Source organism: Neoarius graeffei, chromosome 20 (assembly GCF_027579695.1).
Source record: "Neoarius graeffei isolate fNeoGra1 chromosome 20, fNeoGra1.pri, whole genome shotgun sequence".
Taxonomy (NCBI): Eukaryota; Metazoa; Chordata; class Actinopteri; order Siluriformes; family Ariidae; genus Neoarius; species Neoarius graeffei.
Genome location: NC_083588.1, coordinates 46140098 through 46206057, shown reverse-complemented (window position 1 = coordinate 46206057; position 65960 = coordinate 46140098). Strand labels below are relative to the sequence as shown.

At 41.1% G+C, this 65960-nt stretch overlaps 4 protein-coding genes across 6 annotated transcripts in view; 1 reads left to right on the top strand and 3 right to left on the bottom strand.

Annotated features, from left to right (window-relative positions):
* Nucleotides 1–5469: 5469 nt before the first annotated feature.
* On the bottom strand, nt 5470–8605 carry nfatc2ip (nuclear factor of activated T cells 2 interacting protein). The gene is given in 7 exon segments (XM_060902413.1): nt 5470–5490; nt 5492–5632; nt 6123–6261; nt 6329–6426; nt 6555–6618; nt 6620–6721; nt 8598–8605. Coding segments are annotated over 7 exon segments (573 nt in total).
* Nucleotides 8606–9479: 874 nt separating this feature from the next.
* On the bottom strand, nt 9480–58604 carry sgf29 (SAGA complex associated factor 29). 3 transcript variants are annotated; one of them, XM_060901807.1, is made up of 10 exons: nt 58586–58604; nt 44248–44327; nt 39632–39707; nt 39453–39525; nt 33466–33530; nt 33089–33218; nt 32850–32996; nt 32685–32720; nt 19031–19193; nt 9480–9944 (listed from the first exon to the last, which is right to left on the bottom strand). In XM_060901807.1, the coding sequence occupies exons 2-10, from the start codon at nt 44320–44322 to the stop codon at nt 9828–9830; spliced, it is 882 nt and encodes a 293-aa protein (XP_060757790.1). In that variant the 5' UTR covers nt 44323–44327; nt 58586–58604; the 3' UTR covers nt 9480–9827. The 3 variants fall into 3 exon arrangements, with proteins under 3 accessions (XP_060757790.1, XP_060757789.1, XP_060757788.1); XM_060901806.1 differs by lacking the exon at nt 58586–58604 and adding an exon at nt 45222–45353; XM_060901805.1 differs by lacking the exon at nt 58586–58604 and adding an exon at nt 44827–44914.
* Nucleotides 58605–63136: 4532 nt separating this feature from the next.
* nupr1b (nuclear protein 1b) overlaps nt 63137–65960 on the top strand; it is a 6004-nt gene continuing 3180 nt past the window's right edge. Inside the window, exon 1 of the mRNA XM_060901804.1 lies at nt 63137–63404. Within this exon, the coding sequence (XP_060757787.1) occupies nt 63308–63404 (97 nt within the window). The 5' untranslated portion in view covers nt 63137–63307. The remainder of the gene's footprint in view (nt 63405–65960) is intronic.
* The window catches only part of LOC132868706 (uncharacterized), a 1411-nt gene continuing 445 nt past the window's right edge, over nt 64995–65960 (bottom strand). Inside the window, exon 2 of the mRNA XM_060901803.1 lies at nt 64995–65927. Within this exon, the coding sequence (XP_060757786.1) occupies nt 65211–65927 (717 nt within the window). The 3' untranslated portion in view covers nt 64995–65210. The remainder of the gene's footprint in view (nt 65928–65960) is intronic.

Here is a 65960-nt window from a genome sequence, read left to right as displayed (position 1 = left end):
GGCTTCTGTGCATTTCTGATTGTAACATGGACTGATCTGGTCATGATGTCGTCTTACCATCTTTCCATCCTGTGTTTTCACCCTCCATGATACTGATCATGATCAATGAGTGTTGCAGGAATCCACTTTTGGCCTGAGTACCCTCTCACATAAACTGGGTCAGACTTTGTAAATACCCGGTCCCAGGCATGCTTATCATGATATTCTTTCTGTGAGGCTTGTTTTAGTCCCACTTTGTCCCCTAGTGAAGGATGCACTAAATCAACCTGAGTCCTGATTCTCTGGTTCATGAGGAGCTCAGCAGGTGTGGCTCCAGTTGTGGTCTGACGGGTTGATCGATACTTAAACAGGAACCTGGATAACTTTGTTTCCACACTCCCCTCTCCCATCTTTTTGATTCCTTCCTTGAACACCCGCACTGCACGCTCTGCACAGCCATTTGAGGATGGGTGATAGGGTGCTGTTGTTGCATGTTTTATGCCTTTCTTTTTTAGGAAGTTTTCAGACTTCCCACTGACTAGGCTTGGCCCATTATTGCTGATTAGAACTGCTGGGATTCCATGGGTGGCGAATATGGTCCGTAACTTCTCTATGGTCGCGACAGATGTTATAGCCTGCATTGAGTGGGCCTCAATCCACTTAGAGTAGGCATCAATGACAATCAGAAACATCTTTCCCAACACTGGCCCACAGAAATCCAGATGCAGTCTCATCCATGGTTGGGTGGGCCACTCCCATGGATGTAGCGGTGCTGCTACTGGGGTGGCTTGGTTGGACTGACAAGCATGACATCTACTCACTGCTGACTCTAAGTCTGCATCCATGTTTGGCCACCACACGTAGCTGCGAGCTAACACTTTCATTCTTGAGACCCCTGGATGGGCCTCGTGCAGCTCTTCAATCATGGCGTGTCTCCCTTGAGGTGGTATTATCACCCTACTCCCCTACAGTATACACCCATCCTCCATACTCAGTTCATGTTGTCGTCTCACATAGGGCTGCAGTTCTGGATTTGTGCATGCAGCAGGCCAAGAGCCTTGCATCAGCCACTGCTCTATCCTGGACAGTACATGGTCTCTCCGGGTTCAGTCTTGGATCTGCTTGACCTGCAGCGGTGTACCATTCATGTGTTCCATCAGCAGCACCACCTCTCCCTCTCTTGGTGTGGCCATGGGTGTGCTTGGTAGCGGAAGTCTGCTCAGCGCATCTGCATTCCCATGTTTTGAGCCCTCCTTGTACTCCAAGGTGTATTCATAGGCTGTGAGTGTCAATGCCCATCTTTGCATTCTGGCAGCCGCCAGTTGTGGTATGCCCTTATGCTCACCCAAAAGACCCAGTAGAGGCTTGTGGTCTGTGACTATGGTGCAGTGTTTTCCAAACAGATACTGGTGGAATTTCTTTAGGCCGAACATGATTGCTAGAGCCTCCTTTTCCAGCTGAGAATACCCCCATTCTGCTGATGACAGAGGCCGTGACATGTATCCTATAGGTCTGTCAGTGCTGTTGAGAAGCCGGTGGGATAACATCGCTCCCACACCATACGGGGATGCATCACAGGACAGATAGATGGGTTTCGTGTCATCAAAATGCACCAACAGTTGCTCTGACTGGAGGCACTTTTTCGCCGCCTCGAATGCCTGACTTTGTCATTTTTCCCATTTCCATGGTGTTTCTTTTCTTAAGAGTTCATGTAGAGGCTCTAGTACGGTGGACACGTTAAACAAGAACCGATGATAATAATTAAACATACCCAAGAAGGACTTCAGCTGTGTTGGGTTTTCCGGTCTAGGGGCATTTGCAATAGCTTCAACTTTGTCAGCCACTGGCTGAATCCCTTTGTGATTAATTCTGTAACCCAGAAACACTACTTCTGGTGCCATGAAAATACATTTCTCTCTTTTGAGACGAAGTCCTGCTGGAGTCAGTCTAGCCAGTACTGTCCCTAAGTTCTGCAGGTGGCTAGCATCATTGTCCCCAGTCACCAGGATGTTATCTACTCTCACTACTACCTGAGGAAGTCCTTGTAGTAAGTTATTCATGGTGCGCTGAAAAATCCCTGGGGCTGATGACACCCCATAGGGAAGCCTGGTGTACTGGTACAGTCCACGATGTGTATTTATTGTTGTGAATGTTTTGGAATTTTCATCCAATGGGAGCTGCTGGTAAGCCTGAGACATGTCCAGTTTTGTGAACCTCTGCCCACCTCCCAGCACTGCCAGCAAGTCTTCAGTCTTTGCAATTGGGTAGTTGTCTAACTTTGGCACCGGATTCACTGTGACTTTGTAGTCTCTGCTTATAGCTTTGTCTGGTTTGACTATGGGGACTATTGGGGCTGCCCGCTCCGAAAAGCTAACAGGCTCTATGATGCCTTCATTCTGTAGCCTGGTAAGCTCTGTTTCAACTCTCTCCTTTAGTGCATATGGCAAGGGCCTAGCTTTAAAGTAACGAGGCTTGGCCTCTGAGTCTACATAGGTTTTAGCTGTATAGCCCCAACTAAAGTGCCTAGCTCACCTTTAAACACCTCCTGGTGTTGTAAGAGTAGAGCATTTAACTCTTGCTGATGACCTACCGTACTTGGAGTTGGAAAATGGCTGTCCAATCTAGTCTAATTGCCTTGAGCCAATCTCTCCCCATCAAGTTAGGGCCCACCCCTTTTACCACCAGCAATGGTAACTGCTGCATCTGTCCCTTGTAGTTGACCTGTACATACATCTTGCCTAACACATCTACTCTGTCCCTGGTGTAAGTGTATAGTTTTATTTTAGCAGGATCAAGTTTTCCACCCCCCTCTGCCTGTATGTTTTCTCATTCAATATTGTCAACCCTGCACCTGTGTCAGTTTCCAATGTGATGTTGTGTCCATTCACTGACAGTTGTTCTCTGTATGGCTCCACTCTATGGCTCTCTCTCTCTCTCTCTCTCTCAGGTTGTACAGCATGTGAGTGTATTCCTCCTCCTCTTCATTTTCCTCTAGCATGTGTGCCGCGCCTCGTGTGTTTCTTCTGTTCTGTCTGGGCTGCCTAGCACTGCAGCATTTTCTGGCCAAATGTCCTTTCTTGCAACAATTATAACAAACTGCATCTACAAAACGGCACTCAGTAGGTTCGTGGGTTCCGCCACATCTAAAACATGTGACATACGGTTTCTGGTTCGAGGCCACTGGCTGCAGTTTGTGAACAGTCCCCTCTACTCCCTTCTGCTGCAACTCCACTACATCTTTTGCCACGGTTTCCATGGCTGTCGCTAATTCCATTGTCCTCGCTAAAGTCATTTTATTATCTGGTTCCAATAGCAACCGGCGTTGGATATGATCGTTGTTAATGCCACACACCAGCCTATCCCTCAGCATGTCATCCAGGGATGTCCTGAATGCAGTGTTCAGAAAGTCTCCTCAGTTCAGCTACAAACGCTGCAACTGACTGGCCTTGCTGTCTCACTTTTGAATGAAACTTAAATTGTTCAACTATAATGTTGCGTTTTGGTGCAAAGTGAGAACTCAAAAGTGTCTGTAAGTCTGTTAGGGAGCTGTCTCCCGGCTTACCCGGTAGACACAAATCTCGTAGTATGGCATAACTTTTTCCTCCACATGCACCCAGGAAGATAGCATGCTTTTGTCCCGCGTCTGTAATTTTATTTGCGGCGAAGTAGAAATCCAGCTGTTCGACATACTGCTGCCAGTCGTCTGCCTCTGGGTCAAACTCTCCAATTTTGCCGTAGGTCGCCATTGTACTCCTAAACTGTAGTTAACCTCATCGCCAATGTAGTAAAGTGTAAAGAAAAGTTGCAGTGAACTGAATCTAACTCAGAGCATTTATTGCATGTAACGTTTGTCATACGGTCACTCATCTCACTCCCAGCATCCTGTGCTCTCCAATATATATATATATATGTGACCCACAGGACCCCTTAGTGGTTCTAACTGCCTGAATGAAAACAACATTCATGTTACATAGCATATTTCAAATACTCATAACTTGCGATAGCAGTGACAAAATAGCTATCAAAAATGCATTCCTATATTTAATAAAATGTAATAAATAGAATTTTGATTTAAAAAATGCCTTCAGTTCTCCTTTAATGTGCATAAAATGAATCTTGGCTGAAGGTGGCAAAAGGTTTAAGAAGCCCTTAAGATGCATTGATAAATCAGTCATCAATTACATTACAATAAAACCCTGTCAGTCTTCATTTTAAACTGCACATCTTTACCCCCAAATAGTTCTTATACTAAATGCTTAATTTCAGTTAATGTAGACCCAACTCATCAAACTGACAGACACTGGATAACAACAGCACGTCTTTTATTATTGTTACTAATATATCTAAACAAGAGTGCTCTGAGAGCACAATATCCCCAGCTGGCAACTGTGCCGTAACTCTGGTAAAATGCGACTGAATTGAACGAAATTGCAATATGCGTATTACCGACATATAACAAAGAATCCTGTCAAGTTTCGTGAAATTCTTCCAAAAATTATGAGAGGAGTTGATTTCAAAAGGAAAACACACTCTTGTGAAATTGTCAAAGTATCATTTTGTTAATCAGGGCTGTAAAATGTGACCGAATTTAACAAAATTACAATATGCGTATTACTGACATATAACAATGTCTCTTGGGCGGCATGGTGGTGTAGTGGCTAGCGCTGTCGCCTCACAGCAAGAAGGTCCGGGTTCGAGCCCCGTGGCCAGCGAGGGCCTTTCTGTGCAGAGTTTGCATGTTCTCTCCGTGTCCACGTGGGTTTCCTCCGGGTGCTCCGGTTTCCCCCACAGTCCAAAGACATGCAGGTTAGGTTAACTGGTGACTCTAAATTGACCGTAGGTGTGAATGTGAGTGTGAATGGTTGTCTGTGTCTATGTGTCAGCCCTGTGATGACCTGGCAACTTGTCCAGGGTGTACCCCGCCTTTCGCCCGTAGTCAGCTGGGATAGGCTCCAGCTTGCCTGCGACCCTGCAGAACAGGATAAAGCAGCTAGAGATAATGAGATGAGATGAGAACAATGTCTCTTGTCAAGCTTGGTGAAATTCCTCCAAAAATTATGAGAGGAGTTGATTTCAGAAAGAAAACACACTCTTGTGAAATTGTCAAATTATAATTTTGTTAATCAGGGGCTGTAACTCTGGTAAAATATGACCCAATTGAACGAAATTATAATATGTGTATTACTGACATATAATGAAGAATCCTGCCAAGTTTTGTGAAATTCCTCCAAAAATTGTGAGAGGAGTTGATTTCAGAAAGAAAACACACCCTTCCCGGGACAGACCGATGGACTGACGGATGGAAATCGCCACGATATAATCCCCCTTTGGGCCTTTCGGCCAGCGGGGGATAAAAATATACACATGACATAAATATATGTACATTTTTCCATTAGACAAAATGTATATATACACTCAAATTAAAACCTGAGGAAGAAAAAAAAAGAAAGTAAATGAAGCAGCTGATATGAAACAACATTGTTATAGAAATCAAGCCCAGACTTCAATGATGGTCACCATCCTCCATATCCAGCTGTGAAGGTGCCTGGCTATGCTTCACCTTTAATCCATCAAAGAGGAATTTGACCTTGTGCTTAGCAGCAGCAGACAGACCTGAAGTGTACTGTGACAGGATGGAACCCAGAAGAGCATCCTGAGTGGTGGAGAGCATACCAAATTAACAAGAACAAAGATGCATGTCATCGTGCTAAGGAGGACAACATAAAATATTCAAAAAAAAAAAAAAGATCTGGAGCTTCACAGACCTTATCTCATCTCATCTCATTATCTCTAGCCGCTTTATCCTTCTACAGGGTCGCAGGCAAGCTGGAGCCTATCCCAGCTGACTACGGGCGAAAGGCGGGGTACACCCTGGACAAGTCGCCAGGTCATCACAGGGCTGACACATAGACACAGACAACCATTCACACCTATGGTCAATTTAGAGTCACCAGTTAACCTAACCTGCATGTCTTTGGACTGTGGGGGAAACCGGAGCACCCGGAGGAAACCCACGCGGACACGGGGAGAACATGCAAACTCCACACAGAAAGGCCCTCGTCGGCCCCGGGGCTCGAACCCAGAACCTTATTGCTGTGAGGCGACAGTGCTAACCACTACACCACCGTGCCGCCCTCACAGACCTTATGTAAGGAATATTTCTTTGCAGATCCTTTTTCATTGCCCTGCAGTCGTGGAGCGATGACATCACAGCTGCTTTTATCTAATTTGTCGGTTATCGCAAGACAGTATGATAGCGCAAACACAAATGCACTTAAGTGACTAATCACTATAAAATGATTAATCCGAATCTTTTTCACTCACCTATGATGTTCGCAATATGGAGTGCACAGAAAGCTCATCACCATTCCTCATGAGAAGTATTTTAGAGGGTGGGACTTTAAGTTTGACAGATAACTGAGCTACAGCCTTGCTCAGCGTATCTGTCTGCAAATGAAAATCAGATCATTACATTGTATTGCTGAGGTAAGTAACATCAGTGTTCAGATTTTCTTAGCAACAAAGATATTGCACAATTCACGACGTTATTACTGTGGGAAAACACTCCATCTTACTGAAAGCACTGGAATTTTGTGAACATCCATTCACCAGCGAAATTTAAGTGAGATCTCTCGGGCATGTTCTCTGTTTATTCTCAGAAGAAATGATAATGTCGTCGCCATCGTCATAGAAGTCATTTCTTTCTGAGGGACAGTCACTAAAGTCTGGAATATCTTCAGGTCTTTTCAGGTGTTACATGAGAGAGCTACAGCGGTGCTTGAAAGTTTGTGAACCCTTTAGAATTTTCTATATTTCTGCATAAATATGACCTAAAACATCATCAGATTTTCACACAAGTCCTAAAAGTAGATAAAGAGAACCCAGTTAAACAAATGAGACAAAAATATTATACTTGGTCATTTATTTATTGAGGAAAATGATCCAATATTACATATCTGTGAGTGACAAAAGTATGTGAACCTTTGCTTTCAGTATCTGGTGTGACCCCTTGTGCAGCAATAATTGCAGCTAAACGTTTCCGGTAACTGTTGATCAGTCCTGCACACCGGCTTGGAGGAATTTTAGCCTGTTCCTCCGTACAGAACAGCTTCAACACTGGGATGTTGGTGGGTTTCCTCACATGAACTGCTCGCTTCAGGTCCTTCCACAACATTTCCATTGGATTAAGGTGAGGACTTTGACTTGGCCATTCCAAAACATTAACTTTATTCTTCTTTAACCATTCTTTGGTAGAACGACTTGTGTGCTTAGGGTCGTTGTCTTGCTGCATGACCCACCTTCTCTTGAGATTCAGTTCATGGACAGATGTCCTGACATTTTCCTTTAGAATTCGCTGGTATAATTCAGAATTCATTGTTCCATCAATGATGGCAAGCCGTCCTGGCCCAGATGCAGCAAAACAGGCCCAAACCATGATACTACCACCACCATGTTTCACAGATGGGGTAAGGTTCTTATGTTGGAATGCAGTGTTTTCCTTTCTCCAAACATAACGCTTCTCATTTAAACCAAAAAGTTCTATTTTGGTCTCATCTGTCCACAAAACATTTTTCCAATAGCCTTCTGGCTTGTCCACATGATCTTTAGCAAACTGCAGACAAGCAGCAATGTTCTTTTTGGAGAGCAGTGGCTTTCTCCTTGCAACTCTGCCATGCACACCATTGCTGTTCAGTGTTTTCCTGATGATTGACTCATGAACATTAGCCAATGTGAGAGAGGCCTTCAGTTGCTTAGAAGTTACCCTGGGGTCCTTTGTGACCTCGCCGACTATTACATGCCTTGCTCTTGGAGTGATCTTTGTTGGTCGACCATTCCTGGGGAGGGTAACAATGGTCTTGAATTTCCTCCATTTGTACACAATCTGTCTGACTGTGGATTGGTGGAATCCAAACTCTTTAGAGATGGTTTTGTAACCTTTTCCAGCCTGATGAGCATCAACAACGCTTTTTCTGAGGTCCAATGTGTTGTGAAGATCAGACTTTGATAGATCCCTGTTCTTTAAATAAAACAGGGTGCCCACTCACACGTGACTGTCATCCCATTGATTGAAAACATCTGACTCTAATTTCACCTTCAAATTAACTGCTAATCCTAGAGGTTCACATACTTTTGCCACTCACAGATATGTAATATTGGATCATTTTCCTCAATAAATAAATGACCAAGTATAATATTTTTATCTCATTTGTTTAACTGGGTTCTCTTTATCTACTTTTAGGACTTGTGTGAAAATCTGATGTTTTAGGTCATATTTATGCAGAAATATAGAGAATTCTAAAGGGTTCACAAACTTTCAAGCACCACTGAAAGTGCATCCGAGAGAGAGAGAGAGAGAACAAACCCTGCCTCACTTTGCATAAAGTGTCATGAGTAAACAGATTACATAAGTGAATATGGAACATTAGTGTCATGAAAATACTTGTTTTTCATTTGTATCATATATTATAAATAAAATCTCATCTAAGGATTGATTTGTAATTAAATACAAACATTCTGTTATACTAGAGCATTTTCACATTATTGAAATTCATCAAATGCTGATTAAATGTAATAAACTACCCACATTTAGTAAACAACCCATTCGGTAATTTACTCACTTTATCATTCTTATGCTTGTATAAGTACCATTAAAGTCAGAAGTGAAACTCGCTGAGATGCAGTGGTTAACACCGTCAGCTCATAGCAAGAATGTTCCGGGTTCGAACCTCACAGAAAGATGTGGAGTTTGCATGTTCTCCCTGTGCTTGCGTGGGTTTTCACCCACTTCAAAAACATGCAGGTTAGGTAAAAACAGTTGAACTTCTTGTACATCACTCTGTATAAGAGCATCTGCTAAATGCCAGTAATGTAACCTATTCATCAAGGCAACGTTCCTTCCTGGGAAATTTCAGCAGGGCTACAACAGCATGGCTTTGTAGACAAAGAGTGAGTGTGCTTGACTGGCCTGCTGCCAGTCCAGATCTTTCTCCTACTGAGAATGTATGGTGCATCATGAAGTGGAGAATCAGACAACAGAGACCACGGACTGTTGAGCAGCTGAAGTCTTGTATGAAGCAAGAATGGACAAATAGTTCAATTGCAAAACTGCAATAATTAGTATCCTCAGATCCCATACGATTCAAAAGTGTTAAAGGAAAGGTGATGTAATACAATGGTAATAATGCCTCTGTCTCAACTTTTTTTTTTTTGAGTGTGTTGCAGGCATCAAATTCTAACTTGATTTATATTTACAAAATACAATCAAGTTGGTCAGTAAAACTATTGAAAATCTCGTCTTTGTACTTTTATCAGTTATATAAATGTTACCGTGAATTAACAAATTACAGATTTTTGTTTTTATTGCATTTTGGAAAATATCCCAACTTTTCTGGAAATGGGGCTAGTATTAAAATTAATATAATTCTGCAGGAACATTCTTAACCTATATCACACCCAGACATTAAACAGTTCGCAGAAACCACACAAAAATCTACACAAAATTACACAGAGATTTCACCCTTTATTTTGTTCTACTGTATATCTGCAGTCATTTTCTTTGGCCCCAGATTTACAGGAATATTGTACAAAAACACACATATTCCAAATTATGCTAATTCAACATTCACACCGATGATAATCCAAGAGTCATGTACAAATATAAACATATTCAGCCCATCCCAGGTACATTTTCATCAGAGCTGGTATTCAGTCATTTCAGATTGGGTCTTGGTTTCAGTTTCGTTTGGTGGCGTAGAGAGTAAGCAGCAGGAGTCTGATTCTACACCACAGTCGTCCTACTTAAAGGCCACTTAACCAGGTCCAGATCTTCATCCATTCAATCCTTGCCCTCACTTTTTCTTGTTCTCCTTGCAGGCCACTACGTACCTTTGGGCTACGTTGAGAGGTGGTGAGTAGCCATCAGCATAGGATGTGTCTTCAAACAGCACTGAGTAGTCATCCTGGGGCTGTAATTTAAATGATGTGGTTAAAATAGTAGGGCATATTCACTTATTAGATTATTTTATAGACATCGCTTTTCTTTTGTTATACGATGTAGAAAATTCCTATATTCCACATAACTTGAACCAACTACTTACTTTCCTGGTGAAAGCATAACTGAAAAGTTTCTATTATATATTATTTATTCTATCCACATTCACTGGATATGAGCAATCGTGCGCTCTGATAGCCTACTACTAGGCTATCAGCTCGTATACCATGAGTAGAGAAAAACAAAATGGCGGAGTGTGTTGCTGAACCAACTGAGGATGAAATAAAAACTACTCAAAAACAAAACCCCAAAAAATAAAGAAAAAAGGCAACAAAATATGGAATGAAAGTATTTGATGGTAAGAACATATCTTTTTTTTTATTTTTCAAGAATTATTATTACAGCATTTTTCACATTGTGATTGTCTTTTCACCGGTTTGTTTACATTCTTCATCTTTACGCATTAAAATTTGTAGAATTTTTTAGACTGGTTCAAAAGCTCAAAGTATTTTGAAAATGACATAACTGAAATGTCCAAGGAAGAATTAAATAAATGTCTAAAGCTATTCTATACCTCGGCACGACAGCAAGACGGCACTTTCTACAAAAAAACAACACTAAAGTCAATTCGTGCAGCCATCGATAGGTTTTTAAGTCGTCCGTCTAAGCAGAAATGATTTTGTCGGACGTTTTGTATAAAGTTTTTATTTATCGAATTTGTAAAAAATAAAAATAAAAATGCTCCATTTCTCAAAATCCAGTGAATACGGATATAATAAAACAGTTATTCCGCTCAATCTTGTCGTACATGGCTTATAACCAACTCGGTGCTATGCGCCTCGTCTGCTATCAGCTCATGTACGACTCGATTTTGTGGAATAATTGTTAATTATATAACCATTAGAGGAATTCATTCCAAGATACAGAGACATTATTACCTTTTCCTGCTCTGTATAAGTAGAATGGACAGACACTTAGCACCGTGGACAGAGTGCTAGTTTCAGAACTTGTGCCTAATTTTGAACTATTTGACAATTTTTTAAACTGCAAACGAGTCAGATCTCTGCCACCAAAAGCAGTTTGGTTTCAACAACAAAATGCTGCTGGTCTAGAACCAAGATCTGGTGATCTTGGTTCTAGAGGCTTGGGCCAGGTGTCAGTTTATCACCAGTCATTTCCAAGACTGGCATTACAACAAGACCTGAAGAATACAGCATGTTTCGAAAGTTCATTTTGACAAAAAACAGAACTAATATCACAATGATGAATCAATGACTTGAAGAAAGAATACTTTTTTTTTTTTACTAGCAACTGAATGGAGCTGCTTTGAAAATGCTGATGCTAACAAAACTTCATTTGAGCAGTTATGCACTTACAACTAAGTAAAAACATTTCTCTCCCATTCCGAGGATCTCTGAGATGTGGAGTGGACTGTCCAGAATTCTCAGACATTTCTGCTTTATATTATTAATTTTATATGACTGTATTATTTGAACATTTAGGGTGTTCACACGGCACATATTTGCATCGATGCTGCACCGATGTATTTTGTTGCGATATATCTTACACCGGTGTAAATTTTGCGCAGCGTTCACACGTCACAACCCTGCTTACTAGAGAGAAGCGTGTTAGCACCGGTGCAGCCCCACTTGCGGTCACACGGCAGTTTCTGCGACCGTGCAATAGTAGCAAAAACTTTATTACTATCATTTCCTTTGATAGTAATAAAGTTTTGATATCATTTCCTTTTATTACTATCATTTCCTATCATTATTACTATCATTTGCGATAGTAATAATGCGGAAATTAAATATGCACATGTGTGAAAATGTACTTCCTTTTCCTGGTTGTCATGGCATCACCAAGCGCCGGGAAAACAACGTGGATGAAGACACCAGTGTTGCCAGATATTGCTGATGTTTTCCATCCCAAAATATGTTCAAATCCGCCAAAATGCACTTAAAACTGCCCAATCTGGCAACACTGGAAGACACGTAGTTCTGTTGTTGTTGATATTCGCCATTTTGGAAGCGCAAAATACCAGGATGCAAATTATGCAATGCCCGTATGTAATCAACTCTCCTCACGCGTAGCGAGTCTACCCCTGTAGCGTTCAGACGTCCCATTTTATATCGGTGCTGCCCCGCAAACTAGCATTTACTCCGGAGTAAATTTCTTAAACCACCTCCCGAGCAGGGTTAGATTTGCACCGGTTTAAGCAGCTTTCACGGGCTACACCGCTATAACTTTGTACCGTGTGAACGCTCTACCGGGGCAGCCCCGGTGCTACACCGGAGTAAAAGTTGCCGTGAACACCCCTATTGAGGACTTTTCATAACTTCAGTAAAAATCTCCTTGACCTCTTATTTTGTTGCTTTTTTGTGAATAGCTGTTTCAATATTTGCCATAATATTGACAGCCCCTGTCCTGTGGTCCTCTAAACCAGTGTTTCTCAAGTTGAAGTTAATTTTTTTTTTACTCGTAGTAGGGTACAATTGCTGGGTTGCATCCGATGTCACGTCCGCCTCATTAAAGTGCATATTCTGGACCAATTTCGTGTTTTTTTATATGAAAGTATGTCCCTTTACACACTCATCCAGAAGGGTAATTTTGCACAAGGCCATCTGTCTGCAGCAGAAAAAAATAAAATAAAACTCATCTGGAAAAATCCCAAGGGAGTCTGGAGCCAGATTCGTGACGTTACCTGCAGAAGCGCCAGCAGGCTGTGCGAGCTTTGCACGGTTTCAGTGCACAGCCTGTGTAGACCAAGCGCTCCCATTTCTCTCTCATTGTCCGGTCTTTTGGAAAACGATGAGTACTAATCCCATCAAGACTGGTGTTGCTACACCCTCCTACGATACATCTGTTAACCATTTTAATAATTACGCGATAACGTTAAAGAAATTTGCAGAAAACCACCAGGTCGTTTTCTCATAAACAAACCAGAGCTGATGTAGGATTCAGAGGGAGGCGTCCCGCACGCGATGTCACGAAAATCAACGTTTGCCGGGAAATCCAAATGCCAAGCTTTTTCAGAGGCGGACCAATTCGCCTCAAATGGCTTGATTTCAACTGAATTTTTCTGGTATTGCGCAAAGTAAAAAAAAAATTGCAGAGAATGCAGAATGTGACAGATATTTGACCAAAGTTTAATATAAAATAGGAGAATTACACTGACCTTGCTCCTGAATTTACCCGTGATATGCACTTTAAGCTACAGTCACACTACAGCTCACGATGCTTTGCGATGGGTTACCAATGAAAATGAGGCATTTTGGTAGCGATATATACAGGAGCTAAAAGTTGTGGTCACACAGTTGGTGACTTGACTGTCACACCTTTGCGCGCTTGAGTGGCTGTGTGCACTCATGGAGCACATTGTGCGTGCGCATGGGACCCAGTCACGCCTTTGCGCGCTTGAGTCTGGCACGTAGATACAGAAACTTTTCACAGAGGCTTTGCGAAGTATCATCGTTATCACTGTCACGTTTGTTTCTAGCCATGTTTATAACGCTGCTTACATAATCTGCTTTATGACTCTGCTTTCTGTTTTGCTTTTGTAAATATCACGCCTGCTAATAAACACTCTCCCTGCACTTAGATCCGTCTACCGCCGTGTATCTTGTAGTGCCCTGATCACCAGATCTTTAACCCAGCCACATATAAAAAGTTGAACTCCTCCATGCTCTTCCAGGTTTTTATCTCATTGTCCGTGTAGAACGATGTCTGCAGCACCAGGTAGTTTGAGATGTCGGGAAACTCAACAGATGGATAATTTTCCAACTCGTCGGAAAATTCCTTCTTTGTGAGCGTGTAAGGGTCTAATCCCATTGAGTGGTTTCTATATCCACTTCTTTTGAGTGTACTTCTTGGTTTTAATAACTTGCTTGTTTGCTGAACACAAACATGGCAGTAAGTTCTTGCGTTAATGGACCAGACTCCACTTCTGGATCGTTAATCCCTTTTGACTGAGAATGCCCTGCATGCATGGTTTTATGTTCACTTCTGGCGCATCCATACAGTTTTAAATACAATACCTACAATTAAAAACAGTTTGTTTTTATTGCATTCATTTAATTCCTGGGCTCCCATCTATAACAGGGAGTGATGTTGCGTCCCATTGATGCACTTTCCAATACATTATTAGATTCTAATAGAATAGATGAGCCAAAATAATTGGGGATCTTTGTTAATGGGCCCCGACTCATTACAAGTATGAATAGGTGGGTCTGAAAGCAGAAAAGGTTCAGAACCCCTGCTCTAAACCATGTTCTTTAGTTTTAAATGCAAACCTTTTTAAGTGACACAGGTCGATGTATTAAAAAGATGAATAGTATCCTGTGGAGCTAGAATAACCCCTAGGTACTTGAATCACACGCTGTATTGAATTGCCCGCTGCCTCATGCCTGTGAAGGAGGATGAGCTGGAAAAACACCGTGCGATAAGGTTTACACTTGGGTACGGAAACGGCCGAAGTTTACTCTCACTGTAACATTAGGATGAGCGAAGTCGCAACAAAAATGGCGGAACCGGCGGCCTCCGAGACAGAAGCGAGCGCTCGAGAGCCTTCAAGCTCACAGGTATGTTTAGATTTGGAATATTTCAATTCTAACCTGTATAAAAGTTGACGTAATAAATAAAGCAGAGATGCCTACCCCAAATTTTGAATTTCAGTATTCTTGAAAACATTTTTTCAGTATTTTGGAATGACTTTCAGTAACATTAATTTATGCGCATTTCCATTATAAAGAGGTGTATATACCAATATGTTTAACATTTAAATTATTAAAAAGTACTGTTTTGTGTGAATTGAATAAACAAAACGCGAGCAGCCATCTCAACTGAATTTCCACTCAACAAATTTCTAGAGCATACAATATATCACATTTTTATAAATACAATCGTGTTCCCTGTTTGCAGACATTACGGTTGACTACCAATCATTGGTATTGAATGTAACTCGTCAAAAGTATTATATTATATTGCCTGGCAAAATGTTCTACTTGTTAATGGATTCTAATAAAATTTTAAAAAAATTTCTTATTTCATGCCAAAGAGAGTCCGACATTGTTATCTTAATGTCCCAATATATAAATACTTCAGCATAATGCTTCAGAAGAGACATTGAATAAAATGACATTTATAATTGTATTTAAAACAGTGGAATGATCAATTTTTTGCCACAATCCCAACAGCACTAATCATAAAATTCTGTTTTTGATCATACTACATGTACATTTGCACTTGCAACACTGAAAAGACTTTGAATTAAAGAAGTACAGCCAGTGTTTGATATTTCAGTGAATAAAAATCATACATGTAAAAAGAAACTGAATAAGTTTAACTCACATTTCATGGCACTAATTGGCAAGTTCAACTCCAAGCATAGGTCAACCATCACCGCTTCAGCACGTGTCACGTTCCGTGTCTTTTCATCCACAGATTTCGTAAAAAACTGCTGGATACCCCCAGATTTACTTTCCGCCTGACTCGCCATTTCAGCATACTCCATATGTTTTTTGTAGTTGACATGCCGCCTGCAGTCATCGCGACCACCATGAGTGATGTTAATGTCAGTTCTACACAGTTTGCAGTGCGCGTATCCATTGCCCTTTTGACTGGGTGTAATGCACGGCCATTCTACCGTATCGAAAATAGCGTGAACAAATGTGCGGAATCTGCGCATGTCACACACAGCATGTGCGGTTGTCGTAAAAATAAATAGCCGTGAATCGCGCATGGATTGAAAAAGTCGCTTGGACATTTAAAAACAACTCACTGGAATTTTTTAAGACTTTATAATAATTCCGTACAGAATAACACTGTTTGCCGTAACATCGTATTTACGTAACTTTTCCGTACAAAATACGGCCATTCCGTATTAGTAGGCATCTCCGATAAAGATACCAATTAGCGTTATTTTGTAAGCCGTCATTGCTTGGAAGCAATGTCACAGTCTGATCGTGACCGAAGATGATGCAGAAGTCTCATCAATTACTTTAACAGTGTTTAATACTTTATCTTTTATTAAAAAGTTCAAGTTTTCATGACGTTTCTCAAAGTGCAAACTCTTTTGTCACTCACCTGTCCAGCAGCATCTTGGCAAAGCTGGCATCAGATGCTGCATTTTTTTTTTTGCCTTTTCGGCCCTCCATCGAGAAAGCTGACCAGTAATATTTACTCATCTTGATTGCCATGTTTTTTCCCTCTCTTTTCTGGCGCGTTTTGCCTCTGACAATGTCAGATACTTCCTTAAAATCGTCATTTTTACCTCGCCTGGGACGGAGTCCACTAGGGGGCGAAGTATTGTTTTCGGTCGGGTTTCTTTGTTGTTGTTTTTTTTTGTAAACGATATTACGGGAAAACGGCTGGATCAAGCTTCATGAAACTTTCAGGATAGATGGGCATTGGTCTCAAATAGAACCTCCAACATTTTGAGGGTCGTCCAGTCAAGGTCACCAAAAAAGGTCAAAATCGTTTTTGTTGTGGCTACTGCCTCATATAGAGGAGCTAGCCATTATGCCATCGTGCTGTAAGAATGTAACGATTGCGCACTGCGCATACACGTGTTACGATTAAAATGGCCGGTGAGTGTATACAATTCGGTTCACCATTCAAAATAAATGGACTAGACTAAAGAAATCGCTTTCAGACATATTTATGCTTATTACAGAGGGAAAGTGCGTTCCACTGAGCTCTAGCGCCGGGCCATTTCCGGGAAATAAGAGTTTCAGTCATGATGACAGCGTGTGTATGTCAGCCTCGGTTCGGAGGTTTCAGTTTCGAAAACTGTAAGAGGTAAGAGTAGAATAATATAAAGTACAGACACTTGGGATATTTTACTTCTATGATTTTTAAATTGTTCATTTTTGGATTGTGCTTCATTTTTGTGGCTACTGCCTCACAGAGTAAATATATATGAGATATTTACTGTATGGATATGGTATCAGAAAACAATTTTATTTATAAGCAGTAGCCACATGTACCCATAGGGTACCGATTTTTTCATGATATCTTCCTTCATATTCATCATAAGTGCTACCGGGCGAGGTTTGTTTTGCCTGGCAATACTTGTTTCTCTCGATTTAGGAGTCTTTGTTCGATCTGGGGGATCTGCCATGTTTGCTGTGGCTCCGTGGTAGGGCTGTGCCGATAGACGATGCCATCGTCCATCGACGATGGTGGTCATCCATCACGATGGAGAGCCACCATCGTGATACCACGCCCCCTCCTGTCATAATCATGCATATACGGTATCATCTGGGCCTATTTAACCTAAAAAGTTAGTTTTTTGTTAGTTTAGTTAGTTAGTTTTGTTTAATATATATATATCATTATATAACATATAATTATAAATACATAATTATATAAATCATTATAAAGTAATATCCTATTACCGCTTGTTCACGTAGGCTATGGTGCAGGGACGTGCTAGTGAACATAACGTGGTTACACAAATACAGTATGCTACTAATAATAAATTTTGACTTCATTTTTTAGCCTACACTATACTTTTTATGTAAAATTTGTCATGTTGTTCAAACAAATAGCCACTATTAACGACTTCAGTCGGGAAATATTGCACCCCAAACGGCAGTGAAGCGCAGACTTCGGCAGAAGTCAAATAACTTTAATCTGGTAAATAGCCTACTTTCAGACACAAAATGGTCCACTCTAAGCCATAATGTCAAACCAAATGGAAGAATGAAGGTGATTCTGACAAATGTAAAGACAGTAAAAAAAAACAACAATATTAAATCATGATTTTAAAAGCTGGTGCAATAATTCAAACACTAATAAATTGGAAAAATTAGCGCGTTCAAGTGCGCACTAAAGGCCGAAACGCATCTTCAATTGATATGGTGTAAATAAACAATGAGTAATAGCTTAAGTGTAGTTTCTTCTCATAGTTTGAATACTAGTCTTTCACTGTTAGAGCAGATTAATATCTTGCCGTGATCAGTGAGTGCTCGGGGAGGTTCATTTCCACCTGCGCTTTGCGCAGCTCATTTCTCCGAAGCCAGCTGTGCGCAAACGCAGTGTTGACTGCTCGGCAAACTCCAAACGCTCGGTCTATACTGGCCCTCTGTTGCGCAAGCGAGTTGGTTATGGCCAGGTTCAAATTGTGCCCAAAACAACTTAACCACGGCCATTTCAATTGCCTGATGGCTGTGACAATATTCGCCCCGTTGTTATACAGGCGATCTTTTTCTCCTCTATTTTCCATTCGGCAAGTGTCTCGCGCAATGCGTCTTCTAAATTGTCCGCTGAATGTGTCTCTGGCATGAAACTCGTCTGCAGGCATTTGGACTGCATTGCCCACTCTCGGTCCACATAATGTACGGTAGCTGACATATAGGGCATCATGTTGCAGCTGGACCACATATCCGTTATCAAGGCCAAATATTCCACATCACCTAGCGCTTTTTTTTTTTTACGTGCCAAAGCCTCGGATGAGTATCTAATACTTTTAATAATAATAATAATAATAAATTTAATAATGTGGTATTAAAATCCCCCCGCCCACGATATGATTGTCCATCACGATGTTTGCACTGTAAACATCGTCGATGCCAATTAAGGGGACATCGCACAGCCCTACTCCGTGGTCGCGACCTCACGTGACTTTTCCGAACTGGCTGCCGAGCGGTTTGTAAACAGACTAACACATGGTTAGGACGCCCCGCATTAGGAAATAAAATGTATTGAAACAAGATGATGCATGCCAGCTATGGGGATGGGTATCGACTCAAACAAATCAGAAAGGGGAGTGGATTAAATGATTCCTGAACCAGCACACCAACCTGTGTCACTTTAATAATAATAATGGGAATAACGGGGCTTATGAAATATTCCATGACATTTCCGAAACCTAATAGATCATTTTTCAAAATTCAATTTAATTTGTCATTTGACTTTTCCAGGAGGTTTGGAAAATCTGAAGGATTTGCTAAAATATGTTCTCAAAGCCAGAAGTACACCCCACAAAATCCTCCACAACGGTCTTTATTTGTATGCTGTGCATCACCACTTTTCCCAAACTGTTCCTCCAGTGCTCACCCGGTGTGGGGGGTTATGAATCAAGGCTCTGTAGAAGCAGGTGGTTTGTGGGTAGAGGGCCAGCACCAGCTGATCTTTGCTGAACAACGCCTCAGGGTCTGTCTCTGGGTTGGCTTTCCACTGTGGCAGAGGGATGATTCTTCTTCGACTTAAAGTGTGCCTCCTAGAGCAAGAGAAGAGAGTACAGTCAGGAGAGACGACACACAGCAATGCAACATACAAGACTTGGAATGAAACATGAAGGAAAAAAAATTTAAGTACACAATGCTAGTTTTAAGAAAAGAACATTTTGCACTGCAAAAAATAAAAATCTTAGGAAGTTTATTTGTCTATTTTCAAGTCAAAACATCTAGCCACCCTTATTATAAGACATAATTGCCCAACAAGCAAAACCTCATTTAGCTAGAAAGGCTAGTTTTTAGACCAGGGGTGGGCAATTATTTTTTCCATAGGGCCACATGAGAAACAGGAAATTTTGTGGAGGGCCGGACCATAAGGCTGAACTAAATTCTGCATAATATTACAGTTTTTCTCAAATGCTAAAACACAAAAGCCAATCCTCTAAACCAAATGACCAGTTGTCTAAACACACTTACTAAATCTAGCCATCATTTGCCAATATCATAAACACATTTCACATGAAGACACAATTCACAAAACACAATCCTCCGTTCTCATAAATCTAAACACATTTTTCCTTGCTAAAACACAAGTTGCAAAAGAACTCTGCTCATATTCTCAAATGAAAGCTCATGTGATGCAAAATGCTTGCCACAGTCAGCAATATTTGAACACGATGAACACACCTGGCGTCATTAATTACACACAACGACTCAAAATTGAAGACACTTGTTGCTAATGCTGGTGACCACATGTATAAAAGCAAGTTCAGAGTGCACAGTTTGCTGAAGATTCCAAACAAACACAATGGATGAAGGCAGAGTCAGGGCAAGAGGAATTCGAGTCAGAGGAGGGAGAGGAGCTGACCATGGAGGGAGAAGAGCTGGCCATGGAAGAAGAGGAGCAGGCCAACGAGGAAGTGGAGTTCAAATCAGAGGAGGAAGAGGTGCAGGCCAACGAGGAAGAGGAGGAGGCCAACAAGGGAGAGGACAAGGTCCAGGAGGGAGAGGACAAGGTCCAGGAGGAAGAGCAAGACAACCTCGCACCATCATTACGGACGAGATGCGAGCAACAGTCATTGACCATGTCATTGTCCATGGCATGACAATGGCTGAAGCAGGACTAAGAGTCCGTCCAAACCTGAGTAGGTTCACCGTGGCCACCATTATCAGGGCATTCAGACAACACAACAGGTATTGTACTCTATTGCTTTCTTTGTCACAATACAGTTTTACAAGCCTGTGAAAGTAGTCTATTGGTTTCAAATCAATTGTTATTGTAAAACGTGTCAATTGACAACACGTTTCTTCCTTTAGAGTTGAAAGAATGCCACATAGAGGTGGGAGGGTTGCCATATTTACAGCGGCACAAGAAACCCTCATTGTGGATATGGTTCGTGAGAACAACCTCATCAGACTCTGGGAGATCAGAGACAAAGTCATTGCCGATAATGTCAACTTTGAGAGCATTGATGATGTCAGCTTGGCCACAATAGACCGAGTTCTCCGGCGCCAAAAGATGCGGATGAAACAGGTCTGTAGGGTTCCCTTTGAGCGCAACTCTGCGCGACACAAAGACCTACGTTACGAGTATGTGCAAGTAAGTATACATCCATCTTCACAGTACAGTTAGTGGACATACTGTGTTGCTCAGTGGCCTACATTACTTCTGGACAATACTGTGCTACCTGACTGACTGTTGTTCTGAACACCTGTGCACTTTCACATTTTCACAGAGGATATTACAGTTGGACGCGATGGCCAGACCTCATGAGTACCTCTTCCTGGATGAGGCTGGCTTCAACCTGCAGAAACGAAGGCAAAGAGGCCGTAACATCATTGGCCAAAGAGCCATCACTGAGGTTCCTAGCCAACGGGGGGGTAATACTACTCTTTGTGCGGCCATGGGTTCGGAGGGACTTGTCCACCGGCATGCTGTCCTTGGGTCTTACAACACCCAACGTCTCCTCACCTTCCTAGAGGAGCTAAGAGACATCCTCCTGGACCGCCAACAACACCATCCTGGGCCCGCACATCCAATTTATGTGATCATTTGGGACAATGTCCGCTTCCACAGAACAAACCAAATCAGAGAGTGGTTCACCACCAACAGTAACCAGTTTTTAAATGTCTGTCTGCCACCTTACTCCCCTTTCCTGAACCCTATAGAGGAGTTCTTCTCATCGTGGAGATGGAAGGTTTATGACAGACAACCATACACTAGAGAGAACCTCCTAAGGGCAATGGAACTGGCCTGTGGTGACATCCCAGTGGAGGCCTTCCAAGGATGGATGCGCCATTCCAGGGCGTTTTTCCCGTGGTGCCTGGCAAGAGAGAATATAGCCTGCGATGTGGATGAGGTGATGTGGCCCGATGCAGCTCAGCGACATGATGCCGCACAGTGATTGTGGTGTGTGTGTGGTGTGAATAAAGTAAATAAAAAAACTTCACACCCTGAACATGTTTTCAAGAGTACTGTTGTGTGCAATAGATTCTGTTTTTGCATTGAGTTGTGTTACAGTGGTGTACATGCAGTATTTTCTATAGATTTATACTCTTCATATGAAACTCACAAATCTAAATGCCTAATCCTCTACAGAGATCTAAGATCCGTTACTGTAAAGTTTCAAAAAATATGCATTGGCAGTTATGAAACAAAGAACCTTCTCACAAACTGAGCATTGTGTTTTCAATTGTTTTGCTGTAGTGTGTAATGATGTGTATAGTGTTTACATTTTTGAAAGCTTCGAGCTGCTCTTTTGGTGTGAAAGTTTTAGTTTTGAAGTGAGAAGGTGTGGTTGTGTTTATGTAGCTTTAGAAAAGGGTGTTGTGTTTAGACATTGGGGAACATAGAGGAAACGTTTGTGAAATGTGTTTTAGCATTTGAGAAAAACTGTAATTGTATTTCTTTATATAAAGCAATAAATATCATTGTTTTTACAAGCTGCTAAGACTGGTAAGAATATGGAAAAAAATGAGGTTGCCTTATAAAAAATATGTCATTTATTCAATCAAATTTCCCAAAACAATGGTTAACAAAATGTGAACGTTTGTACCATTTTTTTTCAGTCACATTCACCCCAAAACACAATAAAGACATCATAATATTGTCTTTCTACTCCAAATATCAAACAAGATACATCATATTATAATAATGATGCCCACATTTGTAGTCTAATCACCTCATTTGGTGTTTTTTATTTGTTCAGTGAGAGAAATCTAGTCTCTGTTGGTCTTTAACGAGTGCATCAGAGTCAGGTTGAATGTCTGAGGTGGAGATGCGAAGCACAGCTGACAGATGATCATCAGTCGATTCGGTGTAGGTATCAGATCTACAGATTGGCTCGGGCTCCGGCGCCTGCTGGTGACGTCACATTATGTGATTGGCTGGACCGTTTGAAGGATGACGTACAAGTTTGTGGTTGGTCTGGACAAATTACGGAAGTAGTTATTGCGGGATTAGGTTTTGTGGGATTTCATGTCATGTTCATGTCGCGCGCATTGCGTTTTTGTTGAACACAACTTCAAAATAAAAGCAATGCATATTCAGTCCATGCATGAGGTAAAATTAGAAAATATGTTTATTTTGTAATTTCTAATTAACCTTACGCGGGCCGGTCAGAATGAACCAAAGGGCCGGATGCGGCCCGGAAAATGCCCAGGTCTGTTTTAGACAGTCCACCTTGAAAATCTCGTATAGACAAAATATCTTGAAAAAGTCTTATTTGGAGCACCTTTGAAAATAAAACAAGTTTTTTTTAAAACAAGTAAGTACATTTTGGACATTTGTCAAATGCGGTTCATCTTGTTTCAAGAAAAAAAAAAGTATGCTTGTTTTGGGAATAAATGAACTTTACGATTGAGATCCTTCTAGATGCTGTACACACTCTAGACCAGACAAGTGCCTTCAAAAAGGCTATGAGTGAGTGGAGGACAAATTCAGTGGTTTGTTTTTTTCCCACCCACTCGTGAGGTTTTTTTTTTTATGTGTATAAGGGGTTTACAAGATCAGGCACCAAACAAAAAAAAAAACAAATAGTCAGTGCCCTCAAAATGCACTGTTGCTTTGGCGTTGTGTAAGCACTGTAAGTCAAAATGCGTAGACTTTTTTTTAATTATTATTATTTTTTTTTTTTGGTGCCTGAGATCCTGGGGAAGTGGAATCTTAAGAGATGTTTTAATGTTTGAATGTTGAAATGGGAAAAAAAAAAAAAAAACTTGTTGCAATGCTACACGTGTCGTCAACTTGATTCAAGATAGTCTCTGATCTCGTATCTAGAGTATTTTACTAATTACAGGTCACAAAAGGAGAATCTTTTAAGCTAGCAATGCTTAGTTGTAGAATTTAACAATCCTAATATTAGTATATTTATCTTAAATTCAGTTTTTACTGCTAAGACTTTGTCATGAATTTAAGTGAAATACCCTTAAAATGAAATAAATAAAAATAGTATGATTAGTACGATCTTGTTATAAGAACTATTTTGATTATTTTGAGTTAATCAGATCTCGCATAAGTTCCCCAATCTTATTTTGGAATTATTTCATCTAAAAACAGGTTAGATTTTTCATCTTACTTTAAGAAATCTTCCCAAGTCAAATTTGACTAGTTCCATTGGCAGATTTTTTTTCACCTGATTCAAGCAAATATGCTTTGTTTTAATCTTTTATTTCTTATTTCTGAAAGGCCATTTTTTGCAGTGTGGGGAAATAATCCATACAGGGTAGTGTAAAGACGAGTTACTGTTATCACCCCGAAGTTGATTTTTTCCCCTCGATAACAGCATGTCCTGGAGTGTTTTCTCCTCGTATACCATAGCAACTTACCAACAATTACAATTTTTGAGATTATTAAAAATCAACACATCATAATTTAAAGTGTTTTAAGTTACATTTAATGCTGTGAAGTTAGTTCCTGTTATTTAAGGCCAAGTTTACATTAGACCGTATCTGTCTCGTTTTCTTCGCGGATGCACTGTTCGTTTACATTAAAACGCCTGGAAACGCCGAGAAACGGGAATCCGCCAGGGTCCACGTATTCAATCCAGATCGTGTCAGCTCCGGTGCTGTGTAAACATTCAGAATACGCGGATACGCTGTGCTGAGCTCTAGCTGGCGTCGTCATTGGACAACGTCACTGTGACATCCACCTTCCTGATTCGCTGGCGTTGGTCATGTGACGCGACTGCTGAAAAACGGCGCAGACTTCCGCCTTGTATCACCTTTCATTAAAGAGTATAAAAGTATGAAAATACTGCAAATACTGATGCAAATACTGCCCACTGTGTAGTTATGATTGTCTTTAGGCTTGCCATCCTTCCACTTGCAAGTGGTAAGTGACGCGCATACCCGACATGCACTGAGATCACACACACAGCGGCTCAGTCCCGAATCACTGCTCGTGCGCTCCACTCGCGCGCTCTGTGAGCTGCGCAGGGCCGGAGTGCGCACCCTCCAGAGGGCACTCGCTGTTCAGGGCGGAGTGATTTGGAGCGCAGGATGCCTGCGGAGCCGAGCGTATCCGTGTATTGGCGTTGCTGTGTGCACGCGAATTGTGTATTGGCGTTGCTGTGTGCACACTAATCGTTTTAAAAACGTTAATCTGATGATCCGCTGATACGGTCTAATGTAAACCCCACCTAAGTTATATACAAAAGTCATTCCGTCAGCAGCCTCCATTTCTCTCTCTAAGTTAATAAGACAAGAAAATGCAATGTGTCGTGTTCCCAAGAAACTGAAACATGATCTGATTTGAAGACTTTCTCATGGGGGAAAAATCTTGCTGACAAAGTGCTGACACTGGAGACTCCTTTCTTAAATGTTAAATAGCATCTCCTTACAGCTGCAAGCTTCAACATGTCAATAATTATACACTATATGGCCAAAGGTTTGTGGACACCTGACCTTGGGGACTTGTTGAACACCTCAATCCAGATTTAGTCCCCACTTTGCTGTTATAATAACTGCTACTCCTCTGGGAAAGCTTTCCACTAAATTTTTGGTGTGGCTGTGAGGATCTGTGACCAGCGTAGGGCATTAGTGAGGTGCAGTCAGTGTTGCAGTTCATCCCAAAGGCGTTCAGTGGGGTTGAGTTCAGGGCTCTATGCAGGCACTCAAGTTCTTCCACTCCAACTTTGGCAAACCATGTCTTCATGGAGTTTGCTTTGTGCACAGGTGCACTATCATGCTGGAACAGGTTTGGGCCCCTTCGTTCCAGTGAAGAGAAATTGTAAAGCTACGTACATCATAGAAGGACATCCTGTACAACTGTGTGCTTCCAACTTTGTGGGAACAGTGTGAGGGAGAACCACGTATGGGTATGATGGTCAGGTGTACACAGACCTTTAACCATATAATGCATGTTGTTCTCTGTTAAATAATAGAAATGTATTCTATCCACATTCACTGGATACATGCTCTGATTGGCTACTCCACTACTAGGATATCAGCTCATATACTGTGAGTAGAGAAAAACAAAATGGCAGAGCATGCTGCTGACCCAACCGGGGACGAAATAAAAACTCTACTTGAAAACAAAACCCCCCAAAATTAAAAAAAAGTATATATATATATATATATATATATATATATATATATATATATATATATATATATATGGAATAAAAGTATTTGATGGTAAGAATGTATCTTTTTATTTTTTATTTTTCAAGAATGATTATTATCGCATTTTTCACAAATTGCTACTGTCATGTCACCGTTTTGTTTACATTCTAAGCGGAAATGATTTTGTCGGACGTTTTGTTTCAAGTTCTTACAACCCCGATTCCAAAAAAGTTGGGACAAAGTACAAATTGTAAATAAAAACGGAATGCAATGATGTGGAAGTTTCAAAATTCCATATTTTATTCAGAATAGAACATAGATGACATATCAAAGGTTTAAACTGAGAAAATGTATCATTTAAAGAGAAAAATTAGGTGATTTTAAATTTCATGACAACAACACATCTCAAAAAAGTTGGGACAAGGCCATGTTTACCACTGTGAGACATCCCCTTTTCTCTTTACAACAGTCTGTAAACGTCTGGGGACTGAGGAGACAAGTTGCTCAAGTTTAGGGATAGGAATGTTAACCCATTCTTGTCTAATGCAGGATTCTAGTTGCTCAACTGTCTTAGGTCTTTTTTGTCGTATATTCCGTTTTATGATGCGCCAAATGTTTTCTATGGGTGAAAGATCTGGACTGCAGGCTGGCCAGTTCAGTACCCGGACCCTTCTTCTACGCAGCCATGATGCTGTAATTGATGCAGTATGTGGTTTGGCATTGTAATGTTGGGAAATGCAAGGTCTTCCCTGAAAGAGACGTCGTCTGGATGGGAGCATATGTTGCTCTAGAACCTAGATATACCTTTCAGCATTGATGGTGTCTTTCCAGATGTGTAAGCTGCCCATGCCACACACACTAATGCAACCCCATACCATCAGAGATGCAGGCTTCTGAACTGAGCGCTGATAACAACTTGGGTCGTCCTTCTCCTCTTTAGTCCGAATGACACGGCGTCCCTGATTTCCATAAAGAACTTCAAATTTTGATTCGTCTGACCACAGAACAGTTTTCCACTTTGCCACAGTCCATTTTAAATGAGCCTTGGCCCAGAGAAGATATCTGCGCTTCTGGATCATGTTTAGATACGGCTTCTTCTTTGAACTATAGAGTTTTAGCTGGCAACGGCGGATGGCATGGTGAATTGTGTTCACAGATAACATTCTCTGGAAATATTCCTGAGCCCATTTTGTGATTTCCAATACAGAAGCACGCCTGTATGTGATGCAGTGCCGTCTAAGGGCCCGAAGATCACGGGCACCCAGTATGGTTTTCCGGCCTTGACCCTTACGCACAGAGATTCTTCCAGATTCTCTGAATCTTTTGATGATATTATGCAGTGTAGATGATGATATGTTCAAACTCTTTGCAATTTTACACTGTTGAACTCCTTTCTGATATTGCTCCACTATTTGTCGGCGCAGAATTAGGGGGATTGGTGATCCTCTTCCCATCTTTACTTCTGAGAGCCGCTGCCACTCCAAGATGCTCTTTTTATACCCAGTCATGTTAATGACCTATTGCCAATTGACCTAATGAGTTGCAATTTGGTCCTCCAGCTGTTCCTTTTTTGTACCTTTAACTTTTCCAGCCTCTTATTGCCCCTGTCCCAACTTTTTTGAGATGTGTTGCTGTCATGAAATTTCAAATGAGCCAATTGAAATTTCAAAATGTCTCACTTTCGACATTTGATATGTTGTCCATGTTCTATTGTGAATACAATATCAGTTTTTGAGATTTGTAAATTATTGCATTCCGTTTTTATTTACAATTTGTACTTTGTCCCAAATTTTTTTGGAATCGGGGTTGTATTTATGGAATTTGCAAAAAAATAAAATAAAAATGCTCCGTTTCTCAAAATCCAGTGCATGTGGATAGAATAAAACAGTTATTCCACTCAATCTCGTTGTTCATGACTATTATAAAATTGCATTCAACGTACACAGTATTGGCGGAAAAAGTAAGTGAACCTTTGAATTTAATAACTGGTTGACCCTCCTTTGGCAGCAATGACCTCAACCAGGCGCTTCCTGTAACTGCAGATCAGACCTGCACATCGTGCAGGGGGAATTTTAGCCCATTCTTTCCTGCAGAACTGCCTTAAAGTGCATATCCTGGACCAATTTCGTTTTTTTTTTTTTTATATGAAAGTATGTCTCTTTACACACTCATCCAGAAGGGTAATTTTGCACAAGGCCATCTGTCTACAGCAGAAAAAAATAAAATAACAAAACGCTTCTGGAAAAATCCCAAGGGAGTCTGGAGCCAGATTCGTGACGTCACCTGCAGAAGCGCGAGCAGGCTGCGCGAGCTTGCACGGTTTCAGTGCACAGCCTGTGTAGACCAAGTTTAGCAGCTAGCGATTTTGCACTGAAATATGGAACTGTCACCTGAGCGCAATGCTACTTCACCTTTGGATGAAGAATATAATGAGATGTCAGAACTGGGGCTTCATCTGTTTGGATTTGATGATGATTCAAGTAGTGAAGACGACGGAGACAACACCGGGGATGTAAATACAGTGGGGCAAAAAAGTATTTAGTCAGTCACCAATTGTGCAAGTTCTCCCACTTAAAAAGATGAGAGAGGCCTGTAATTTTCATCAGAGGTATACCTCAACTATGAGAGACAAAATGAGAAAAAAAAAATCCAGAAAATCACATGGTCTGATTTTTAAAGAATTTATTTACAAATTATGGTGGAAAATAAGTATTTGGTCAATAACAAAAGTTCATCTCAATACTTTGTTATATACCCTTTGTTGGCAATGACAGAGGTCAAACGTTTTCTCTAAGTCTTCACAAGGTTTTCACACACTGTTGCTGGTATTTTGGCCCATTCCTCCATGCAGATCTCCTCTAGAGCAGTGATGTTTTGGGGCTGTCGCTGGGCAACACGGACTTTCAACTCCCTCCAAAGATTTTCTATGGGGTTGAGATCTGGAGACTGGCTAGGCCACTCCAGGACCTTGAAATGCTTCTTACGAAGCCACTCCTTCGTTGCCCGGGCGGTGAGAGATGTCAGAACTGGGGCTTCATCTGTTTGGATTTGATGATGATTCAAGTAGTGAAGACGACGGAGACAACACCGGGGATGTAAATAATACGGTCATTTTCTCGTAAACAAACCAGCGCTGACGTAGGATTCAGAAGGAGGCGTCCCGCACGTGACGTCACGAAAATCAATGTTTGCCTGGAAATCCAAATGCCAAGTTTTTTCAGAGGCGGACCAATTCGCCTCAAATGGCTTGATTTCAACTGAATTTTTCTGGCATTGCGCAAGGTAAAAAAAAAAAAAAACTGCACAAAATGTGACAGATATTTGACCAAAGTTTAATATAAAATAAGAGAATTACATTGATCTTGCTCCTGAATTTACCCGTGATATGCATTTTAACTCTTCCATATTCTTGGGTTGTCTTCTGTGTATGCCTGTCTTCAAGTCATTCCACAGCATCTCAATAGGATTGAGATCTGGGCTCTGACTAGGCCACTCCAAAATGCGGATTTTGTTCTTCTGATACCACTGTGCTGTGGATTTGCTGCCATGTTTGGGGTCAGTGTCCTGTTGCATCACCCAGCCTCTTATGAGCTTCAGTTGATGGACAGACACCCTCACATTATCTTGGAGAATTTGTTGATAAATTTGGGAATTCATTTTCCCCTCAATGATGGTAAGCTGTCCAGGCCCTGACGCAGCAAAGCAGGCCCAAATCATGATGTTCCCTCCACCATACTTTACTGTAGGGATGATGCTTTGATGTTGATATGCAGTGCCCTTTTTACGCCAAATGGAGTTCTGCTTATTCCTCCCAAATAGTTCAATTTTGGTTTCATCACTCCACAAAACATTTTCCCAGTACCATTGTGGAGTGTCCAAGTGCTCTTTTGCAAAATTCAGGCGTGCAGCAATGTTCTTTTTTGACAGCAGTGGCTTCCTTCTTGGTGTCCTGCTATGGACTCCTTTCTTGTTCAATGTTTTGCATATCGTTGAATCATGAACAGAGATGTTGGCCAGTTCTAATGACATCTTCAAGTCTTTCGCTGTCACTCTAGGGTTCTTCTTTACCTCATTAATGATTGTGGGTGGTAAAAGAGAGCAAACTGGACTTGCTTGAAGATTCTTGAAGACGTTTCACCTCTCATCCGAAAGGCTTCTTCAGTTCAGAAGAAGCCTTTCAGATGAGAGGTGAAATGTCTTCAAGAATCTTCAAGCAAGTCCAGTTGCTCTCTTTTACCACCCACAGTTTACTATGACCTGGATGACTGAGAATCTTCACAGACTCATTAATGATTTTGCATTGTGCTCATGGGGTCATCTTGGCGGGGCGCCCACTTATAGGCAGAGTAGCCACAATACCTAATCGTCTCCATTTATAGACAACTTGCCTGACAGTAGACTGATGAATACCTAAAATCTTTTAGATAACTTTGTAACCCTTTCCAGGCCTTATGCAAGTTAACAAATCTTGATCTTAGGTCTTCAGATAGCGCTTTTGTGCAAGGCATGATTCCCATCTGGATATGCCTCTTGTCAAAAGTTCAAACTCAAACTTTTCAGGGGTTTCTAATCAATCAAAGTAATTCTAGGCCACACCTCTGAACTCGTTTCATTAAATGGAACCCAGGTGTGCTAAATTCTGACTGCAATGAGCTTTTTAAAAAATGTCATTAGCTTAGGGTTCACTTACTTTTTCCAACCTTCGGTTTCACAGTTTGAATGATTTATTCAATATGGTCAAACATTCTTTGAAAATCTGTGCATCTTTAGTTACAGGAGATGGTCTTTGTTCATTATTGTGACTTACATGAAGATATGGCCATGTTTTATATGGGAATTAGACAAATATAGAAAATTCCAAGGGGTTCACACAAACTTTTTACTTTGACTATACGTTCAGTTGGTAAACAGGACGTCGATGTGCGACAGACCTGCAAACGGTAAACATGGTATAGAACCCCAAGCTGAAGCTCGGTACCAAATATCAAGCAGTTGTGATTTGTAGTTGCTGAGAAAAATGTTACAAAAATTGTGCAAATCCATCCTACAGTGGTGCTTAAAAGTTTGTGAACCCTTTAGAATTTTCAATATTTCTGCATAAATATGACCTAAAACAACATCAGATTTTCACACAAGTCCTAAAAGTAGATAAAGAGAACCCAGTTAAACAAATGAGACAAAAATATTATACTTGGTCATTTATTTATTGAGGAAAATGATCCAATATTACATATCTGTGAGTGGCAAAAGTATGTGAACCTTTGCTGACAGTATCTGGTGTGACCCCCTTGTGCAGCAATAACTGCAACTAAACGTTTCCGGTAACTGTTGATCAGTCCTGCACACCGGCTTGGAGGAATTTTAGCCCATTCCTCCGTACAGAACAGCTTCAACTCTGGGATGTTGGTGGGTTTCCTCACATGAACTGCTCGCTTCAGGTCCTTCCACAACATTTCGATTGGATTAAGGTCAGGACTTTGACTTGGCCATTCCAAAACATTAACTTTATTCTTCTTTAACCATTCTTTGGTAGAACGACTTGTGTGCTTAGGGTCATTGTCTTGCTGCATGACCCACCTTCTCTTGAGATTCAGTTCATGGACAGATGTCCTGACATTTTCCTTTAGAATTCACTGGTATAAGTCAGAATTCATTGTTCCATCAATGATGGCAAGCCGTCCTGGCCCAGATGCAGCAAAACAGGCCCAAACCATGATACTACCACCACCATGTTTCACAGATGGGATAAGGTGCTTATGCTGGAATGCAGCGTTTTCCTTTCTCCAAACATAACGCTGCTTATTTAAACCAAAAAGTTCTATTTTGGTCTCATCCGTCCACAAAACATTTTTCCAATAGCCTTCTGGCTTGTCCACGTGATCTTTAGCAAACTGCAGATGAACAGCAATGTTCTTTCTGGAGAGCAGTGGCTTTCTCCTTGCAACCCTGCCATGCACACCACTGTTGTTCAGTGTTCTCCTGATGGTGGACTCATGAACATTAACCAATGTGAGAGAGGCCTTCAGTTGCTTAGAAGTTACCCTGGGGTCCTTTGTGACCTCACCGACTATTACACGCCTTGCTCTTGAAGTGATCTTTGTTGGTTGACCACTCCTGGGGAGGCTAACAATGGTCTTGAATTTCGTCCATTTGTACACAATCTGTCTGACTGTGGATTGGTGGAGTCCAAACTCTTTAGAGATGGTTTTGTAACCTTTTCCAGCCTGATGAGCATCAACAACGCTTTTTCTGAGGTCCTCAGAAATCTCCTTTGTTCGTGCCATGATACACTTCCACAACCATGTGTTGTGAAGCTCAGACTTTGATAGATCCCTGTTCTTTAAATAAAACAGGGTGCCCACTCACACCTGATTGCCATCCCATTGATTGAAAACACCTGACTCTAATTTCACCTTCAATTTAACTGCTAATCCTAGAGGTTCACATACTTTTGCCACTCACAGATATGTAATATTGGATCAGTTTCCTTAATAAGTAAATGACCAAGTATAATATTTTTGTCTCATTTGTTTAACTGGGTTCTCTTTATCTCCTTTTTGGACTTGTGTGAAAATCTGATGTTGTTTTAGGTCATATTTATACAGAAATATATAAAATTCTAAAGGGTTCACAAACTTTCAAGCACCACTGTATATGTTTCATAAATACATTCAGTCGGTAAACAGGAAGTCGATGTGCGACAGACCTGAAAATGGTATACACGGTATAGAACCTCCAAGTTGAAGTTTGGTACCAAGTGGCTATGATTTGTGGTTGCTAAGAAAAAGGGTGTTTTGAATGGACGGAGATACGGACAGACGTATGGACGGACGTAAACCAGTATACCCCCCTCCTTTGGAGTGGGGACATAATAATGAAAAAAAAAAAATTACTCAACACTTTCTGACCAATCAGGTTTGAGAATTTAACAGCACTGTGGTATAAATGTAAAAAGTAGAGATGCCACTTACTCCTTTCCTTCTTCATCAATGTCGTCTACTTCATACCTATGAAAAGAATGGAGAGATCCATGAAGCTAGATTCAGGTTTCTTCGTGTCAGATGCTTAGCCGCAGCAAATCCGAGTTCTACAGAATTTAAAGCATGAGTTGGTAGGTTTAATTGGTAGTTACTTACTTGTTGGTGGAGTGGTTGTAGCTGACCACTTCAGCCAGGATCCACTGTTCATCACCATCCACAGCCTTCACCCGAGCTGCCACCTTATCACCCTGCTTAGCCACGTAGTCACTGCTCGCGGGTATCGCTCCACACAGAGGCGGTGGACTGAAGCAGAGAAACAACAGGAACAGAATTGCATTTCACTACTCCGATGTTAATCATCAAAGGACGGAAAGGTGGAGAAAGTGAGCCAGTACCTTTCACCTGGTTTGCCGATCCAGAGAGGAAGTGTCATTGCAGATTGCTGTAACAGGGTCATCAGAACACCTCTGCGCATGGTCTTCCTTGGTGGGTCACTGTCGTTGTACACTCCTGCCATCCTTGCAGCTGGGAGACGAGAAAGAGATGGTGGCCATGTGTGTCAATCAGCTGTGACTAAAAGTGCTGAAACGCTTGGCATCGGAAACCTGAAATTACACTTTTTTTTTCCCCCGATACCAAAGGTTCCAGTAACAATGACGTATCTAAAGACTTCAAATTTGATTGGTTTCCACTTTGCCCACTTTTCTGATTTTGAATATGCGGTGCGTAAACATCTAAACTCTCACACACACACACACTTTGAATAACTCACCAATGCGTCTTTCCTCCAGTAGTGATTTAATTTCTGCAATTTTGTCAAGAGCGTGGCGCAATATACTGCGAAAGAAAATATATCAGAGATCACGACATATCAATTATGTTACATACAGACATGTTAGAAAGTCACCAACAAAGCAGAGCCATGTATTCAACACCACAAGATGGCGCTCTCTCATTACAGTCCCCGTTTTGCGCATTAGTACAGTTAGGTCCATAAATATTTGGACAGAGACAACATTTTTCTAATTTTGGTTCTGTACATTACCACAATGAATTTTGAACAAAACAATTCAGATGCAGTTGAAGTTCAGACTTTCAGCTTTAATTCAGTGGCTTGAACAAAATTATTGCATAAAAATGTGAGGAACTAAAGCATTTTTTAAACACAATCCCTTCATTTCAGGGGCTCAAAAGTAACCGGACAAATTAAATAATTGTAAATAAAATGTTCATTTCTAATACTTGGTTGAAAACCCTTTGTTGGCAATGACTGCCTGAAGTCTTGAACTCATGGACATCACCAGACGCTGTGTTTCCTCCTTTTTAATGCTCTGCCAGGCCTTTACTGCAGCGGTTTTCAGTTGCTGTCTGTTTGTGGGCCTTTCTGTCTGAAGTTTAGTCTTTAACAAGTGAAATGCATGCTCAATTGGGTTGAGATCAGGTGACTGACTTGGCCATTCAAGAATATTCCACTTCTTTGCTTTTATAAACTCCTGGGTTGCTTTGGCTTTATGTTTTGGGTCATTGTCCATCTGTATTATGAAACGCCGACCAATCAGTTTGGCTGCATTTGGCTGGATTTGAGCACACAGTATGTCTCTGAATACCTCAGAATTCATCCGGCTGCTTCTGTCCTGTGTCACATCATCAATAAACACTAGTGACCCAGTGCCACTGGCAGCCATGCATGCCCAAGCCATCACACTGCCTCCACCGTGTTTTACAGATGATGTGGTATGCTTTGGATCATGAGCTGTACCACGCCTTCGCCATACTTTTTTCTTTCCATCATTCTGGTAGAGGTTGATCTTGGTTTCATCTGTCCAAAGAATGTTCTTCCAGAACTGTGCTGGCTTTTTTAGATGTTTTTTTAGCAAAGTCCAATCTAGCCTTTTTATTCTTGAGGCTTATGAGTGGCTTGCACCGTGCAGTGAACCCTCTGTATTTACTTTCATGCAGTCTTCTCTTTATGGTAGATTTGGATATTGATACGCCTACCTCCTGGAGTGTGTTGTTCACTTGGTTGGCTGTTGTGAAGGGGTTTCTCTTCACCATGGAAATTATTCTGCGATCATCCACCACTGTTGTCTTCTGTGAGTGTCCAGGTCTTTTTGCATTGATGAGTTCACCAGTGCTTTCTTTCTTTCTTTCTCAGGATGTACCAAACTGTAGATTTTGCCACTCCTAATATTGTAGCAATTTCTCCGATGGCTTTTTTCTGTTTTCGCAGCTTAAGGATGGCTTGTTTCACCTGCATGGAGAGCTCCTTTGACCGCATGTTTTCTTCACAGCAAAATCTTCCAAATGCAAGCACCACACCTCAAATCAACTCCAGGCCTTTTATCTGCTTAATTGAGAATGACATAACGAAGGAATTTCCCACACCTGCCCATGAAATAGCCTTTGAGTCAATTGTCCAATTACTTTTGGTCCCTTTAAAAACAGGGTGGCACATGTTAAGGAGCTGAAACTCCTAAACCCTTCATCCAATTTTAATGTGGATACCCTCAAATGAAAGCTGAAAGTCTGGACTTTATGTCCATGTCCATTATATAAATATAACCTGAATATGTTTCAGTAAACAGGTAAAAAAAAACAATTTGTGTCAGTGTCCAAATATACATGGACCTAAACGGTATGTAGTTACTTCAGTAATAAGAGATTACTGATAAAAAACAAACAAAAAACCCCAAAATAATTTCATCAGTGCTTCATATAGTAGCAATTATACATACAGGACACTTGTCAATGGAATAAAAACAGGTGTTCTATTCCCTTCTAGCAGGTTTCTTTCATTTAGTTTGACAGCATGCAATATTGTTATCATATTGCTTATCCTACATGTATTACGTCACTCTATCCAATAGAGAATGAGCGTTGAATATGGTTTAACGATACTGTATGGTTGTAAAGACAACGTGACGTCACACGTCAGAGCTGACGTGAATATTCAATGAGAAAGTTTTCTGCTGCACATGCAGCAGAGAGAAAGACGTGTTGAACACCCGAAAAGCGACCAAAACTTCATGACTATTCTTTAAGTTCGTTATTAAGACACGTATTTTTTAGTATGTTACCTCGTTTGTTGACAGTTTCGGCGAACACTTCCGCCTTCTTCAAAACAGTCACCAGATGTCGAGTGGTGACGTGCCTTATCAGCTGATGTACTCTATGGAGGCGTGAACGTCCCGCCCAATTTGATAGGTAGTCCACGCCTCCTGCTGTCAGGTCGCTGCCCCAGGACTGCGCTCCAGGTGTGTGACAGCGCGTACGCTCCCTCATCCCGGTTCATCGTCCTCTGCACCCGCTTACGTATCTCCACTGCCTCCAAAATCCAACGCTGGTATCTATTCTCTTCAGCGCGAATGACTCTGGCCTCTTCCCAATTCATAATATGATTTTGTCGTTTGCAGTGGTCTGAAATGGCTGATTTTAAGTTTTCTTGGGTTGCTTTTTCTTTTTCGGATCTTGTGAGTCTTTTTGTTGTTTCTTTTTCACATTCTAATTGGTGTTCTTTCCTGCGAGTGTGGAAGCATCTGCCCGTTTCACCAATATAGACTTTATTGCATGAATGGCAAGGGATTTCATATATGACATTACATTTATTGTCCAGTTGTATTTTGTCTTTGGGGTGAACTAGCAGCTGTCGGAGGTTCTTGTATGGTTTGACCGGGGTGTTGATGTGGTATTTCCTCATGGATCGTTGAATGCGTTCTGTAACTCCTTTTATGTATGGTAATGTGACAAAGCAACGGTTTGTTTTTTCTGTGTTTTTTCTTGTTTGTTTTTTTCCTTTTTTTGTGTCTGTAATTTTCCTTTTCGAATTGCCCACGGTGGATATTGGCAGTTTTTTAATGCCTGTTGGATGTGTTGTTCCTCTTCCTGTCTGTCTTTCTCCTCTGTGATGTTCTGTGTTCGGTCGTATAGTGTTCTGATTACTGACATTTTGTGTGCGATGGGATGTTCAGATGTCCAGAGAAGATATTGGTCGGTATGTGTAGGTTTTCTGTATGTTGTAATTCTGATATTACCTTCTTCTGTGTGGTGTATTTTTAGGTCCAGAAATGCTATTGTCTTGTCCGTTTCCTCTTCGTGTGTGAATTTGATGTTGCCTGTCTTGCCGTTCATGCAATAAAGTCTATATTGGTGAAACGGGCAGATGCTTCCATACTCGAAGGAAAGAACACCAATTAGAATGTGAAAAAGAAACAACAAAAAGACTCACAAGATCCGAAAAAGAAAAAGCAAACCAAGAAAACTTAAAATCAGCCATTTCAGACCACTGCAAACGACAAAATCATATTATGAATTGGGAAGAGGCCAGAGTCATTCGCGCTGAAGAGAATAGATACCCGCGTTGGATTTTGGAGGCAGTGGAGATACGCAAGCGGGTGCAGAGGACAATGAACCGGGATGAGGGAGCGTACGTGCTGTCACACACCTGGAGCGCAGTCCTGGGGCAGCGACCTGACAGCAGGAGGCGTGGAGTACCTGTCAAATTGGGCGGGACGTTCACGCCTCCATAGAGTACATCAGCTGATAAGGCACGTCACCACTCGACATCTGGTGACTGTTTTGAAGAAGGCGGAAGTGTTCGCCGAAACTGTCAACAAACGAGGTGACATACTAAAAAATACGTGTCTTAAGAAACGAATTTAAAGAATAGTTATAATAATCAGACATAATGAATTTTCACTACATACAAAACTTCATGAGATGGTCTTCACGCATATTTACAAGAGAAAAACATACCAGTCGACATCGAAAAACTGGAAGAGAGACACGGAGACATAAAATTTCTGAACTAGCAAGCGACTGTGACGATTTGTAAGCAAACATGGCTGCCAGGTTTGCTTTGTTAAATACGGAAGATTTTGAGAGAATTTTGAAAGAGAAAGACACGTTGAACACCCGAAAGGAATGTCTATGTATAATAATGGCTTTTTTTTCGTGGTATATCAGATATATTCCATTCAGCTACTCGTCTTCGACTCGTTCAATATCATGCTAGCTGTTATTATTTAAGGATTTGATTTGTGAGTTTTATCTTTTGGAGTTGGTTCGAGACATACAGTGCTGAGCGTAAATGAGTACACCCCTTTTGAAAAGTAACATTTTAAACAATATCTCAGTGAACACAAACAATTTCCAAAATGTTGACAAGACAAAGTTTAATATAACATCTGTTTAACTTATAACGTGAAAGTAAGGTTAATAATATAACTTAGATTGCACATTTTTTCAGTTTTACTCAAATTAGGGTGGTGCAAAAATGAGTACACCCCACAACAAAAACTACTACATCTAGCACTTTGTATGGCCTCCATGATTTTTAATGACAGCACCAAGTCTTCTAGGCATGGAATGAACAAGTTGGCAACATTTTGCAACATAAATCTTTTTCCATTCTTCAACAATGACCTCTTTTAGTGACTGGATGCTGGATGGAGAGTGATGCTCAACTTGTCTCTTCAGAATTACCCATAGGTGTTCGATTGGGTTCAGATCAGGAGACATACTTGGCCACTGAATCATTTTCACCCTGTTCTTCTTCAGAAATCCAACAGTGGCCTTAGATGTGTGTTTAGTCATGTTGGAAAAGTGCACAACGACCAAGGGCACGGAGTGATGGTAGCATCTTCTCTTTCAGTATAGAGCAATACATCTGTGAATTCATGATGCCATCAATGAAATGCAGCTCCCCGATACCAGCAGTACTCACGCAGCCCCACATAAGGACACTGCCACCACCATGTTTCACTGTAGGCACCATGCATTTTTCTTTGTATTCCTCACCTTTGCGACGCCATACAATTCTGAAGCCATCAGTTTCAAAAACATTTATCTTGGTCTCATCACTCCAGAGTATAGAGTCCCAGTAGTCTTCTTCTTTGTCAGCATGGGCCCTGGCAAACTCTAGGTGGGCTTTTTTGTGCCTGGGCTTTAGGAGAGGCTTCTTTCATGGATGGCATCCATGCATGCCATTCCTCTGCAGTGTACGCCGTATTGTGTCACGGGAAATAGTCACCCCAGTTTGGCTTTCTACTTCTTTAGATAACTGCAGTGAACTTGCATGCCGATTTTCTTCAACCCTTCTCATCAGAAGACGCTCCTGTCGAGGTGTTAACTTCCGTGGACAACCTGGACGTCTCTGTGAGATGGTTGCAGTTCCAAATTTTTGTACCACTTTTGCTACAGTATTCTGACTGATAAGTAAAGCTTTGCTGATCATCTTGTAGCCTTCACCTTTGTGGTGTAAAGAAATTATTTTCTTTGGGGAATTCTGGAGAGACAAGTTGAGCATCACTCTCCATCCAGCCACTAAAAGAGGTCATTGTTGAAGAATGGAAAAAGATTGATGTTGCAAAATGTCGCCAACTTGTTCATTCCATGCCTAGAAGACTTGGTGCTGTCATTAAAAATCATGGAGGCCATACAAAGTACTAGATGTAGTAGTTTTTGTTGTGGGGTGTACTCATTTTTGCACCACCCTAATTTGAGTAAAACTGAAAAAAAAATGTGCAATCTAAGTTATATTATTAACCTTACTTTCACGTTATAAGTTAAACAGATGTTATATTAAACTTTGTCTTGCCAACATTTTGGAAATTGTTTGTGTTCATTGAGATATTGTTTAAAATGTTACTTTTCAAAGGGGGTGTACTCATTTACGCTCAGCACTGTAGAGCAAGATTCAACTGAATTGTACATCCAAATATTTGGCAGATGAATGGTGCACGTGTACTATATTGTAGTTACCTGCATTCAGCCTCTGCATCTGCTTTTGCGGTGGTGTACAGTCCACGCAGCTTTGTCCGATAGTAAGGAGACGCTGGGGAAAGAAAAAGGTCTGATGTTCTTGTGCATTGCTAGTTAGTACAGCTTTTAATAAAGTCAAAAATAAGGAATGCTGATAATGTATGATAATATAGACTCACTTTTGTTTTCTGTCTGCATCCTTTCATGTGTTTTCTGAATGTTAAGTAGGTTGTGTTCACTGCGTGAGCGCTCCTCCTGAAAATCAGTGATTTAATGAGGGGATAAAAGCACTACCGGACAAAAATTACACATGTTCAACTATAATTTATTTCATGGTTTGACAAACAAACAACCAGGTGACAAGTGCTGTGGAGGGAGATTAATTTTTTTTTAATTTGGTCACGCTATGAAAATCTCCGCACTCTGCAGGTCTGAACAGGTATTTATTTGCACATAGCACGAAACAAATCTTTAGATACTCTATTTTGCTCGAATCAAAACATCTAGCAAAATAAGGCACAAACAGGAGGAAACGCGTGTAAAAGGTCACATAATCTCAAGCAAATATTGACACTATTTGGGTCCAGGTTCAATCACATGACAATCTCACTCACTCACTTCTTCCAGCTTGTCCCACTTACAGTATGTGTGTGGGGTCACTGCACGTCATATTAATTGGAGCATAGTCAGGGCTTGAAATTCACGGTGGTCTGGTCGCCCGAGGCGACTTAATTTGTCATTTGGTGGGTAATTCCTGTCACTAGCCAGCCCGGCTGGCTAGTTGAAAATAAAAAAATATATATGAAGCGAAGATTCAGACACACCGTCAACTAAAGCCGCCACATATTAAGCGTGTGCCGTGTCTGTGTTAATCGATGTGTTTATCGGCAGGACGGAAAATACAGAAGAATTCCGAATCATATCGGGTACGAGTCAGGCTGTCGGTTTTTTCACTACTGCGCATGCATATAACGCATCTCGTTGAATATCGCGGTAATCACGTGTAGTATTGGACCAGGTGGGTGGAGCACAGAAGCACGGCAGGCCAGAACTGAGTTCTCAATGAACTATTTATTGCTAGCTTTGCTGCCTTTTATCACTTCCCAGCCGCGCGCGCGCGCGCGCACACATGTTCTGGTTGGGGAGAGAGAGCTCCCTTTCTCTGCTCTCCTCTCCTTTTAAAGGGCGCGGTCACTGGGGAAGACACACAAACACAGGTTAATCCCCATCAGGTGCAATGATTCCACCACTTACCTTCCCTGACTCCGCCCTCCATTCACAGACCACCGCTTGGCCACGCCCCCGCTGCCACATCACGTTATCAAATTCAATAGATTTGGCTGCATTATCGCCCATTTAAACACGTGTTTCTGTTGTTGTTTACATCTACATCTGCCAAAGCTACGTTGCGATGTGGAATTTTCTGAAAGGTGTACAGAAACCGCCAGAGACGGGGACAAAGCGACCTCGGTCTGAAGAGGAGAAAAAGGCCGCCGATAAAGCGTACGAGAAGGAGAAACGACAAAGGACTTATAAGCAAACGTGGGAGCAGGGTAAGCCTTGGCTGCGATACGATTTTTATGGAATAATTCATTTTTTTCAAGTTGATTCCTAGTCAATATGAAGCTCCTAATGCTTTCTCTCTCATAAATGGTTAAATACAGAAAGCATGTTGGACATATTTTGGGTGCTGTAGTCATGATAGTAAGTATATTTGTTTTCAATACTCATACACCAAGTTGCCAAGTTTTCCAATATATTATTATTATTTGTTGATATTATATTATGGTGCTCTGTGTTGTTCTCATTTATGTATTTAACAACAGTATCAAAATACTCGGGTCTTGAAATAAATGCACATTAGTCATGAACAATGGTAACTACTCTCTTTTGCGTTATTTTTGACAGAAGTAAAATTCATACATGAACAAATTTTGGCTAGTTGATTTTCTGTTTGGCGAGTTACTTTGGAAGGGAACTAGTCCGGCTGGCTGGTGAAAAAATATATGAATTTCTAGGCCTGATAGTTTTATGCTGGATGCCCTTCCTGCCGCAACCCTCCATTCACACCTATGGACAATTTAGAGTAGCCAGTTAACCAAACTGCATGTCTTTGGACTGTGGAGGAAACCCATACAGACACAGTAAAAACATGCAAGCTCCACACAGAAAGGCCTCCGCTAGCCACTGGGCTTGAACTCAGAACCTTCTTGCTGGGAGGCGACAATGCTAACCACTCCACCAGCCACATTCATACACATGACAATAATCTATATAATAAGCGGCAAAGTTTGTTTATTTGTCTGGAGCTAACGTCGCCATTTCTTGACGGATTTTCACCAAATTTGGCGAGTAGGTAGGGGGATGACCCGGAATTTTGCAGGTACAAACAAAATTCATGTTTGGGCCCCAGGGAGGTCCCAACATCCACCCACCCCCTCCCTCAATGCCTTTCACGTTACATTTATCAACACAAACTCTCGACAGATCTTCACTAAACTTGGCATGTAGATACAGGAGACAGCCACAATTTGGCAGAACTCAGAAATTCCATATTTGGGCCCCAGGGGTCCCCGGTGGGCCCCTGGGTGGTGGATGTTTGGATTTTTGTTCGTCTTGGGTTAACATCACCATTTCTTGACGGATCTTCGACAAATTTGACATGGAAGTCTGGGGGTAACCCAGAATTTTGCAAAACCCAGGCAACGCCGGGTAACCTGCTAGTGGTTAATAAATGAAACCATGTAGAACCCTAATGATTACAGTTAAACTATCAAATAAACCAGTATGAAACCGTGTTATCACTAACAAAGTGTGGAACACATTTCTAAAGATTAAATAAAAACAAATCTCTTCAGTCAATGCTGATGCAATTCATTCAAACCTGAATTCACGTTAATGTGTATGTTGTACTGATTAATGTACAGTTGCCTGTTTCATGTGTTTTTTTTTTTCTGAAAAGCTACCCATCCTCTGTCATTAAGTTTACATTTATTTGTCCTTAGTCTATCACATCTATTAATTCTGACTTAATGCTTTAATGGCAGAATTTCTGAAATACTGGCCTTTTTTGGGAAAATATGACAGAAAACTTTGCTTTTATTTAGGGATAGTGGTCAGGTGAAGCCATTTCTTATCACATAATTGTGTGTGCCCTTTATAAATAAACTGAAATCACCCAAATGGCCTTGATCGAAAGTTTACATTCCCTGACTGAACCCATTGAAGTCCCTCCCATGCCAGGATCTGGTCTTCCCAGGCAGTCTCCTGTCCCAGTACTACTCAGCTTCTTGAGGCACATGGGTACAGCACCAATCTTCATTTTTATAGCCTTCAGTCTTGCCTATTACATAGCTCGGGTTACAGTGGGGGGCTAGTCCTCTGGTAACCGTGAGAGTTTGACTCCCTACTCACATCTGTATTGCAGCGTGCCTTTCCAGATGGCAGAAGGTACCGTTTTTATGATGGTCTTTGGTATGACTTGACCGTGAGTAGAACTCATGACCTCCTGGCCGAGAGGCGGACACACTAACCACTAGGCCAGCTCACAGCTGACCGAACCCATACCTAAATAAAAGTTTTCTGCATGAGCAGTCATATTTTCCAAAAACTGGCCAATATTTCACAAACTCTGCCAGGGTGTGTAAACTTATGAGCACAACTGTAGCTAATGGATGGAATTATTTATTTCTCATAATCTTTATTTTGTCCTTCTTTTGTTGTAACTGTTATTACCTCCGACAAGTTTGTTTAAGGAGGTTATGTTTTCGACTCCATTTGTTTGGCTGTTCCCAACGTAACGCAAAAAGTAGTGAACAGATTTTGATGAAATTTGGAAGAAAAGTGGGCCATGGGCCGGGGAAACGATTGATTAGATTTTGATGCAAATCCGGATGTAGATCCAAGATTTCTTTTTTGTCTTTTCCCACTGTAACTCAAAAAGTAGTGAACGGATTTTGATGAAATTTTGTGGAAAGGTGGACCATGGGCTGAGGAACAATTAATTGGATTTTGATGCAAACTCGAATATGTACGTTGATCCAGGATTTTATTTTTTGTCTGTTCCCAACATAACTGAAAAAAGTAGTGAATGGATTTTGATGACATTTGGAAGAAAGGTGGGCCATTGGCCGAGGAACAATTAATTAGCTTTTGATGCAAATCCAGATATGTATGTAGATTCAAGATTTTTTTCCATCTTTTCCCACTGTAACTCAAAAAGTAGTGAAAGGATTTTGATGAAATTTTGTGGAAAGGAGGACCACAGGCCAAGGAACAATTGATTGGATTTTGATGCAAATCCGAATATGCACGTTGATCCAGGATTTTATTTTTTTGTTTTTTCCCACTGTATCTCAAAAAGTAGGGAACGGATTTTGATGAAATTTCGTGGAAAGGTGGACCATGGGCCAAGGAACAATTGATTGGATTTTGATGCAAATCCAAATATGCACGTTGATCCAGGATCCAGATATGTACGTTGATCCAGGATTTTTTTTTTTGTCTTTTCCCACTGTATCTCAAAAAGTAGTGAACGGATTTTGATGAAATTTGGTGTACAGCTTTAGTATTATCCTCAGTTCAAGTGATTTGATGTTGATAATATCTGGCTTGATGGAGGTATACACCTTACTGAGTGCCCTTCTAGTGTCGGTCATGGTTTTTTTCCCCCTAAAGTGACAGCGAGTTTGAGAAATCAAATGTCTTTTTCTGAAATGAGTAAATGTATGATTAGATGAATGATAGGGTGTACCTGTAATAACTGGGGTGAGGTTTACAGGAGTTAAATATTTACCTGAGTTTGTTTGATTAGTTGATGGAGCTCAGTGAGCAGTTCAGCAATTTTGGTGTCTGCAGACACTAAAGCCATTGAGCCTGCAACAAAACAGTGCACAAGTTTCAATTTTTACTATCAGAACAGTGATCCATACAAACAGCTCCTGAGTAAAATAAATCAACCCGAGTGTAGATGCGAGACAACTGGCACTGAATGTGGATTTCTTTTATTCTCATTGCATTACTGTAGATTACAATAATGCAATGTGCTCTACACTGATTTCACTTAATACGAACTTCAGCTCCTAAATATATAAAATATATAGAGAGCATCCAGGGCATGTTACAGCATCTGCGGATCATCAGCTCTTTCTCACAGACCCGAAATGAGGAGGCATGTCAGCGCGCAGAATCACTAGTGGGACGCAATACTGCACCATTAGCTTTAGCATTAGCTTTAGCATTATCCTTACGAGTCCAGCTTTTTAATAAAAGCTTATAACGCTTCCAAATTTACTGCCTAACCTAATAACGCGATGTCCAAATCTCCATGCATTGGCAATACGCAAAAACTTTAATTAAATATCTACAGCTGTACCTCAGTTTAGAAGATTTATTTTCGGTTTTGAATCGCGTTGTTTAGCTAATGGAGCAGGCCTTGTACGGGAGCCTGGGAGGGACAAGCTGTGCAGGGAATGTTTTGAAAACGCGTCCAACATGTCACAATCAGTACACAGGAGGACAGACCTGTATTCACTCTTCCCCTCAGGGGCGTATCACCTGCGGGGGATGCGTACGTTTCATTCCCCCCACTTGAAACACAATTGTGAAATTGTTGAAACACAATTTCATCCCCCGCACTTTTGTCAGATTAAAATGACATCATTATGAAAATTATACAGCTACTATAAAATGTGTAACAAGGAAGTAAACTATTGCCATAACGTTAGACAAAAAACAGCCACGCAACGGACTCAAAACAGTTTTTCTCACCCGACCAATCAGCAGTTGCGTGAATATAATAGCCAGTTTGCGTAGCGTGCCGAAAGCGCTCAATAATACAGTATCTGGCTGCAGAGCCAACACCAGTTTTACCGCTCCTGATTCACCGTTCCAGGTTTGACGTCGCATGTGGTGCTTATGTGCCTGCTCTGCGGCTCTGCACACAGACCCTTCTCAAAGCGCTTGCGATGATTGCTCAACAATTTGTTTCTTATAAGGAGCAAAGAAAAACAGGGCCGTAACCAGGATTTTTCAAATACCGAGGTCAAACATTGCGATACATCTTATTTGCCAAAAAAAAAAACCGTCCTAATATGGTGACTTTTCATACATTTTGGAAACGAGTCAAAATCACAAGCCCAACAAGGAGATGAACATGTAGGTGAACATGTTTATTTTAACAATTTCAAAACTGCACAATCACAACAATATGCAGCATCCTCAGATGGAGAGTACCGTAGCCAGGGGTGGGTTTTTTTCCCACTCAGCACTATATCTCAGAAGCCTTTTCCCAAATTGACGCTGGGGGTATTTATACTGGTCCCTACTCCATCTACCCTGAAGAATGTTCTTTTTCTCCTCATCTGTGTAGGAACTTTTGTTTTTATAACTTGCCGGATCATGGATGGACAAACTTGTACTTGGAGTTTCTTGATCTTCACCTGTTATTTCCCTATCTTTATCTCCTGATTCTGTTATCTCTTCCTCTCATGACTCAGTTCTTCCCTTTTCTTCCTCTACTGGCTCAGTTCTTCCCTTCTCTTCCTCTCCTGGCTCTCTCTCTTCAACTCGCTGATCCTCACCCTCTCCAGTGTCCTCTATTTGATTTTAAAACATTATTATTATTATTATTATTACTACTGGGCGGCACGGTGGTGTAGTGGTTAGCGCTGTCGCCTCACAGCAAGAAGGTCCGGGTTCGAGCCCCGTGGCCGGCGAGGGCCTTTCTGTGTGGAGTTTGCATGTTCTCCCCGTGTCCGCGTGGGTTTCCTCCGGGTGCTCCGGTTTCCCCCACAGTCCAAAGACATGCAGGTTAGGTTAACTGGTGACTCTAAATTGACCGTAGGTGTGAATGTGAGTGTGAATGGTTGTCTGTGTCTATGTGTCAGCCCTGTGATGACCTGGCGACTTGTCCAGGGTGTACCCCGCCTTTCGCCCGTAGTCAGCTGGGATAGGCTCCAGCTTGCCTGCGACCCTGTAGAACAGGATAAAGCGGCTAGAGATAATGAGATGAGATGAGATTATTACTACTATTATTATTATTGGTGATCAGAGGAGGAGCTGTGAACGCGGCTGGGCTGTTCATGATTGACAGAAAGCAGTCAGAGGTGGTACATCATGTTGTAAATAAAATGTGAACATAAGTTTGCTACCCGTTTTCATTTCCGTTAGAAAATACAACCAATGATCAAAACATCTTGTGTTCACGTTAGCCTATTGAGGTATTTCACCTGACGTCACAGGGTCACGTGACGCCCCGGTGTCCACCATTTTGGACGGCAAGCTAGCTAATGTCAACAACAGTAGCTAGTATGTTACTGTAGCAATATTTACGTTCAGTCATTTGGATGACTGTTAAAACCTTTCAGTCTCAAGTTTTTCCTTTACTGGATTTACTAGTTTACTGAGCTAGCGCGCGATGGCTCCCGGCTCGGCCGCCGAGCGCGCGATGGCTCCCGGCTCGGCCGCCGAGCGCGCGATGGCTCCCGGCTCGGCCGCCGAGCGCGCGATGGCTCCCGGCTCGGCCGCCGAGCGCGCGATGGCTCCCGGCTCGGCCGGAGAGCGCGCGATGGCTCCCGGCTCGGCCGAGCGCGCTAGCTCAGTAAACTAGTAAATCCAGTAAAGGAAAAACTTGAGACTGAAAGGTTTTAACAGTCATCCAAATGACTGAACGTAAATATTGCTACAGTAACATACTAGCTACTGTTGTTGACATTAGCTAGTGCTAACAGCTAGTTGCTAATACACTGCTACAACTACACCGACCCTAATAATACAGTTCTTGGTCATTGCCTGGTAACAGCAAATTTATAACGGGCCATGTCTCAACAGACTAAGAAGTTATTTCAATGACATTTAATAACATTTTGTTTATCCTGAGGACCGAAAGTAAATGAAAATGTGAACAAACCTTAGCTGTAATCAGATGGCGACCACCAGCTCCAGGGACGACCCGCTGATGTAGGCATGTTACCCAGCCTGACACAAAATATTTGTAGGCATCCAAACTCTTATACGCTTTCAGATCAATACCTGTGTATGGCAATGGGTTTTTAACGACATAGGTATACAGATCATGTGGGCTGAAGTCAGGTAAAGACGAGGGCTTCGTGTACTTCCGTACGTCAGTGAACAATCCTGGTGGAAGCAGGTAAACGTCGTTCTCTAAGCCTGCTAACCTCAATTTTTGCAAATACCTCTCCCTCTGCTCGCCCTGTAAATGCCCTACGTCGCTGGATAGTGAAGGTGTTTTCTGCATCTCGCTCCTTTTTCTTTTATGTTTTTCGTTTGTCGCCTTCCTCGCATTCAAACTGATTCGAGCCGTGCCGTCCAAAATGGCAGCGTCACATGACTTGGTCACGTGAGTGAAATACCTCAATAGTCTGGTAAGTTAGCAAATAGCTCAAGTCTCGTCAGTATACCCAATATAAACAACAGGTCACGACTGTCCAGCCTTTTCTGATCTGAAACGCACCAAATCAAATCGAGACGAGAGAATAAAAGAGTTTGTGCCGCCTGGAAAACGAAAATCCTATCTATAAGTGGCTTCGACTGTTGTTGCTTGAAATGCTAATTAAAATTGCACTGTTAATGATCATAAGCATTCCGGCACATAACTGTCAGTGACTGGCAAAATTAACTCACCTTCTTCCCTCTTTCTTTTTCTCTCACTTGTTGACTTTCCAGAGCTGAGTTTGGTTTGTTTTAGTGTAGTAGACTTCTTCATCTTATGTCAATTTTCAGATTCCACGACTAATTGACAAACTGACTGGCTGCGGAGTCGGACCTTGATGAGAACACTTCTCAGCTCTTGTATATCCCGTGGTGCTTAGCTGACTAATATGAAATGTTTCCAATGTCGGATATTTCAGCTTCATTTAAAAATTATTATGTGGACTTTATTTTTAGACAAACAAATGAGAACAGGGGGATGCAAGCTGAATTTAGAATTTTCCACCGATCAAAGTCAGAACGATTTTCATCATATAGGCTATTAATTTCACATTTCTGAGTGAAAAAAAAAATACCGTGGGAAAAAAATGCCGAGGACATGACCTCGGTGTCCTCAATGGTAGTTACGGCCCTGAAGAAAAAACACATTTGGTTGTTTCAAACACAAGTAGTTGTCAGGATTTGTTGACAGTGATGTTAAATAGTAGTAGTTACTAGTTGTAAAGTCAGTTGAGGCAAGTTTTTTATTACGAGTGTGTGTTTGTACCAAGTCTACTTTTCATGCATTATAACTGCTTATCACTTTTTAGAAGAGTTTTTCAATTGAGATTTAAAGGCATTTCAAATCGAATGAATGTTCAATAATTGTTGTACAGTAATGTTACTTGGCCATTAAGTGTTTGTTGTATGTGTAGTCTATTGCATCATTTTCAAATTTTATACATTAAACCTGATGTAATGCATGATCCAAACAAGTTTTATACACGAGTTTGATTAATTAAAGACATTAAAAGCAGGAACTGCCCCGTCTTATTTGAATGCTATACTAAAGAGGTCCTTCCAGGATGCTGCGCTTCTCCAACATGAACTGATTAGCCATGCCTCCTGCTCACACAAAGCGATCCCAGTCCAAACTGTTATGCATGATGGTGTATGATCTATACACTGTGTATGACTTCTTGGGCTATGTGAAGTTTTTGGTTTTGTTTATATCAGTGTATACCAGTGTAGGCAGCAATACTGACATCTCTGTTATAGAACAGTATCCTGTTACCTAGAATTATCACTCAATACTTTTTGCCTTCACTTACTGAATAATTACATATCCCTGGCAGTAACAACACCAAAACCCAACATGATAGATCTCTGCATGAAATGCAGAACTTGGCTGGAGTCAACTGGATTTATAGGCTTTCTGCTGTCCTCCCTTTCATTTGCATCCATGGACCATGGGTATGAAAAAGTTCCATATCGGTCATTGACAGTACATCACAGTGTACACGCCGGGCGTGTATATAGCCATAAACCGATTTCTAATGATATGGCTTCCCCATTCCAGAACACCCCCACTTTTGGAAAGCTTGATACGCCCCTGCTTCCCCTGACTGTGCAATCTTTTAATTACATTGATCCAAATAAAAATATTTTATACACTACAGTTCAAAAGTTTGGGGTCACTTTGAAATTTCCTTATTTTTGAAAGAAAAGCACTGTTCTTTTCAATGAAGATCACTTTAAACTAATCAGAAATCCACTCTATACATTGCTAATGTGGTAAATGACTATTCTAGCTGCAAATGTCTGGTTTTTGGTGCAATATCTCCACAGGTGTATAGAGGCCCATTTCCAGCAACTATCACTCCAGTGTTCTAATGGTACAATGTGTTTGCTCATTGCCTCAGAAGGCTAATGGATGATTAGAAAACCCTTGTACAATCATGTTAGCACCGCTGAAAACAGTTGAGCTCTTTAGAGAAGCTATAAAACTGACCTTCCTTTGAGCAGATTGAGTTTCTGGAGCATCACATTTGTGGGGTCGAGTATATGCTCAAAATGGCCAGAAAAATGTCTTGACTATATTTTCTATTCATTTTACAACTTATGGTGGTAAATAAAAGTGTGACTTTTCATGGAAAACACAAAATTGTCTGGGTGACCCCAGTGGCATGCAAAAGTTTGGGCACCCTTGCTGTTACTGTGAGTAGTTAAGTGAGCAGAAGATGAACTGATCACCAAAAGGCATAAAGGTAAAGAGAAGACATTTCTTTTCAGCGTTTTATGCAAGATTTGTGTATTTTTTTGTACAATTGGAGAGTAAAAAAAAGAAAAGGAACACCATGTGAAAGTTTGGGCACCCCAATACATTTGAGTTCTCAGGTAACTTTTACCAAGGTTCCAGACCTTAATTAGCTTATTGAACTGTGGCTTGTTCAAATTCTTCATTAGGAAAGGTCAGATGATGCAGATTTCAAAGCTGTATAAATTCTCTGACTCCTCAAACTTGTCCCTAAAATCAACAGCCATGGGCTCCTCTAAGCAACTCCATCACATTCTGAATAATAAAACAATTGATGCTCACAAAGCAGGAGAAGGCTACAAGAACATAGGTAGCTGTTTCCTCAGATTGTAATGTTATTAAGAAATGGCAGTTAACAGAAACAGTGGAGATCAAGGTGAGGTCTGGAAGATGAAGAAAACTTTCTGAAAGAACTGCTCGTTGGATTGCTAGAAAGGCAAATAAAAACCCCTGTTTGACTGCAAAAGACCTTCAGAAAGATTTAGCAGACCCTGGAGTGGTGGTGCACTGTTCTACTATGCAGTGACACCTGAACAAATATGACCTTTATGGGAGAGTCGTCAGAAGAAAACCGTTCCTGCGTCCTAGCCACAAAATTCAGTGTCTGAAGTTTGCAAATGAACATCTAAATAAGCCTGATGCATTTTGGATACAAGTCCTGTGGACTGATGAAATCAAAATAGAACTTTTTGGCCACAATGTGCAAAGGTATGTTTGGAGAAAAAAAGGGTGCCAAATTCCAGGAAAAGAACACCTCTCCAACTCTGAAGCATGGGTGTGGATCGATCATGCTTTGAGGTTGTGTTGCAGCCAGTGGCACAGGGCACATTTCATCGGTCGAGGGAAGCATGGATTCGAATAAATACCATCAAACTCTGGAAGCAAACATCACACCATCTGTAAAAAAGTTGAAGTTAAAAAGAGGACGGGTCCTACAATAAGACAATGATCCAAAACACACCTCAAAATCTACAATGGAGTACCTCAAGAGGCACAAACTGAAGGTTTTGCCCTGGCCCTCACAGTCCCCTGACCTAAACATCATTGAAAATCTGTGGATAGATCTCAAAAGAGCAGTGCATGCAAGACAGCCCAAGAAACTTGTAGAACTGGAAGCCTTTTGCAAGGAAGAATATGTGAAAATCCCCCAGGTAAGAACTGAAAGATTATTAGCTGGCTACAAAAAGTGTTTACAAGCTGTGATACTTGCCAAAGGGGGTGTTACTAAGTACTGACCATGTCAGGTGCCCAAACTTTTGCTTCAGGTCCTTTTCATTTTTTGGTATTTTACGCCCGTAAATGATGGAAATAAAAATTTAATCTTGCGAAAAATATTAAAGAAATGTGTCATCTTTACCCTTATGCCTTTTGGTGATCAGTTCATCTTCTGCTCACTTAATTATTCACAGTAACAGACATTTTCAGCAAGGGTGCCCAAACTTTTGCATGCCACTGTACATGTAAAAATGATTGTGTGTGTGACACATTGGGTAACATATTTTCCAGTATCCTCACTCATGAGGAAATCGATTAATTGTTTTGATAAATTTGGGTACTTTTTGAATGTGCCTATATAATAAAAAGAAAATTACACATTGGCTTGAAGATATGAAGTTTATCTTCTCGTTTTGAAAAACTCATTTTTCATATGAAATACATTGTAGATCTGAGTGACATATTTAAATAATATTGGCTTTTTTCATGGTATATCAGATATATTCCATTCAGCTAGCATGATACTGAACGAGTCAAAGACATTTTATTCAATGACACTTTCCCTATATTTTACTTATTTTGACTGAGAAATGCTTTATTGACAATTTTGATAACCCTTCACTTTTAATCCAGGTCTGTAGTGTGAAATGTTCTCGGCTGTGTTTTTGTTTAAAAATGTTTTCCAAATTGTAGCTGTGTTTAATTCATATCCAGAGAAATATATATTCCAATATAATATACTCAGCATAAACATTTTAAATAGATTCTATATTTTTGGTCCATCCATGACATATTACTAAAGTAGCCTATTTACTGTTGTTGATGTGGGTCACTTGCTGTTAGCCAATTCACTTTCTCGTACCAGGAGAGCTGAAAGGAACGAGTATAATTCCCTACTTTTTTCACCAAGTCAATTTGAGGCGTTGGTCTACCCTGCTCTTTAATTTTAATTTTTTCCTCGAAAGGAAGACTGGCAAATGGCTTCGCCAAAATTAAATCAGCAATGCTTGGCATCCGTGCGCAGCTTTCTTGCTAGCTGACTAGCCCCCTCAAGTTCAAGTTCAGTCACTCAAATAAATGAAATTTCTGGAACTAAGATAGCAAACTTGACAACACTATATTTACACTTTATTTACAATGAATATATATACAAACTAAAAGAGCTGGTAGAAACCGTATGTAATGAATGAAATTGAAATGTAAGCTGATCTCTTACAATACTCCACGCCACTTGCGAATCTGCATGGGACTGAACTGAGATTCACCGCTGCTTGTCTATATTTGAAACGAGCTGTCAATCAAAGAAAATATCCGGCCGCTTTCACCAATCACCAGTCTCCTCGCGGAAAGCTTTGCCATATCCCTCCCACTGTGAGGCTGGGAGTCCGTGGGCGGGCGTTTTCGCAGTATTTGTCCAATAATCGTCTTGCATTTTGAGATTGACAAGCGCAGAGCTCCCAAATGCCATTGAAGTCCACTGAGGCTGGGAGTCCGTGAGAGTCCATGGGTGGGCATTTTCGCAGTATTTGTCCAATAATCGTCTTGCATTTTGATATTGAAAAGCGCATAGCTCCCAAATGCCATTGAAGTCCACTGAGGCTGGGCTGCATCGCGCTGTCAAGAGGGGGAAAGCTCACGCACACATTAGGCGAACTGGGGAAAGTTATAACGGAATGATTTCGCACTGTAGTTGGTTGAGCACATATATTTCTATGATTCTGGATCTGAAATAGGATTGTTATAAGGTCGGCTATAACATAAGCCTAGCACAATTCATCCTACATGATGTTCGTCATTTTTAGAGGAGGCTGAGCCTCTCTCGTTGTCTTGGAGCAATCGCCCGTGATATATATAAAATGTTATTTACCAGCTGGGAGGTCTGTATTGTGAAATACCGTGACCGAGGTCTTGAAAGTACTGAGCGAGGCCCTCTGGGCCGAGGTCAGTATTTAAGGCCAAGGTCACGGTATTTCACTATACGGACCAACCTTAAGCTGGTAAATAATATATTTATTTTTTTCTTTACCAAATTTTAACAGAAAACGAGAGCGCCCGAAAGGGAAAACCGAGCCGAGGTGAGCCGCCATTTTGAATCCTCATTCACGGCTGTAATGCAAATTGCTTCCTCCTTGGTATACAAGTGCACTTCCATGGCAGGAAAAAAACTACATTTTGTCCTCTATTTATACAAAATTGAGTCATTCAGGATTCAGCCATGTTTTTCCTCAGCGTTAGCAACAGTTACAGGTTTTTAGCTTTCTCCTGAAATGTTTTCTTTTATTTCTTCTTCCTCAGAGTAGTAAAACTCGCTTTTGCTGTGAAGACAGTCGTTATCACTATCCATGATGTAAAATTAATGCTATTCTCCTGAGAAACGTGAAAATAAATGTTGACAAAAATTGCTACTATGTTTGTTGTTGTTGTGAATGAGCGAGTCGCCAGAGGTCCGTAACTGGGGTCCGTACCGTAGGATACGGACCCGCTCGCCAGCCAATCAGGGCGCAGGATTTGATGGAAACCAGACCGTGAAAAAAATAAATTATGGTAATTGCATCAGAAACATTCTAAATCATTACAGTTATAGTAATACAGCAACTTATTTTAAGGTGGCAGTTCTTAGGTTTAGATCCCTTTGTGATCAACAGGAGGTCATGATGATTGATTCTCTTCATTGGATTGCATAAGCTGGAGCAAACCACTGGTCATATTTTCATGCACATTTTTGTTACAACACTACTTGATCATAAATAATTAAGGGATCCCCGTAGATTTTCAATCTATCATATACCTAAGTAATCTATAACAAAACAGTTTAACTTGCATGTTGAATTTTAAGGTGAAATTTCAAATGTGTATACATTAATACTATTTAGGTCAGAAATCATTGAAACACTGGTAAAATCTATCCTATAATCATGTATCTAAAACCTCTCAGAGACCCTGAAAATGCACCTGAGAGCATCTTTTTTCAAAAAATTTTCTGGGGGTGCATGCCCCCGGATCCCCCTAGTTTCACTTCACACCTTTGGCGCTCGCTTTCACGCCATTGGCACTCAATTGTCTGTATATTATCATGCCAGAATTTAGGGTATGATAATTTCAGCATGCACTGGGGTGGTTTGCAGTCGAGTGTGAAGCGGCTGGGATGAGAATTAGCACCTCCAAGTCCGAGGCCATGATTCTCGACTGGAAAAGGGTGGCTTGCCCTCTCCAGGTTGGTGGAGAAGTCCTGCCTCAAGTGGAGGAGTTTAAGTATCTCTGGATCTTGTTCACGAGTGAGGGAAGGATAGAGCGTGAGATCGACAGGCGGATCGGTGCGGCCTCCACAGTGATGCGGTCGCTTTACCGGTCCATCGTGGTGAAGAAGGAGCTGAGCCAAAAGGCGAAGCTCTTGATTTACTGGTCGATCTACGTTCCGACTCTCACCTATAGTCATGACCGAAAGAACAAGATCGCGGATACAAGCGGCCGAAATGAGTTTCCTTCGCAGGGTGGCTGGGCGCTCCCTTAGAGATAGGGTGAGAAGCACAGTCACTCGGGAGGAGCTCGGAGTAGAGCCGCTGCTCCTCCACATCGAGAGGAATCAGCTGAGGTGGCTCGGGCATCTCTTTCGGATGCCTCCTGGACGCCTCCCTGGGGAGGTGTTCCAGGCATGTGCCCCCGGGAGGAGGCCCCGGGGAAGACCCAGGACACGCTGGAGGGACTATGTCTCTCAGCTGGCCTGGGAACACCTCGGTGTTCTTCCCAAGGAGCTGGCCGAGGTGTCTGGGGAGAGGGAAGTTTGGGCTTCCATGCTCAGACTGCTGCCTCCGTGACCCGGCTAAGCGGAAGAAGATGAGACAAGACGAATTTAGGGCTTTAATTTTTTTCTGGGGAAAACACTATATATATATATATATATATATATCATCTCATCTCATTATCTCTAGCCGCTTTATCCTGTTCGACAGGGTTGCAGGCAAGCTGGAGCCTATCCCAGCTGACTACGGGCGAAAGGCGGGGTACACCCTGGACAAGTTGCCAGGGTCATCACAGGGCTGACACAGACACAGACAACCATTCACACTCACATTCACACCTATGGTCAATTTAGAGTTGCCAGTTAACCTAACCTGCATGTCTTTGGACTGTGGGGGAAACCGGAGCACCCAGAGGAAACCCACGCAGACACAGGGAGAACATGCAAACTCCGCACAGAAAGGCCCTCGCCGGCCATGGGGCTCAAACCTGGACCTTCTTGCTGTGAGGCGACAGCGCTAACCACTACACCACTGTGCCCCACACACACACACACACACACACACACACACACACACACACAGAGCATGTTCTTCCTCTGCCTCATCATCATCACTTCATTATAAAGACAATGGATTTGTTGGTGGACCCGTGATCTAAGGTACTGTATAAGACAAGGGTCAAAGTCGTCTTGACTTTCTGAGGTGGCTCAGATTGTTTAACTGCATTACTTCATTGAACTAGGTGGCTGTTAGTGTTTTCTCTCTGCAACAGTATCCTAGGGAAGTCAATTAAAGTTAGTGTAGGCAATTTATTTTAGAAGCATTGTTTGTTATATTTCTTGAAATTCTCTTTACATCCTGGCATCAGTGAATAAATCGAATGCTCTGACAATGAAAAGAAAAAAAATGTCATCTGTGGCAGTAAAAAAGCCATTTTATTCAGTCCGATGGTGTACTTGCCTGTCTACCTGTGCACATTCTGCCTGAGCACTCATTGTGCATGACTGGAGTCTTCCAGAAAGCTCAGCAGATATACCACAGACATTTTGCTAAAGCTAGTGATCTAGTCGGCAGCTGTGAGTACTAACAATAGCCATGTTTGTTGTTTACATTCGTTATGATAATATTAGGTGTTTTCTTACATGTGAATGAGACATGAGGTAGTTGGATATGACAATGACATGCTACACTCTCCCCCCCCCCCCCCCACCAGCTAGCTGTGTGTAATGGAGCAAGTGAATGGATGTTTAATTTGCCTTTCTGTTGGAACGAGTTAATACACTATGGGTCTTCAATGACCAGGTACGGTAAAGTACCTATCATACTATAAATAGTAGCTATCATACTATACATAGAATGATATATTTATTTATAGGCACAAAGCTCTTGTGTGGACAATTGAAATAATCAGTCATTTCAACTGACTAACTCAATAAACTATGGTCCAAATTGTTGCAACTAAGGGCAACAGGATCAACAAGTTTAGGAAAACTGGGTTCATATAATATGAATATGGATACTGATTCTTCATAAACTACTGAGCATTATGCAGGACATGTCTTGGACAGTTTTATTGTCCAATATGCCTTGGAAAATATATTGTTGAAAATAAAACACATCTTAACTTTCACAGAAAGAAACAGCTCAGAAGTTGAAAAGAAGATTCCATGGAAGTGGTTACTAAAGATAAATTAATGAATGTGTACATCTACAAAAAAGAAATAAAAATAAAACATATATGTTTGTTCACATTGGCTTTTTAATGAACAACACTTCACTAATAGGAGCAGTTTTAGCAAAAGACAAAAACCAGCTAAGTGTACAACTGAATGCCATCCATCCATCAATCGATCTATCCATCCATCCATCCATCCATCTATTGAGACATCCATCCATCGACCTATCCATCCATTGACCTATCCATCCATTCATCAGTCAATCCATCCATCCATCGACCTATCAATCCATCCATCAACCTATCCATCTATTGACCCATCCATCCATCCATCCATCCATCTATTGACCTATCCATCCATCAATCTCTGTCTATCCATCTATCTATTGACCTGTCCATCCATCTATCTATCATCCATCTATTGATCGATCTATCCATCCATCCATCCATCCATCCATCCATCCATCCATCCATCTATTGAGACATCCATCCATCGACCTATCCATCCATCGACCTATCCATCCATTCATCAGTCAATCCATCCATCCATCGACCTATCAATCCATCCATCAACCTATCCATCTATTGACCCATCCATCCATCCATCCATCCATCCATCTATTGACCTATCCATCCATCAATCTCTGTCTATCCATCTATCTATTGACCTGTCCATCCATCTATCTGTCATCCATCTATTGATCCATCCATCCATCCATCCATCCATCCATCCATCCATCCATCTATCGACCTATCCATCCATCTATCAGTCTATCCAGCCATCCATCAACCTATCTATCCATCGACCTATCCATCAATCTATTGACCTATCCATCCATCCATTGATCGATTCATCCATCCATCTATCTATTGACCTATTCATCCATCCATCCATCTATCGACCTATCCATCCATCTATCCAGCCATCCATCAACCTATCTATCCATCCACCCATTGATCTATCATCCATCAACCTATCCATCTATCCATTCATCGACCTATCCATCCATCCATCCATCCATCCATTGGCCTATCCATCTATCCATCCATTGGCCTATCCAGCCATCCATTGACCTATCCATCCATCCATCCATCCATCCATCCATCCATCCATCGACCTATCCATCCATCTACCTATCCATCTTTTAGTACATGGTCTAGCCTTACAAACCGCTCCAGAACTCGAGACATTATTAATGAACAATGAATACACTCAAGAGATTGCAAACTCTAGACAGAATTTTTTGTGCTTTCACTAGAGCCAAGTGCACGTCTAGCATGCCTGAGAAAATCTTCAAAGAGAAACGAAGATCAAGTATTGAATTCCCAGAGGCAATATATTAGATATAGATGTCTAATCTGCATAAATAAATCTGACATGCTCAAAGTGCAGTATGATAGCATGAAAATGCAAAGTTAATTTTAAACAGGGTTGTCTCAAACCAGGGTGGTTCTGACCTCAGTCTAACTCAGAAAGAGTGAGAGAGGGATGTTTTTATGGTGAAAAGCTGCGAGTTGAGGACTGCTTAGCTGAGCTAATAATACAAATATTTACTGTAGCAAGTCCTTCCCTCTCACATGATATCAGTTCCACTTCGAGCCAAGCAAGAACTAGATCAAAACCAGACCATGAGAAAAGCATGTGGAAAAGAAAGAGAAAACACAAGCACTAAGAACAATGAATCAGAGAAATAATAATAACATAACAATAATAATAATTTTTTTTTTTTTTGGAGAGGACTGGATTTAACTGTACCTCGAAGATTATGTCCAGATGTTTTTCAGAACGTATATATATATATATATATATATATATATATATATATATATATATATATATATATATATATAAAAGAAGGAATTATATTAAAAAATGAGAGTCAGCACTAACTGGTGGTGTTCTTGTGAGCTGGACAACAGAGAAAGACATGGTAGGAGGAGTTGTACTCGGACGCTAAGATATGCTTGAGAAATGAAGCAGGAAATATGCAGTGTGTGCTGTGTACACACTCCCTGTACTCATAAACACATGGTACAGCTTGTGCTGTGGAACATTCCAGACTTCAGAACGAAAACTCACTCACTTGGAATTTCTCACCGTCGCTGCGGTCAGAACCAAAACACAGGATATTTAAAGAAAGCCACATCATTCCTCTAAAAAAAACCCCCAACAACCCTACAACAAAGAACTGTGTGATTGAACACTACTCACTGAATGTGAATCAGAAAACCATCAAAATGTATTTTGAAACACCACAAAAAGTATGTGTCATATAAGTGTGTCACGTTTCCAGTGTGCCACGTTTTCCATGCTCTGCACGTACTTGGTGTAAACACACAGAACTGGCTGTAGGTCAGAGTGACTAGTAGTGCTGGAGAGATAAGTTTGAAAACAAAGTATTTTTTCAAGGTGACACAATGAAAATAGAGCATGTTTAGTTTATTTTAAAAAGGAAAAGAATAACTTAAGCCACAAAATTTATTTGACAATTATATTTAACATATACATTTAACACATGATTCCACAATACATTTACTGGCCGGTTTGTCACATGTTTATATAGACAGGTGACAGATTAAAGGAAAATAAACCTCAGAACAGCTTCTTTAATTTTCTCATCTATACTGTTGTAATGAACACCAATCTTTCAAAAGATACAGTGTCTTGCAAAAGTATTGCCTCCCTTGGTGTTTGTCCTGTTTTGTTGCATGACGAGCTGGAATTAAAATAGATTTTTGGGGGGTTAGCACCATTTGATTTATACAACATGCCTACCACTTTAAAGGTGAAAATTGTTGTTTTATTGTGACACAAACAATAATTAAGATGAAAAAGCAGAAATCTGGAGTGTGCATAGGTATTCACCCCCCCCCCAAAAGTCAATACTTTGTAGAGCCACCTTTTGCTGCAAGTCTCTTGGGGTATGTCTCTATTAGCTTAGCACATCTAGCCACTGGGATTTTTGCCCATTCCTCAAGGCAAAACTGCTTCAACTCCTTCAAGTTAGATGGGTTGCGTTGGTGTACAGCAATGTTCAAGTTATGCCACAGATTCTCAATTGGATTTAAGGCCTGGGCTTTGATTAGGCCATTCCAAAACATTTAAATGTTTCCCTTTAAACCATTCCAGTGTAGCTTTAGCAGTATGTTTAGGGTCATTGTCCTGCTGGAAAGTGAACCTTCGTCCCAGTCTCAAACCTCTGGACGACTCAAATAGGTTTTCCTCCAGAATTGCCCTGTATTTAGTGCCATCCATCTTTCCTTCAATCCTGACCAGCTTTCCTGTCCCTGCAGATGAAAAACATCCCCACAGCATGATGCTGCCACCACCATGCTTCACTGTAGGAATGGTGTTCTCAGGGTGTTGGGTTTGTGCCACACATGGCATTTCCCATGATGGCAAAAAAGATCAATTTTAGTCTCATCTGACCAGAGAATCTTCTTCCATGTGTTTGGGGAGTCTGCCACATGCTGTTGGGTAAACTCCAAACATGTTTTCTTAAGCAATGACTTTTTTCTGGCCATGCTTCCATAAAGCCCCGCTCTGTAGAGTGTACGTCTTAAAGTGGTCCTGTGGACAGATACTCCCATCTCCACTGTGGATCTTTGCAGCTCCTTCAGTGTTGTCTTTGTTGCATCTCTGATTAATGCCCTCCTTGCCCGGTCTATGTGCTTTGGTGGGTGGCCTTCTCTGGTTAGGTTTGTAGTGGTGCCATATTCTTTCCATTTTGCTATAATGGATTTATTGGTGCTCCCTGGGATATTCAAAGTTTGGGATATTTTTTATAACCCAACCCTGATCCATACTTCTCCACAACTTTGTCTCTGACCTGTTTGGAGGCTCCTTGGTTTTCATGTTGCTTGCTTAGTATTGTTGCAGAGTCAGGGTCCTTCCAGAACAGGTTGATTTATACAGACATCATGTGACAGATCATGTGACACTTTGATTGCACACAGGTGGATCTTAATCAACTAATTATGTGACTTATGAAATGAATTGGTTGGACCAGCTCTTATTTAGGGGTTTCATACAAAAGGGGGTGAATACCTATGCACACTCTGGATTTCTGTTTTTTCATCTTAATTATTGTTTGTGTCACAATAAAACAACAACTTGCACCTTTAAAGTTGTCAGCATGTTTTGTAAATCAAATGGTGCTAACCTTGGACCTTGGTATGGAATATATTTATAAAGAAAGGGAGATTTACTGCTGTGTTCGGCAATCTGAACTGAAATCTTGGCTGTATGCATGACGGTTCAATAGACTAATCGATATTTTCCCAAGTTTTGTGCCAGCATGAGGCTCATTTCTAAGAATATCAATCTAACAAGATAATATGGTAGAATAGCTTTGTAATGATGTGCAGTGGTGCTTGAGGGAACAAGTGAACCCAAACTACAATATCCATTCATATTTTTAATAAACATTTTATCTTGGTCCTGGTGCTTATGGAACTGAAGCCAGTCCCAGGAACACTGGGTGTGAAGCAGGAACACACCCACACAGACACAAGGAGAACATGAAAAGCTCCACACAGAAACTAACCCAAGCTCTGGATCAAACCCAACCATGTCAGCAAAATGCTTGATTACAGCAAAACCGAGTCTCCTGTTTTTATTTTTATTTGTCACCCATTTGCAAATGCACCTTTGTTATGACGTTATTTACTGTACTATGTTGCTGTGCACAATTAGTCAGTTCCCCTGTACCCTGTGCATCAATGGAAAAGGACTATGGAAAAGGACTATATAGCATTTTGCCACTGAACATGTTGTAGCACGTTGTACCCTCTGCTGTAATTCTGTACGCACTCACCACTTTAAACCCCTTATTCAACTACTATCATCCAACACCCAAATATAATCTGGACTCTGGAACTGTGCAGTTATCTTATACCATGCCACTCTCCAGTCTAACGAGGAACTGTGCAATTTGTCTTTAACTATGCAATCATTACCTCCACCAATTTTCTTGGAGGTTTTGTTTTCGCCTGTTTGTTTGACTGTTCCCAATGTAATTCAAAAAGTAGTGAATGCATTTTGGTGAAATTCTGAGGAAAGGTGGGCCATGGGACAAGGAACAATTCATTAGATTTTGATGCCAATCCGGATATGTATGCATCCATCCATTATCTGTAGCCGCTTATCCTGTTCTACAGGGTTGCAGGCAAGCTGGAGCCTATCCCAGCTGAGTATGGGTTAGAGGCGGGATACACCCTGGACAAATCGCCAGGTCATCACAGGGCTGACACAGAGACAAACAACCATTCACACTCACATTCACACCTACGGTCAATTTAGAGCCACCAATTAGCCTAACCTGCATGTCTTTGGACTGTGGGGGAAACCGGAGCACCCGGAGGAAACCCACGCAGACATGGGGAGAACATGCACACAGAAAGGCCCTCGTTGGCCACTGGGCTCGAACCCAGGACCTTCTTGCTGTGAGGCAACAGTGCTAACCACTACACCACCGTGCAATATGTATGCAGATTCAGGATTTTTTTTGTCTTTTCCCAATGTAACTCAAAAAAGTAGAACGGATTTTGATGAAATTTGGTGTACAGCTTGAGTATTATTCTCGGTTCAAGTGATTTGATTTTGATGTTGATAATATGTAGCTTGGCAGAGGTATGCGCTCTACTGAGTGCCCTTCTAGTTATTATACAGAATGGATATTGTAGATTTGTGTCTATTGTGATGCTATTAGAGGAGAACCTGCAATAAGAAGTTCTTTGCATATTGTACACGACAACAAAAATCCTGAACCTGATAAAATAATACAAATGATTACAGATTTATGTCAGAAAATTCTTACATTCATCTAAAAAACGTATATATACACAAGCTGTGTAAAACAAAACAAAACAAAACCACCATCAGTCTGTCAGTCGAGTGATCATGTGAGAAGTGGTTGAACACATCCAGGTGTGGTCAAGAAAGACAAACATTAACAACTGTAATCAAACCTAAACTTGACATGGATACAGGCAGAGGAGGAATAGTCTGATTGCTCGAGATAGAATCGAAAAGAAGGGAACAGAAACACCCTTTTCATCCCTGAACGGAACAGAAACAACTTATTCATACTTTTCTTGAGTACACTCAGGAAAATGTTATTCATAAAGTCACTATAAAAACAATAAAGTCCATCGAACTAAACCAAACAAGGTCATCTGATTAGGTTATCTTTCTGGATGAAGCAAGGGCTCTTTAATGAAACATTAACTCCAACCTGATGCAACTTTGTGACTCAGGCAGTGAAGGAGGAGCTGCTTCTCTTTATATAAAGCCTGGTGTAGAAACCCAACATCAACAACACAGCGTGGAGCAAACAGCAACTTCAGAGAAGAGCAGCATCTCTGCCAAGCTTCGTCTTTGTTTGTTTGAACTGTTCTTGGCTTACACTGTCTGGTTTTTTTCCCCCCAAGTCTAATCTAACTTTTAGGTTTCTTAAAAGTGTATCGCAAAGCAAAAATGAGTCACGTCGAAGTTAAGAACCTGAAGCCCACCACCTTTGAGGATCGCTACTACGACGAATATGATTATTACAGTCTGACCGACAGATACACCGGTAAGTTATAAAACAAGACTTGAACAAACTTTTAACTAGTTGTATTCCAGTCTCATGTTATTTCTCCGTCTTTAACTTCAGACTTCAAATTGTCCCTTACAGAAAAACCACATGAACTTCACATGTGATTTTTCACATGTGATCACATGGGAAATACATGGGAAATTCATGTGTTTTTTCTGTAAGGGCATGTATTCCACATGTGGTAACATGTTTTCCACATGTGCTCTACATGGTAACACATGTTACAAAATCTGATACCATGTATTCCACATATGTGATCACACGTGAAATACATGGGAAATTCATGTGTTTTTTTCTGTAAGGGGTGTCTTATGGCTCCTTTAAGTACAGTTTTTGGATTCCTGTGTAGATTAATACAGAAAAATACTTAAAAATGCAGCGTTCAAGTGTTGTAGGATTGCTCATAAATAATAATTCCCCGTCTAAAACTTGAACATCTCCGAGGTTTCAAGTCGCAATTGCAAGTAAACTTCGAAAATATTTACGATCCTGAGTTATATAACGTTTACTCACAGCACAGTTAACGATTTACTTTTATAAACAGTCCACAACTTTCATTTTAGTAGTCATGTCATAAACTGAATTAGACTTATAAAACTTTTATGGAGCTTCTAAAATAGACTGGGTGAAAACAAAAAACAAACAAATAATAATAATAACAACACAACAGTGTAGTTTAACACAAAATCTTCATAACTACTATATCGCAACTGGAAAACAGGAAAATCCGAGTAGCACTTGAAGGCAGCAGGAATCTAACGGTTTGAAAGCTTTATTAAAACATCTTTTTTTTTTTTTTTTACACATTTTAAACATCTGTGCTTTTTGAAAACATCTTTTTTTTTTTACACATTTTAAACATCTGTGGTTTTTGAAAACATCTCTTTTTTTTACACATTTAAAACAACACAACAGTGTAGTTTAACACAAAATCTTCCTAACTACTATATCGCAACTGGAAAACAGGAAAATCCGAGTAGCACTTGAAGGTAGCATGAATCTAACTGTTTGAAAGCTTTATTACAGTTTTTCTCAATTGGTTTGGCTCATTTCTTGAAACTGAGATGACATTCCTATAACTATAAGGTCATTTTGCGAAACAGTGATACAGCTCTGCACAACCCTTCAGATAACCAGCAAAATGTCATATCTCTCCCAAAACCATTCATTCACGCTTCAAAAGGAAATCCCTTTCCCATGTAAATAGTCAGTACCATAAAAATGGCATAGATCCTTCTCAATTGCTTGGCCTCATTTTTGTTCATTAAGTGCTTCTGTCTAAATGACCTGGATGGCTCAACACAATTACATGGATCATCTGCAAATGCTCATATCTCTCCCAAAACAGTTTATCCATGTGTCAAAACTAAATATCCTTCTCAAATAAATAGTCAATACCCCCAAAATGCATTGTCCCTTTGGCATCGTGTAAGCACTGCAAGTCAAAATGCTTAGACAGTTTGTCAGAGGTCTAGCTAAAGGAATACTATTATATATAAAACTGGAGAAATAGGGTTTTACAGTGACAGCAGCCTCCAAAGTTTGACACCACACACAGTGCACTCATTTCACCAAAGAAATTGTTTATTCACACAATTTTCACACAAACAAAATTGCATGCATTACTGCATTACGAACAGAGAGTATAGGTATACAGTAAAAGGAAAATATGCATTTACCTCCTGCATGTGATGTCATGCGTCTATAGGCTATATCACAAAATATAAACATGAACCAAAAAAGGAATTGAAAAAAGCAAGTTCCACAAGTTTAACACTTGGATTAGTCGCTGTTGCTGTCTTCCCCCACCCTCTCCTGGTAGCCTTCCTCATCCTCCAGGCCATCCATCCGCTGCTCTCTGTTTGGCCACAGATTTTCATCAACATCGCACCGGATGTTCTCCCTTGCGATGCAGCGTGGAAAGAAGCGGCGTGAATGTCTTAGCCAACCCCGACACTGATCGCCTGTGATGTCATCGCAGGCAGCATCCATGGCATTGAGGAGAGACCTCTGATCCCCAATGTGGCGTTCATAAACCCTCCACCTCCAAGCAGAAAAAAATTCTTCAATGGGATTGAGGAATGGCGAGTATGGTGGTAAAAAAACATTACGCATCCTTGGATGGGTGTCGAACCACGCTCTGATGAGTGGGCCACGGTGAAAGCTGACATTGTCCCACACAATGACAAATTGTGATAGGTGGGGCGCTTCGAGTCCCCTTTCATTCTCGGGGACCAAATCCACATACAGACGATCCAGGTAGAGGAGGAGCCTCTGCGTGTTGTATGGGCCTAGGCTTGCAATATGTGTGGCCACACCATTGTCAGAAATGGCCGCACACATTGTGATATTTCCTCCTCTTTGACCCGGGACGTCTACTGTGGCCCGCTGGCCAATGATGTTACGTCCGCGCCTGCGGCACTTGGCCAGATTGAAACCTGCCTCGTCCACAAACACCAGGAGATGAGGTGTTTCTATTCCCTCCAATGCCATTATTCTCTACAAAAGAGAAACACAGGTAAAACCAAATCA

Coding starts and splice junctions, on each gene's coding strand:
- sgf29 (XM_060901807.1), bottom strand. CDS start 44,322: ATGGCTTTAGTGTCTGCAGACACCAAAATTGCTGAACTGCTCACTGAG. Junction 39,708..44,247: donor AACTAATCAAACAAACTCAG/GTAAATATTTAA, acceptor ACTGATTTTCAG/GAGGAGCGCTCACGCAGTGA. Junction 32,997..33,088: donor ATCGGCAAACCAGGTGAAAG/GTACTGGCTCAC, acceptor TCTCTGCTTCAG/TCCACCGCCTCTGTGTGGAG.